Genomic DNA, 72089 nt, shown 5'->3' with positions numbered 1-72089 from the left:
TTCTTCAGAGAAGCGTGGTAGCATCTGCATACTTGCAAGGAATATTGTGCAACTTTTTTATGCTGTTGCTGAAGAAGACAGAGAATTATGCTTGAAGCTTTTGTAATGGGTTGGAGCATTTTATGACCCACTCACTACGCAAATCACATTGTGCAAAGCCTGTTTGTTCTTTTGCTGTTCTAAAATGCTTTATTACACATGTTAACGCGATTGATTTCCCAATGTCACTCTTGTCTAAGGTGTGTTTGCAACTGAGTTTCAAGCACATCCATAATGGTCGAAAACTAGGCTGGCATGCAGGAGACACGGCTTAGAATCCCATTTTGTCTTTAGGCTTGTTCATTTCTTAGTTTTTTTTTCTGATGGTGGTTACGGACACTGCAGGTGCTGGCGGTGGCAGCAGACGACTACGGCGCATGATACCTTTGTTTTATTCTCGGTTTAAGAGACAAGAAGAGAGCTGAATGGATTAATAAACAAACCGGGTTTGAAGATATGTTATAGTTCAAATCAAGAAGAATAAATGGGCATGGGCCGCGCACAAAGCGCGTAGAAAGGATAACCGATTGTCATCAAGGGTAACTGACTGGATTCCCAGAGCAGGCAAGCGAGTTAGGAGGATACAGAATCTTAGGTGGCTAGATGAGATTAACAAGTTTCCAAGTATGAAGTGACAGCAGCAAGCACAGGATCGAGTTGACTGGCACAACATAAGAAAAGCCTTTGTCCTGCAGAGGCCACAGTCAGGCTTATGATGATGATGTCGCTTACAGTCGCATAACGACGGCGCCAATAATCTTTGATATGCCAGCCCCAGCATTGGTAGGCATGTAAATTATGCTGTAGATAACTTCCAAGTTAAGATTATCATATTTGCACCGAGCGCGTGTGTTCGTCGACCAATCACGTCACATAATACCAAATTTAGTATATATATATTTATTTATTTATTCAAAAAGCTTTACAGGCCGACTGAGGGGCATTGAGTAAGGGGGCATCAGTATACAAACGAAATAACAATAAAAGAGAAAAGCAGACGAAAAAATGTATAAATATACATAGATTACAAAAATCAAGGTGAAACAGCGTTATACAATACTAGAGTGCAACGAAATGAGGTTGTCCAGAAAAATTTCACGGTTAAAAATGGATACAACATGATCCGGAAGACCGTTTCAATATGCAATGGCTCAAGGTAGTGATGATAAGTTAAATGCCTGCGTGTGACCATGAATGCGCATAAAACTACGTGCATTGTGAATGCGCTGGAAAGTGCGTGCAGAAGAATAAAGTGGCGAACAGTGAATTTCGTTACTATAAATGCACCTATGAAACAGACATAAAAAAGCAATGTTGCGGCGTATATCTAGTGACTGAAATGCAAGGTCTTGTTTTATAAGGGTAATACTTGAATGATAGTCGTAGTTTCCGGAGATGAATCTCGCTGCCCTATTCTGTACGGCTTCAAACATACGTACCAAGTTGATTGATTGATATGTGGGATTTAACGTCCCAAAACCACATATGATTATGAGAAATGCCGTAGTGGAGGGCTCCGGAAATTTCGACCACCTGGAGTTCTTTAACGTGCACCCAAATCTGAGTACCCGGGCCTACAACATTTCCGCCTCCATCGGAAATGCAGCCGCCACAGCCGGGATTCGATCCCGCCACCTGCGGGTCAGCAGCCGAGTACCTTAGCCACTAGACCGCCGTGGCGGGGCCACGTACCAATAATCTTGATATGGTGACCATGTAGATGATGCATACTCTGGCTGTGGGCGAACGTAAGTAATATATGATATTGTGCGTATGTTAGAAGGAGCGTTGCACAAGTTTATGTTGAGATATCCGAGAGATTGAGATGCTTTCGATGAAACAGCTGCTATATGCGTAGTCCAGGATAGATCCGATGTAAGGTGTACGCCTAAATATTTGTAAGGTGGTGTAGCTGACACAACGGCGTTAATAATCTTATAGTGAAAGGCTGAATTGATATGCTTTCGAGTGAACGAGATTAACTTGCATTTAGAGGCGTTAAGGGACATCTACCAAGTTTCGCACCACCGGAAGGTTAGGTCAAGGCCATTTCGGAGAGCGGAATGATCATTAAAACATTGAATGTTGCTGTATATGGCGCAATCGTCAGCGAACAACCTAACTGTGGATGAAAGGTTATCGGGCAAATCATTATAGTACATAAGAAAAAGTAACGGACCTTACACTGCCTTGGGGAACCCCGGATGTGACGTCGCAAAGGTTAGATGAAATCTCGTTGATCCCCGTAAGTTGCTCACGCGAAGAGAGGAAGCTTCGTAGCCAAGACAGGATTAATGAATCAATACGGAGTGCGGCCAATTTAGAGATTAAACGACAATGAGGGACAGTATTGAATGCCTCATACTAAATGCCTGATATATGAAGCTAGCTAAACTGCTTCGAGCGTGCTATGAGCATTGATTGATTGATTTGTGGGGTTTAACGTCCCAAAACCACCATAATATTATGAGAGACGCCGTAGTGGAGGGCTCCGGAAATTTTGACCACCTGGGGTTCTTTAACGTGCGCCCAAATCTGAGCACACGGGCCTACAACATTTCCGCCTCCATCGGAAATGCAGCCGCCGCAGCCGGGAATCGAACCCGCGACCTGCGGGTCAGCAGCCGAGTACCTTAGCCACTAGACCACCGCGGCGGGGCATGTGCTATGAGCATAGCATGTAGTCATGTTTATAAGACACGATTACCTTGATTTTTACGTTTGGATCTATCACTTACCTTTGTCGTGCATTCAAGCCACGTTATTCTAAATTTGGTAAACGTAAAACTAGCACAACTACCGAAAGCGCATCATGAGCGTGGTGCATAGCCATGTTTCTACATGACAAAAATATCATAGTTATCATGTCTGGAGCAGTCATATACCTTCGTCATCTATTCACGTCACGTATCACCAAGTTTCTATATGTGACGTTAGCGAAACAGCCACGGGCGAAGTATGTGCTTATCGTGTATTAATGTTTGAAGTGACACGCATTGTCATGATTGTCATGTTAGGACTTGTCATTTCTTTTGTCTTCCGCTCGCGTCTCGTAACATGAAATATGGTGTATATGAAGCTAGCGAAGCGGCCGCTAGCGCATAATGACCGTGTCATGTGGCCATCTTCTTACGTGTCACACATGTCGTAATCTTCATGTTTTCACCAGTGATATACCTTCGTCATTCATTCACGTCGCCTAATACTAAACTTGGTATATGTGAAGCTAGCGAAAAGTCCGAAAGCGCGTTATGAGCGTAGCATGTAGTCATGTTTTACATGATGCGCATATTATGATTATGTTGTTCGGACGTGTCATTTACCTTTGTCGTCAATGCACGTCACGTACTACCAAAGTTAATATTTGTGATGCTATTGAAACCAGCGCGAGCACACCATGAGCGTATGGCGTGTAGTCATGACTCATGAACATCCATGTCATGATTTCCTCGAAAGGACGAGCCACGTATGTTGGCTATGCAGTCATGTCAAACCATACCTGTTTAGCAATACGTAAGGAAACTAGTAGAATTCGCAGAACGCAATAATTTACGGATTTTCAATACCATCTGCCGATAACGAGAAAACCGCAAGTGGACATGGAGGAACCCTAATAGCAAAAACAAGAACGAAATAGACATTATAATGAGTGCACACCCAGGCATCGTGCAGGATGTGGAAGTGGTTGGCAAGGTACGATGTAGTGACCATAGAATGGTACGGTCTTGAATTCGCTTAGACTTGAAGAAGGAACGACAGAAACTGGTACGCAAGATGCCAGTCAACTAGCTAGCACTGAGAGGGAAAGTACAGGAATTCAGAGTCACGCTTCAGAACGGGTACTCGGCTCTTAGTGAGGAAACCAACCTTAGCGTAGATACAATGAATGATAATCTTACAAGTATCAATACGGAGTGTTCATTGTAAGTTGGAGGCAGGGTAGTTAGACAGTACACTGGCAAGGTTTGCCAGGAAACGAAGAATCTCATTAGGAAGCGTCAAATCCTAAAGGTCTCAAGTACAGCAGACAAAATAGAACTGGCAGAGCTTTCAAAGTTGATTAATATGCGTAAGGTATGCGATGTAAGAAGGTATAACATGGGGAGAATCGAACACGCTCTGAAAAACGGAGGAAGCGTCAAAGCAGTGAAGAGGTGAAACTTGGAATAGCCAAAATCGGAAGTATGCACAAAGGGACAAAGAAGGCAAAATAGCTACCAATATGAATAGGATAGTTAAAATAGCGGAGGGGTTTTAAAGAGATTTGTACAATAGCCGGGACATCCCCGACTTTATTACTAAAAGAACTAGCAGTAACCCAGATGACAACTCACCGGTAATGATAGAAGAAGTCAGAAAAGCTTTGGAGAGCATGCAAAGAGGCAAAGCTGCTGGTGAGAATCAGGTAACATCAGAGATGCTGAAAGATGGAGGACAGATTGTGTTAGAAAAAGTAGCCACGACTAGTTCACGAGGTGTCTCTTGACGGGAAGAGTACCAGAGTCTTAGAAGAACGCTAACATCATCTTAATACATAAGAAAGGAGATTACAAGGACTTGAAGAATTACAGGCCGATCAGCTTGCTGTCTGTAGTATACAAGCTATTTACAAAGGTACTTGCTAACAGAGTAAAGAAAAACATCAGAATTCAATCAAACAAAGGAACAAGCAGGATTTCGAACAGGCTACTCAACAATCGACCACATTCATACTATCAGACAGGTAATAAAGAAATGCTCAGAATATATCCAACCACTATACATAGTCTTCATAGATTACGAGAAGGCGTTCGATTCAGTAGAAATATCAGCCGTCTTACAGACACTGTGGAATGAGGGCGTCGATGAAGTATATTTAAACATCCTGGAAGAAATCTACAGGGGTTCAAGTGCTACCATAGTGCTTCATTAAGAAAGCAACGGAATACCAATCAAGAAGGGTGGGTAGCAGGGAGACACAATCTCCCCAATGCTATTTACCGCGTGCTTACAGGAGGTTTTCAGAAGCCTAGAATGGGAACAGATAGGGATAGGAGTTAATGAAAAATACCTTAGTAACCTGCGCTTCGCTGATGACATTGCATTGCTGAGTAACTCAGGGGACGAATTGCAACTCATGATTATGGAGTTCGACAAGGAGAGCAGAAAGTTGGGTCTTAAAATTAATCCGCAGAAAACAAAAGTAATGTACAACAACCTCGGAAAAGAGCAGCGCTTCGAGATAGGTAATAGTTCACTTCAAGTTGTAAAAGTCTATGTCTACTTAGGGCAGGTAATAACCACGGAGCCGAACCACAAGATTGAAGTAACTAGAAGAATAAGAATGGGTTGGTGCACATTTGGCAAGCACTCTCAAATTATGACAGGTAGATTGCCAGTATCCCTCAAGAGTAAGGTATATAACAGCTGTATCTTGCCGGTATTTAGGTACGGAACAGAAACCTGGAGACTTACAAAGAGGGTTCAGCGTACATTGAGGATGACGCAGCGAGCAATGGAAAGAAAAATGGTAGGTGTAAGCTTAGGAGACAAGAAGAGAGCAGATTACGTTAGGGAACAAACGGGGGTTAAGGATATCATAGCTGAAATCAAAATGAAGAAATGGACATGGGTCGGGCATGTAGCGCGTAGACCGGAAAACCGCTGGTCATTAAGGGTAACTAACTGGATTCCCAGAGAAGGCAAGCGGGTTAGGGGGAGACAGAAAGTTAGGTGGGCAGATGAAAATAAGAAGTTTGCGGGTATAAATTGGCAGCAGCAAGCACAGGACCGGGTTTACTGGTGGAACATGGGAGAGGCCTTTGTCGTGCAGTGGATGTATAGTCAGGCTGATGATGATGATGAAGAAAACGAAACCACCGTGGGAGCAGCAATACCACGACATGTAATTCATGACAGTCCTGACATACCTCTAATGATTTTCACGCATGTCAGAATTATCATGTTTGCACCAGTCATTTACCATTATCCCTTCACGTCACGTAACACGTAATAATTCACGTCATGCTTCTGTACCTGTCTGCATATTCTTTTGTACACTCTCAAAAATACCATGCCTAATGTCACGCTAAGCTGTAAATTTAAGCGTGATGCATATGTAATTGAGCCTTGGATGACGTTTAAAGCCCCACGTGACCAAAAGTAAGCTTACGGTTTCTTCGGGTCAGTGGGAGGGCAAGACTGCGTGCTATGGTTCTGTCATGTGCAAGCGTGGGCGAGCCGTGTACGCGTGTGCAACGGATATCACACGCTAACAATCCCGCAGCGAGCACTCGTAAACATTTACAGTCACGCATATAGAAATCCTAATATGGGAGTCATGATAAGCGGCACCGTCTGCCCTAAGGGCGAGCTTTCTACACAATGAACATCGCGAGGCGCATGCGCATTCGCCTAACCTGCTTCTCGCACCTGCTGCGGCGAACACGTAACTTTACTTCGAAAATCTCTCGAAGGGCACGCTTCTGAAAGACTGCGTTTACAGTGGACTTTATGGTTTTAAACACCATTTAGGCACTGCTAGGCAGATATTTCTGCCTTGTGTACTTCCGTAGACATTTTGGCGGGCAAAGCAGGCGTTGCAAGTACACAAATTGTGATTGTGCTGAGTTAATGCGAGAAAACCCGCCATGGTCTGATGGTTCTTGAGCAGCCATTCCTCACAGATGGTGTGTATACTGCGGCCACTCCACGGCGATTCACGGACGGTTGGAGTATATAGGTAAGAACGTAAGTTATCTCTCTGTCATACTCAATGACAGCAAACATTAAGGATTTGCAACGGTTTCTTGTGTCAGCTTATCACATGGGTTGTGAAACACCTTATATTGTTTTGTACCCTTCAAATAGTCCACGGCTTATGAAAATCGTTTGTTAGTAAATTAGTTTCAGCCTCCTTCGCGGTATTATCTCGCGCTATGTCTCTGCAGCACAATCAGCACTTCTTAAGTTCACAAAGTTCAAAGAAGAGAACAGCTTTCTGAGCAAAGCTTGCTGCGAAAAAAAGGCCCACGCCAGCTGTCACAAACATGTGCTCAGAATATAGCACACCGCCGAATTCTTACGACAGTGACGTTATCAAGCGCCAAACATACGCCTCAAGTTCCACGCTAAAGAAAAAAACAAGCATCCAGACTCCCCGGGCACGCTGTCTCTCTCCCTCAGCAGCGTAGTTTCGCCAACCAACCTCCTCACCTCAGCCGTGAACCAAACCCTATAAGAATCTCGAAGAAAAGGGGTGTGGTGATGTAGAGGCAGAGTTGAGTCACGTGTCGCAGACATCTCTCGAAGCGTCTCACTCTTTCCCCAGCCTTGGCTATACATAGCGCCTACGAAACGGTTAGAATTTTGTGGAATATTGTGAGAACGGTATTTAGGCGAGCAGCGGAGAAGGGAGATCAGGAGATGAAGCCAGTTTACGCCAATGTGCGTTGGCAGGAGATGAAGACCAAGTTTACGCCAGTGTGCGTCGGTATGAGATGACCATAGTTTACGCCAGTGTACGTAGGCAGAAGATGAAGGAATTCTTGCGCAAGCGTGCATAGGGTCTTTCCGCTATGTCGGCGAAGGCTTTTGTCCTCTGTGACAAAGCAGGTAATGAAGAGGGTTTCCAACACTGCTTGGAAAAGTTGCGGGCAAGAAGGTGACAGTATCAAGAGACACCGGTAGCTCCACTGCTATCGTGCAGGGAAACTTAGTTCGGGAAAGCAAGCCAACAGGCAAACTAAACCAGTTTGCCTAATTGACAGTACGGTTCCAATGCTTCCCGAAGCAGAGATTGAGGTTGAGACATCTCACTTTGGCGGGAAGGTTACTATTCTATGTATGACGACTACCCTGTACGACCTCATAATCGGAAACATCAACAAGGTGTGAGGACCGAGCGATCCCGAACGTTTGGGGACCCTAAGATGGAGCCCTCGCCAACACAAGGACTGCAAGATACAGTGGAGGAGCAATGCGCGACAGATTTCGAGCAAGCTCAAGGTGAAGCCCCGGTAAAAAAGACAGTGAATCGGGAGATGATCGTGTTCAACGAGAGTATATGCTGTGCAGCTGGAGTTAAGGTGGAACGACCTCAACTGACCAACAGTGAAAAGGTGATGGAGTTGGCCAGCCAGGCTCAAAGTCGTGACGTGAACAACCTGGTGAATAATCAGGCAAGTTTGGTTGAACGTTATGACCCGTTAACAAGGTCGAAAGCTTCAACGATAGCTGCAACGCCACCTCCGATACCGTCGTTTGAAAGGGCTCTTCGGAAAAGAAACAAAAGCAATGAGAAGAGATTGAGCGACCACCGCAAGCGGGGGTGTGAGCCCAGCACTCAGTGCACAGGATAGGAGAAAAGGTTGGATTTCCTTGCGTGTGGCAGTGTTGAGTGTGATAGATTGTGTTATTATTGTTGTTATCCTGTGTCACAAGCGTCAAAGTGTTTGTTACGGTGACGTGATGTTATTGATATGACTGTATAATTGTTGTAAAGACAAACCTTTGTACGTCTGAGTTGTTTGACATGTGTGATGGAGTGTTATACTCAGTACATGTGGTTATATTTCATGTGTTGTGAAATTGGATTGCAACGTACATTGTATCGAGTGCACTGCCATGAATGTGACGCGCAATGAGGGATGGACTGTGTTACGGACTTTTGTTATGTAGAGACTGTTTGCACTCATTTGTGTGGTTGTGAATATTATGTGATAATATCATTAAAGTGGGTCAGTGTCACAAATGAGCGCACAGAAAAAAGCGCACCGCCGAAATGTTGGAGATAGTGACGATACCAAGCGCCAGAGAGACGCCTCAAGGTCAACGCTAAAGAAGAAAACAAGCATTCAGACTCCCAGGGCGCGCCGTCGTTCCCCCTCGGAAGCGTACTTTCACCGCCGACCAACCTCCTCACATTGACCGCCGAGCAAACCATAAAAGAATCTCGACGGAAAAGGGCGTGGTGATGAAAAGTTGCGTCACGTGTCGCAGACGGCTCTCAAAACGACTCGCTCTTTCCCCAGCTTTAGCTGTGCATCACGCTGACGAAACGATTAGAATTTTCTGGAATATAGCGCGAAAGATATTTAAGCAAGAAGCGGGGAAGGGAGACCAGGAGATGAAGCCAGTTTGCGTCAGTGTGCGTAGGCAGGATATGAAGACGAAGTTTACGCCAGTGTTCGTAAGTGGGAGATGAAGACAGTTTACACCAGTGTGCGTATGTAGGAGATGAAGCAAGTTTTCCGCAAGTGTGCGTAGGGTCGTTCCGCAGTGTCGGCAAGGGCTTTTGTCATCAGTGACAAAGTAGGTAATGAATAGGCTTTCCACCTTAAGAGTGAAGGCTTATGCTACAAGCAGAAGAAAGTGCCTACCGCCCGCGAGTGAAGACGTAGCAAACAGGATGCTCGAGTTTCTGGTTAACCTCCCTGCCTTTCCTTCCTTTTATTCTCTCTCTACGGTGAAACCACAAATTGTATTGAAGGCCCAATTTTTCCTACCACCACATAAATGCGCGACAGACAAGCTATTGCATCATGTAGAGGGCGCGCATTGCTACGAGAGGGGTGACATACTTGAGCGCGCCCTCCACACTATTTAGCGGTATCTCGCTACTGATGAGAAAAACAGGCTGAACTCACTTAGCTCGGAGTACCGCCGGAGGTATTCGGTGTACATAAAGAGCTCACTGTTAGCTAACTGAAGTATACGCATGCTGTTTGGTCGAGTGGTCGCGCGCCACGCGCTGTGGAGTGAGATGTAGCTTCGACGCCCAGTGACGCAAACTCTTCTTGAAGTTTTGGGTTTGGAATCTGTTAGTTTACAATTTTTACTGTCATATTCGTGACAATAGTAGTTCAGGGATCCGTTGGGGACTTCAGCAGAAAACGCTTTTGTGTTTTAATAGAGATAGAAGAGGGAGACTTAAAGAGGAAATGCAAGGAAGTTAACCAAGTTTGGCTCAGTTGGCTACATTACACTTGGGATAGGGAAAGGTGGAAAAAACAAAGGAAAGTGACAGAGAGAAAAGAAGGAGGGTATGAAACAAATGAAGAAACAGTCAGCGCGAGACTGCACAGCATGGTCTCACGCTGTTCTTCCCCAAGCGCTTGTTAAGTGCGGTGGTCTTCAGAGCAGAAGAGAGCTTCCGTGGTCTTGCCTGTATGTGAAACCGTTCGTCAAGATTCAAGGATCTTCTTTTCTGTACGTGGTTGTCAGTCCAGCTGACGGAGCTTGGCTTCCATAACACGTCGTTCAGACTGGTATGCTGAGCAGTGGCACAAAATGTGCCCAAGCGTCTCCTCACAGGCGCAAATGTTGCATGCCGAACTCCTCCTCGCCATTCCAAGGAGACAAGAATGTGAATTCGTCAATGCTGCACCCAACCTCATGTGACACAGCAATGTTTCAGCGCGTCGTGGGAGCCCGGTTGGCATACAAAGTTGCAACTTTGGGTCGATTGAATACAGAGCGAAACACTGCGTATGCCATTGGCAGTCAGCTAAACGGCGAGCAAGTGATTGTAGTCGCCTTGTAGCGTCCGTTCTCAACAGTAGTGTAGGGGATACTATCGCTCAAACAGCTGGCTTTCAGCTCGCACAAGGCCGCTTTTTTTTTGGCGGCGTTGCATGCAGACGTCGCGTTGCGCTGCCACCGATGCCGACGGTTGGGTAATTTGGGCACGCGATGCACTGGCTACGCCAGCACTGCAGGTCGTGAAAAATTGTTCAAATATTTTAATAAATGACCCTGGGTGAGTGGATCAATTCGTTCAACTGAATTATCCAGTAAATAAAAACTTGTTTAACTTGAACATGTCTATAGACTACATAACAAAATCAACGGAAATTTTCTTAAACTCGTCGTTCGAAAACATTTGTTGAATCGACACTCCTACAAGTGACAGTTCACTGTCGTAACAAATTTACCATCCGGAAACAAGGTACAAGTTTACAGACGCGCAACTGACGAGAACTGTACATAGAGCACGCATGATTTCGTTACCGCAAAACACATTCGACCACAAACATATATAACCACTTTGAGCATCCTTATTTGAAATGGTTGTACTGAAAGGATATACTGACTACCAAAAAAAAAACCAAGACCTCGCATTTCCTTGTTACGCTACAAATTGTTTATGGAATGTGGCTCAGCAGGTATACTGGCAAATAACTGTCCAGCCTTCCAGCATTTTCGCAGAGCATTTGTTCAGATCTGCTATTATGCTCCAAATGAGCGTGTTCAAATTCATACTAGAATTTACTCTAAGTTTCTTAACTTAAGGCTACGTTGTGAAATGAAGATAACGCGTTTCCATGTATCTAGAAATGAAAACGGTCTTGCGCGAATAGTTACTTCTTATTATCGAAGTAGCCAATGATGCATTGAAAGGAGCCCCGCCACGGTGGTCTAGTGGCTAAGGTACTCGGCTGCTGACCCGCAGGGCGCGCGATCGAATCCCGGCTGTAGCGGCTGCATTTCCGATGGAGGCGGATATGTTGTAGGCCCGTGTACACAGATTTGGGTGCGCGTTAAAAAACCCCCGGTGGTCGAAATTTCCGGAGCCCTCTACTACGCTGTCTCTCATAATCATATGGTGGTTTTGGGACGTTAAACCCCACGAATCAATCAATCAAGCAAGCATTGAAAGGAGAGTCATGCACGGCCTATAATTATAATTCATTGGATCAATTATCCTAATTCTAATGGGATTGCGTTTTGACTACACTTTGACCTTGCTGCTGTGACCAAGTTTCAAACCTGTGTCAAGCATCTCTAATAATGTGCTTATTCTCACAGTCTAAAACCTCTCACCTCAAGGACGGCCACAGGCAGAGTAAGAGATTGCCTTAGACAGTTCTTTCAATAACATCGCAATATCTTGTTTAGAATAGAGGAGGATGTTCGCCGAGAACAGAGGAACTAAAGTGGCACCGAAAGAGTGCCTGAAAAATTCTGTTGACCACTAAAACAACTTCGCGTAATCAAAAAAATAAAATGTTTTGCTCCTAGCAGCATCAGTGGCAGCAGCAGTAGTGGGCTAACATTTCACGCAGCACCATTTATTTCGTTATCACCGAAAAACAACCTTTCAGTACTGGGTTATTCCTAAACGAAGACCGAATACGAATCGTGCGAAATAGATGCTTCGGCTTTATTTTGGCACTGCGGCCATCATGCACTTCGCAACCTTTTCATTCAACACACAGCCACATCCTCCCGACACTTCAAGGTTCCAGCGCGAAAAATATAGTAGGGTAAAGTGTCTCCACATGTACCAAACGCTGCGAGCAGATAGGGTTGCTTTCCTTCCACTGGAGGCTTCGTAAACTGTTCATTCGGACGCCTTTCTGTAGTATGTACTGAGGCTATATTTTCTCGAATGAAGAAATTTCACTATGAATTGTCCGATGTGAAAAAAATTAAACGGAAAGCAAGTACTGCGACATAGACGTTTGAGACCTGAAACGTCGATTTTATGTATGCTTTTGGTGATTTCATCTAGCTGGATTTTAACTTCTCCTAAATTTCTGTACGTGGTAACCATCTAACCCACGGGGTGTCACGCTATTTTATTGCTTCGTTTTTTAGCACTGGCAAGCTATTTACTGCGTTGTACGTTGGGGCTTGCGTACTCTGTTCAAGTTTTAATAAGTGCCGCTTCTGAAAAACAGGTCTAAATAAAAATGAAAAAGTAGACTGTCGTGGAGCATCGAAAACGCACTACGCCTTCCTGTCATTTTTAAATCAGGGTAACAAGAGATGTGGTGGGTAGGGATTCCATGAAGCGCGCATGCCGCAGTTTTAAAATATCCTTCACAGATAAAGGAATGGGCGTCTAGACTCGGCAGACCCGTTTGCAAGCTGTTGAAGCTGTGAAGACTGTCCGTCATACTATTTCCCAATGCTGTGGTAGCTGCCAGTGACCAACAATTTGTTCATCGAACGTACCACTGACCTTTCGCTCGAGATATACAATTCGGTCATTTGGGGATGCGCGTTCTGCGAAGGGGCTCTCCTGTTTGCTCTTCCTTCCTGCATTAAATGGGCGCAGTGTTTGTGTTTATTCTATTTGAGAAGAGTGTGCAGCGTTTGACGGAATATATATCACTTAGGAACGCTCAAACGAAACCAATATGCAAAAATACCAGCACGCAGGGAGACGTTAAGATACTTAAGTGATAGTAAATAATTAAATAATTCTTTCAGTTTGCAGTTCGCCTGCAGATAACGCTTTCCTTGTCCCAACCAGGGTCATTAGTGTCATTGTTATTAACAAAACGTGGCCCTGCTCCCACGTGTACTTGGTTGCAGGCATACTATAGAATGTCTCAAGTATCACGCAGCACGAATGAAACTAAAAAAGAGCGTCGTTACGCGAAGCACGCTCAGGGCATCTTGTTCCCAGTATATTGTTGTAGTCATTACTATTTTTTTCCGGTAACAAGATTTGTAAACTTGCCTAAGTTATCCTTTCGAACTCGCCAAGTACTTGCCTGATCATTAAATTGTCAACGAGGCATATCTAGGGATACTAGAATAGTATGTCACTGTGCTAATTTCAAGGAGCTACTAATTAAGTACTCTGGATGACATAGAAAGCACGAGAAATGCAGAAACTAACACGTGACCACGCTCCTACTTCCAATAGTTGCAGCACTACGGCCAAGTCACATCTCACTTTTCTGATTTCGTGGGATTTATTTATTACAACCCAAAAAGGCAAGATGGGAGTAAGTACGTAGTTAAAAATATCACGGTTTGATTGCTTTTGAACCCGCCAACATGTGCCGATTCGACGCTTGACGTATTATGTCGGTATTTGTGGCCATAGCAACATAATTAGGAGTAAATAAGAAAACCTCCATAATGAAAAGCTTTAATGACAAACAGAATAACTAGAACAATATGCACTAGATGTCCTTCGTGTAACAGCGTTTATCGTTTTTAAAATCGCGCTGCTTTGAATTTAGGACCCCCAAATAATGACGTGGCTGAACTCGCACATCACATATTGGCTTGTCAGATGAGATTTTTTCTCCAAAATCAGCGCAAGAGGGAGTCGCGTTACATATTTGGCCAAGTTTATTCATACTTAGTACTACTAGCAATAACTTTGCATCTCCAGTGGAACCTTACCCTTATTAACCAAACCTGGTTAGTTATAACAATATCTCTGCTGATGGTTTCAGCCTCTCGCGAGCTGTGGAAGCCAGGCTTTTTATGTTTGACTGATTCAACTAAACTGTTTTTATGGCGTAATTATTACACAGCAGCAAGAACATATAAAATATTCTATTTCGATTCTTCCTTGGTGTCACTGCGCGAACGTTCTCTCTAACAAAGGAACATTCTCTTGATACAGCGCCTCGCTTGACCCTAGCAGTGCCATGCCTTTTAAAATAATAATATACTCTTATTTGGTAAACTAAACTGCAGTACATAAAGGTTTGGTCATAGGCGGAATCAGTTTAGCTTACCTGCACAGCTGTTAGTCAATGATTCGATTAACCTGTAAAAATCTCACCTGGTAAAGTTACAAACAACCAAGGGATTCCTTGCGTCGATTTTAAGAGTTTAACGTGATAGCGAATAGTTGTCCCTAGGGTGTACTATAGCGACTTCTTGCATACCTTTTATTGTATAATGTTACTCGAGAAGTTCAAACGTATATTACAGCAATCTGTTCAATAAAGTTTTAAGTGGATTATAGTAGTGAAGCTTTTGCATACGGCTGCATTTTGTAAAATGGGCAGCATGTTTTAAAGCACAAGGAATTACGTGCGTCAAATTTTTTGAACTTGCTGCGAACCCACTACGCGGAATCAAAAGGCCAGTAAACACGCTCGAACGTGTTTTTTTTCAAGTCCCCAATCAAGCTTGCGCTTCTTTCCTACGCCTGACCAACCTCTTTCCTGGCGCAGTGACGTCAACTTGTGCATAGGTGACGTTGACTTCATTGCTGTTTGTTGAGACTTAGTTTAGACCAATCGAGGAGCTGCGTGCTGCATCACGTCGTGCATCGCCGAGTTGACGTCACTGTGCGTGGAAGGCAGTTGTTCGGGCGTAGAAAGATGCGCCTGGTGTTTAGGGGGGTGTAAAAAGAAGTGGAAGCTTGTTCATGGGCCTTTTGATGGAATACATCAACTATTGCGTGTGTCTTTTGTCGGTGGCTTGAAATTTCGCTATGAATATTACCTCAGAATGACCTAAAGGTAATTCATTAACAATATTCCAAACTTATTTGAATCATCTCATACAGTCAGTTTGCTTAAAAGACCAAAGTCAAGTTTTTCACTCATCTTAAACGGCATGCCTCCAGGTGGCGTATTAGGTCCCATGTTTTTTTAACCTATACGTTAATACCAATAATATTATTTATACCGTTCAATTCATTATATACGCCGGTAACACTACACTTTTTGTTTGTGGTCTGAATTCAAAGAAATTATTTTCACAATGCAACCATCTACTTATTGAGCTATGTGAAAGTTTGATTGCTAGCTGCCTAAAAATAAGTCTTACGAATACTAAAGTACTGTTATTTCAAAATAAAGACAAATATTTGACACACAAACAAACGGCAATTTTGGCTCAAAGAGAACTGCGAATCGTTGACAAAAATGATTTACTAGGCACTACTCTCTCTTCGCAAATGATTTGGGACAAACACTTTGAAAACATCTTCAAACAACTACCAGCGATCACATGTGTTTTGTCCATATGTAGGTATCTTCTTCCATCGATAGCAAAACATAAATTTGTATGCCTTCCTATCTTTCCTTTAAATTATTGCAGTTTCCCGTGCTGGGGGACCAGTGAAAAAACAATGATTATAAGATCTATTTCATGCGAATTAGGATTATTCCAGATATTGATATGAGTTTTTAGAAGATTGCCCGGTAAGGTTCTTGTGTTTGCGCCCTGTCCGGTGGCCGGCGGCAAGCCTGCACACCAGTGTTGCCAGTGTAAACCTCTCCGCTTGCCGCTGACTACCTTCCTTCCAGTGACTCAAACAATGCTTACCAGATGGCGTGCCGCCACCCATAACATCAGTGTTCGGATCCGCTCGACCAATTTCACCTTTGCTCGTCTGACGTGCGGTCCCTCCACGCACAGGTTTGTGACATCGAACATGATCCCGTTCTAACCGCAGCCGACGTGATCTATTTCACGTAGGCATAGAAAGCTCGAAACATGCACGTCAATGGGTTCGTTCCAGTCGTGTGCACCAAGGTAGCAGAGCATCCTTCACGCGGTGTCGGGATCTACGTCAAGCCATACCTGATGGTGCCGAAGATGTCGCGTTGCCAATAACCAGCCCGAGTCATAATTGGGAGCACACCGCTGCAGTGTGAAGCTCCCATTCTCATCGTTTCACGGTCATGTACTTCACACCGAAGTTATCAGAAGGAGACGTCACCAAGTACATCAATAGGGATATACATCGATACAGGATCGAGTTCAAACACGCTCCCTTCTTACTCGCCACAGATCTGAACGCTAAAATTGTGCAAAGCGATTGGCTAATTAAACACATGATATCACGTTACGCTCTTCGATGCGTATCGTGCGACTGCAAACGTCCCACCACCATCTGGGGTCCATGTATCGATGTTGCCTTCTATAACTTTCCATTACGTCCCATTTTATATGGTTCTTTGTTAACACACTTTAGGGATCATGAAGTAATAATCCTAAAGACAAACTAGTTCTGGAGCTCATGGGACAACGCCCGTCTTGTACTTGATGATGATGAATAGTAGGCTATTGTGGCGCCAGGGCTATTGGTCGCCAAGCCCACAGATGTCCTTTGGTGTATATATGATGTATATAGTGCATGCATCGTAAAGTAATAATTTTTAAAGGAAAACAAGTGCTTGAGCTCATCGAGAAACATTCTTCTTTACAGTGGAAAATAACGTCTCTTCTTCATATAAAATACATATATTGCCCATCAAAATGTAAGTCGATAAACATTTTGTATCTATTTTATATATAACAACGTTGTCACGAGTGTATATGATGGTAAGAGATGTGTACGGAGGATTCGCAGGTTACACGATCATCTCCGAGGAAGCTCCTTTAACATCATTCACTTTGTGGATATGCCAATGGTCTTTTTCGGAGACAGCACTGCCAGTTTTGCTAACTCATAAAATGATTAAAACTACAATATCTCTACACTGTTTACTTACTTCATTCATTTTATTTCTCTAATAGTGCCTTCGAAAATTTCTTTGTGCCTACTGCATTTTTGCCTCCTACAGCCTCTTCTGCCAATACCAGAAATAGTGATATGGCGTATGTTTTTTGCTTTTGTAATAAATATAGCCTACTATCACTACAGAACAACCTGCCACATATTTTAAATAAACGCAAAACTGTCAATTGCTTTTCAGCGACGAAACTTCGGATGCATTTTGTAAACATACGGTGATAGAACGTAACTATTATTATTATTATTCGGAATAATTGTATTTGATTTTCTCTTATCAGAGCCAATTTTTTACGACTTCTGATAACTTTTGCGAATATTTCTGTATTCTTGTGCATCCATTTTGTTTGAAATATTCTTCATAATATCTATATCCTGTTTTGTATTTTGCATAAATAATAGCTGTTTTTTTAAGTTTCTAAGAATGTTCCAATTTTCTTCATACAACCACCACGTATGTCTTGTAGCAGACTATCGGCCCAGCCAAGCTTTTTGCTAGTAGCTTTTAGGCAACGGTACCCGTCTGAACCCTTGTATTTCTAGAAATAAATCTATTCAATTTTTTCTACATGCCGTAGATTGAAGCCTATATACATTACTCGTGTGTTTGTAAAACATGAAAGTACTTATAGTGCGTTTTTAAGCATAGGAATGTATTTTCTCTGGATTTCCAAGTAGATCTGTGGTTATGTGATGGAATATCTGCCTGCCACGCAAACAGTCTGAGTTCAATGCTCAATCGGACCCAAAAACAATATTTATTTGTTTTTTTTTTCATCTGTTTCGATTTTTCGGTCGCGCGCAAGAGGATTTTTCGCTCACAACCAATGACACCCTTGCTTGCGCAAATGTCTACGTCGATGCCTACGATAGAGTTTCAGCGAAATTAGCTCTTTAGCACTAGCGCGACAATATTAAATTCAGTGCTATGCTTTATCCTAAATATCCGAACTCCAGTGGCATGGCCGGTTCAAAACTTAAGTGACCATGAACGTCGATGCATTATGCGGTGCCGTAGCGTAAGACATATTGTATAAAGTGGCCTGCCAATGTTGTCATACAAATTCCGAGACGTAAATTTGAACAAGTAAATTTTTTGAACAACCACTCAAAACGGCGTTTTGGGTGTTTGTTCAACAACTCAACAGCCAGCTTAATAAAAATTTTTCTAGATGTGTTGGAATGAATGAGATTTGGGAAGGTCTGGGTTGGCAAGTTTAAGAGCGCATACCCAGATGTCTATTCAGATGAGACTTGAAAATTGTGTGGCTGAACTCACACATCACTTAGACGCATCCTCTGGAAATGTGCAGTTTTAGCAGAAGAAAATGGAGTATCCCCAGATGAGGCTGCGGCGTGGTGGACAGCTGAAACTTCAAGATCAACTGTGGGCCATCTAGCAAGACAGGGTCTCCAGTTCTTCTCGGGGGAGGCCTAGGGCCAGGCCATGAATTCGCCCTAGTTATTTTTAAAGTTCTCACCACCACCACGTGTTTGAATGCCGGCTTGTGAATTCCCACCGTCACGCGTTAATTAAGGCAGAATCATCATTCGCCCGACTACGATTTTTAAGTGCAGAGGAAAGTGGTACGTAGTGACTTTTTTATATCGCATGATACCATAATTGAAGTCGTCATAGTATTAAAGCCTTTTTATTCACATTTTACTCATAATGGTACTCGGACAATCACACAGGTGGGTCGTGAACCTCAGGCCCACCGACCTACAATCAAAGCTACTGTGCGCACACACAGTGCATCAAGGGTTATTACCGCACACCTACTCAATACACCAAATACCATTTCACTTCCTTACTGGTTTGTCTTACGTAGACTGAGTGATAATATTATTATAATTATTGCGGGCACGTTATAAGAGGCAACTGCCGTAGCACAATATGGGCTGAAATTTCACCCCGGAACATATAAATATGGGAAAATGGTTTCACTTCAACAATGAGAGGGTAGTGAGAAACAGCGGGGTTATTGCAAAACACTATGCTAACAAAGCGCATGTTTTTCATGAATTCTGAAGTGATTGCATGCAAGTTTGCAATTGTCATGGGATTGAATAACTTCCTTCACATTTATCACTGATTACGTGTGTGCACATCCTTTAGCAAGGTTGTACAAACTTTCGGGAAAAATACATTTAAAATTTCACACAATGAGAAAGAAATCACCGTGCTGTTCATTTCTTTTTCATAACTAAACCTCAGTCTCAGTGACTGTCTGCCACACAAAGTAACGGGGCGTCTGACATGAAAAGACTTTGTACATCAGCTCGCATTGTAGCAAGCGTAGAAAATGCTTCGCGTGTTTCTCGGGCATCGCGTTCCGCGAGAGTGCTAGCTCTACAGGGAAGCATCGATAATCCGAAGTAGTGCTGTACTCATTGATAATAGCGTTTTGTCTAAAGCGAAAAACAATGCACACTTTGCTATTTTTTAGTCACTTTGTATTCGTCTGTACTTAACTGGAACCGCCTTACCCCGAAGGCCGAGAGAATAAGTAAGCAGTGAATACACTACTTTACTCTATGACAGGTACATAGCAGCTATTTAGTTCCAACTAGTTCAAGCTTTCTGAGGATGAATTATGCCAGTCGTCCGACAATATAAATTTTGTTAATTGTTCCCACAACCCATGCTATCACACTGCTGAGTGTCATACACATTGCTCCCCACTGTCAGCGTTTGTTCAAGAAGCATTTGGTAAAAAATGTCTCTCAAAGCCTCACGTAGTTTGCATGAAAGCTTGTCAAGGTGATGTTGTACATATAATTCCAAAACACAGGAAATAGTGGTAAATGTCTCGAAGAGCCTTAGTGCTTATATTACTGGCATCATAGCATGTATAAGTAAAGTTATCTACAAAAACGACTTGGACACACTACAAGCAAACAATGGGAATGATAACCGAGTCGGAGATAACAACCACGCACATATGCACAAGCCAACAACATAGACATAAAAATGACCACGCAATATAAACATACATATCATGCCATCAAAGAGAATACCAGGGTGTAATCAACACTTGTCAATAAGTAATCTCTGAAGAGCCGAAACAGCAAAATTAAGCCTGTATTCTTAAGATAAGCTGTAAGACGATGCGGCACCCCTTTGTCAATCCTTTCTCAAACCTTTAGCAATCCTACCTCTCGCTCAAAAACTTTTTTACGAACTCTACAGTGCAGCCACATTTACATTCGTGCATTCATAAGGTTCTCACTTGACACCACAGCGAGGATGAATGTGCAGGCGCCGGATGTATTGCGTAACAGTGAGGGCGAAAATCCGACCTTTCTACTCTCGTAAACAGCAATCCTGAACACATATTATGAATGTTGTGCACACAGCTGCCCTGTTAGTAATCTTCTTTGGTGAACCTTATGCAGCAACATGCTGTCTGTGTGTATTCGCAGATGTCGTTGACCTCACTGACCGATAAATTTGAAAACGCCTTAGAAATGCGTTACCACGTTGTTATTTTCTATCTTTCGCCAACGTTTGGAGAGAGCAGAAAACAAGCCGTCGTACGCCCAGATGGTGCTCACGTGGAAAACAAGATAAATAATCCCAACAAGCACGCACACGGCTTAACTCACCGATGTCAGTTGCAACCGCTCTTCCATGCTAGAGATCACCGCGCCGCCAAGCAAGAACTGAGACACATACTTCCTGCCTTTCGAATCAAAAACTCGTTATTATTTTAACGTAGCCTCTTGTCCCAGATCTTGCCTTGACTTGAAATTAATCAAACATCGGGGTGCACAGACATGTGGCACAGTGACTTGCCGAGCGGCTGCCCACTGATCCGCGCATGAGGCTTGCGTGCTCCTCAAGATCTGTCTGACAACTTCCCCTCTGACGGATGTAGTATCGACCACATGGCAAATACATGCGACACATAACGCCTATATAGCATTCTATGAATATTTTGACATGCTTCTTATTATTGCACGCAACGCCCAAAGATCCTCCGAAATTGTGTCCCGAAGAGAACAAAATGCCTTGTGAGTCTTGGCGGTGCCCTTTACGGGTCATTGGTTTTGAGCGTGACTCCTGCATAACCGTGTTTGGTGGTATCTGCAAGTGCATATTACAGCCCTGACCATTCAAAATGCGTTCATTGTGAGGAAACCCCAGGATATTTAAGTTTTCTGGGTGATTCATGTCCTCAAAGTTGTCGTGCGCTTTCCGAGAAGCTTAAAGACTTATTGAATTCCCTATCTCAGGTCATACTGTGCGACTAGGTGAAACGCTGCATTCAATGCTATTGTGAAAAGGATCTTTCTAAGCTTTATCGAGCTTCTGAACTTCAATTTGCAGTCGACGTTCACCAGGAGAAGCGATAAGTGGTCCATTTAAAGACAGGGCGTGTTCATTGTGTCATGTTTAGCTCCTGTTCTAAGTTGTGTTTAATTAGCTTTTTATGACAAACGCATACAAGTGACCCTTGCAGAGACAAACGCTGTTAACGTATTCCACTAGGTCGACGACTCTTTTAGTCATTTACAGTGAAGAAAACTACGAAACGGTGTAGAATGCTGATGAGAATTTTAGCATTTTTTTTCTGAGAACATGACTAATCGGCCACTGAGGATGAAGTTCTCTGAGAACTACAAACTTTGATTTCTTTACCTTGAGCTCATGTTTATGCCAGAGCGTGTCTGCTGGGAATACGCTGCCAGCTCCCAAGCTCTGCCACGTTTTAGTTCTGTGCACTGCAAGCTTGCTAAGCGAAAAATTGCGAAAGTCTGCATGATGGCATCATTGATAGGATCCTGCGATCATCAGATGGAGAGCGATTTCGGCAGCCAAGTTAAGAGACTCACAAAAGCACGCTATCTTGATCAATTGCTTTCATGGATGGAAGAATCACTCCTGAATAAATTGAAGCTGGTTGGGAAAACAAATACACCACTCAGTAAGAATCAAAGCCGACAGTTTTCTGCCATAGCTTCTATGCACAATATTTTACACTGCTTAGGAATAATTGCTGAAATCGTGAGGTTGAAGGTTGGTTTCATGGCAAAAAACAAGGTAGGGTCTCTTTTCAAAAGAGTCCATTAGGAAGAATCTTCAAGTGTCGGGTTTATTGGAAAGCGTGTAAAAACTTTTGTAGGATGTGATATAGGTGTTGCGTATCGCATCTTTTCATCATGTGGACGACACTTCATTGGTCAAACGGAGCGTTGTGTGAACGATCGCCTTAGTAAGACCGCAAATCTCATGCGCGAATCAATGTGCAGCTACTCAGCCCGTCACGGCGCGAAATGTGTGTGTAGCCCAATCTTTGATGAATGCCAAGCAATGGCAATATGTAGGGACAAGAGGGCCCGAGAAATACATGAAGCGTTGTTATTTCGGAAGGCAGGAGTGAAAAGGGGATATGCTCCATGTGTTAACTTCTGTTAACTTGTTGGACAATGAATACAAGCATTTTTTTTTGTTAAAATGCAATTTCAAGACTTGAACAAGATATTTTGCCACATGCGCCACTATTTTGCCTTTTTGGTGTGTGTTATTTTCTCGTCTTCTTGATTGTATATATATTCCCAAAACATGTACAATTAGGTGGTTGTAAGTGTGCGCTATGTCTTCTCTGACTTCTTTCCGAAACATTCTACACGCTTAGAAAGTATATTTTTTTAGAATGTCATTCATTAGCAACTGCTGTTCTTGCATTCCGAAATGCAGATTGCTTGAAATAATTCACACTGTTACATCGTTCCACACTCTTTTTCTGTGACTGGAACATATTGATAATTTGTCACTTAGTTTGAACAAGAGAACTTTCTTAATAACTAAAGGTTAATAGTACCGTTCATATACCTTTTCCAGACAAGCAGCTGTGATTCAACATCCAAGAATCTGGCTGCCTTTTGAAGAGAAAATGAAAGAAAAACGTCGAGCCTCTTAGTCGTGAAATTGCTTTTCTCTGTAGAGTACATCCCCCAAAAAAGAGCTCAAGCCAGTTTATTGACAGAAATACATTCAGAAGCCCCATGAAGGAAACAAATATAGCTACGTACAGTAAAACACTACGATATGTATCTTCACTAAGAACAACCGAAATGCACAATGCGAGGCTTCAATACACGGAGCGCTCTTCCACCAACCACCATTGTGCGAACATGACTAGTCCCGGGAAATGAAGGTGTCATATCAAAATTTTCAATTTTCGTGGTAGCATTTGTGCACATATGATTGAAAAATCGTCAAACAGCGTCAGCATCGCTGCTCACAAACTGGAGCAGAGCGTCCACATGCGATCTACAAAGTCAGAAGTCTAATCGCACTGAACACAGCTACAGAGCTTCACCACGACGGCGGTGGTCCTTTCACCGCCGCCTCACCGCTTCTACATTCCAGCATCCTTGACTTCATACTTGGGAGAGTCTAGATCGTCTTCGTCGTCCGCAACGGCATCGTATCCGTTGATCACGATTGGCTCAATCACGAAGCTCAGAGAACCAGAGTGCACGTGCGTGGGAGACTGAGGAGAGCTTGATCGCGGAGAAGAGAACGGTGCCGATTGAGGCGAACCAGGTCGCGGTTCGGACACCACGGGAACTTGAAGCACCGTTGCAGCGACGGCGGCAGCGCCGAAAGTCACTCGACTGCCACGCCGAGACCCTTCTGTGCCGGAGCTCACCGACAAGGACTTCTTTCGCCCTGGATCGCTCACTGCTGTGATTTCGTCGACGAAGTGGTAACCTCCGGACGAGGAGGACGACGAGGCACCTGGTTTAGAGAGACGCCGAGAGTCTTCGCCACTCTCAGGTGGTCGCCAGCACGATGCTTCTCCCGAGGAGGAGTCGTGGGAGAAGAACGGTGGCCGCTCACCCAGGCGGCATATGCCGTCCAAGCGTCCCACATGGGTGCTGAAAGGAACAGGCCGCACGTTAGTTGGAGTGAGCTCCAAATCATCCAGCGACATTACTGTCAGATCACTATAGTAACGTAAACATTCAGAGGAAGATGAAAGCTTCAAGGGTCGTAAAATCGCGAATCGCGAACATCTCTGCAGCTAAGTTTCAAGCTGGGTATCCTGTCTTCATTTGAAGAACGACAAGCTTTTCACTTTAATTTTTGCTGCTAATGACATTCGCTATACAATAATATTTGAACACTCAGCTCCCTAAACATTTTTCATAAGTACGATATGAAATTAGGCGACACCATTCGGATGTATGCCGTGAAAAGGATCGATGTATATCGTAAATGTGCTGAGTGACGCTCCTATGTTTGAATGCAGGTATATAACTTCAAGTGGATGGAGGCATGATAGCCGCCGCAGCTCAGTGGTAGAGCATTGGATGCGTTATTTGAAGGTCGCATGTTCCGCCCCTGCGGGCAGTGAGCGATCTTTTCGTCCACATTTTTTCCTTCACATTTGCAATACAAATACTCCATCTAATATATTTTCTTGGAATCATTTTCTGTTAATTCTTATTATTATTGTGGCTGACAAAGCAAACGAGCCTTAAAGCTTATACAGATCTCACCGTGAATACAGTATCTGTCACTTGAGGTGCTCATGCTATAGTCAAACCTGAAATTCGGGATTGTTGGTTTTGAACTAAATACATACTATAGTGGAACAAAACAAACGTATAAATGTAAAGTTCGAGTCTAGCGGTGGTCGCGTGCGCACCTTCCTGTGTCCTTCTTTCGTTCCGCAATATTGTGCATTTCGGCAACTCCAAAACACCTTAGGACATTTTCCTTCACTGGGGTCGTAGGCAAATATTTTTTTGGTTAGCTACGAGCTGGTGAAGATCACGCGGTAGTTTGAGCACTCTTACGAAACTAAAAATCTCGGATCGCTAGTATGGCAACGAGTAACTATGGCTAAGACTCTAATAGTCACGTATGGACCAATGTTCATTAAATAAAACGAAGTTGCCGCCGCAGTTCTGTTATAACGACACCTATTGTGTCATATATAGAGATCGCCAAAAAAGCACGCAGGGACCCTTACGTAAATGCCTAAGACGACTAAAAAACAACGTCCATACGCTGTTGCTATTTTATTTCACTGCTATCAATGTGCTTTAAGAAGTCGTGTGAGTATATAAAATGGCTGATGGTAATGATGATCATTATGATGATGATCATGAGATGCCCCACCCTTTGTAATCGGCGGGAAGGTTGTCATCACCAATTCGTTACGTAAGTCATGAAGTTGATACGGTATGATGCCTGGCGTGATTGTATTCTTCTGCAAAGCAATGGGCGTTGCAGAAGGTCACGCTTCATCATACTATCAGCATGACGAAACCATACTATCAGGGTGACATCACAACTGCCGATTACTTCTAAATGATCCTCAAGCGTTAGCGAGGCTCTGCTGACTAGTTGACAGCAACGAAGCCTCAATTCGAGTCTGGTTTAGACCCCTGATAAGATCACGTGGTTCCGCTTCAAGGCAAAGGTTTGTCTGAGCGCCCATCCCCCACATTCTTATGAAGACTATATGGCGCAGATTTGCTCCACCCCCGATCTCAAGTAACTAAAAGGGGCAGCCACCTCTACCCGCCACCCCTCGTCCCGACGCCTATGGTCTCGTAGTGTTTTGTACCGCACACTGCATATCTTGTCCTTTGAGGCACTCAGTGTTCGATAGCAAAAAAATAAGGGCGCTGCAGATGGCGTTTGGTTCAATACGTATACAGGCACAAGAATATACAAAAAACATTCATAAAAGACGCGTAGGCAAAAGCGCTATACCACTAACGATCTATAATTTTTGATTACATATGAACATCAGATGGCTACTGTTGCAAGAATAAACGGTGAGTTTTAAATGTATCCTAAAAATGTTCTCTTTAAATGTATTCTATAAAACGGTAACAGAAGATAAATGAAGAATGCGGAATGGAAACTACTCAGCAGGGAGATTTACAAACTTCCCAAAATGAAGTGCCTAACAGCAAGCCTTCTTTCAAAATTATACAGGGTTTTTTTTAAGCAATACGGATACTTTCTTTAAAAACTCTAGAAGTAAGGCACTTGTCGTCTCCGTAGATAATTTCTAAACCAAGGTACATGAATTTTGACACTAATTACATCACTCAGGAAAGAATATTTAACAGAAATATTTTGATAAAATTATTAGTTATCAGTTTTATAGGTTTATCAATATGGCGAAGTTGCTCTATGTCACAAACTATGGCCAGCCTAGGTTTGTGAAATGGAAACTATCGCCTAAAGTCTCAAAGATCCACCGTTGGACTTCAAGACCGCGAAGCCGCAGAAACCAAAACTGAGCGCATTATTCTTTTGCGTGAAGGAGAGACGCCACAGCTGGCATCGTGCGAGGGGAGGGGATACCGGCTGTGGAGATTATGAGACATTAATAACTGTCGCCTTGTTAGTCGAGTCTGGCACTTTCCAGAAGTTAAAATTAGAACGAATTCGATAACCACCCCTCAGCCCGCGTGAAGGCCCATTGGTCGGCATGCTTAGATATTGTTTTATGACACATCGAGCTGCGGGGTTCTCCCACGCTGCGCCATCGTTCGAATTACGTGAAAGGAACTTAGCGTGTGACGCAGCACAGAAACCACTCCTCAGGAGCCACCGGTTCGTTCATTTTCGGTTTCTCCGGCATCGCTGTCTTCTAATTCGGCGATAGACCCCTGAAACTACGCCCAATTTTTTTTTTGGTTATTGAAAACTGGGCTCGCCATAGTTCTTGACATAGAACAAGTTCGTCATATGAACAAATGCCTAAGATTGATAATGAACAATGTAATTTAAATAAGTTGGCGTGTATCTGCAAGCTTCGTTGCAAATAAAATAGTTTTCTAAGCAGTCCTTAACGTTTCGAATTGCCTCAGACAGCGCTTCCTCTATTTTGAGTCAGCCGCCCTTGGTTGGCATTGATAAAATAGAGGCAACTCTGCGGTATATAGGCAGCCTTTATGTGCACGCATCATCCATCGAAACAGAATTATTCAACCGATGCTGAGGTTTTTCTTCTGTGGCGGGCGATGTCTCGCAAAGGTTTCTGACATGCGGACAATAATTTTTCTAAAGAAAGCGGTGGGCTCTGCCTTGCGCGTAGCTAACGCCAATTTTATTATCTGTAAGTGTTAGGACTCCTTCAGAGCAGGAATGCCAACATGCTTTCGTGGAGCTTTTACCCACTCTGTCTCTCTCCCGCCACGCATAGTGAGATAAGCGATACCCCCTATGGCTGCACTCTATACCACACAAGCGCACGATGTAAAAGCACTTACTATAAAGAAACGGTGCTGTTACTGGTCATAGGTTCTAACGAGGTATTGATGATGGTATTTATGAGTTCTGGCTGCGCTATTACAAGATACGCGGACAAAAAAATGCATTTGGCGCCTCTTGGCTGCTATCGCTATCTATATATTTGGCCGCGAAGAGCCCTACTAAACATTGTGTCGACGTACCTGGTAAGTGTGCCATTTTACCTGTTTACTCAAAAAAGACTAGTTGCCCTCCCTACGGTGAAATATATTTTCGCTGTACTTGTTATTCAGTTATCATCCACAAACCATGCTGGGGCTGGTGATGTTAGCGCTTATAGGACAGCTATCGCATCAACACAGTTGTCCATATGCAGCATTTTCATATTTATTGTAGCACATATTCTATTTTCCAAAGCTGCTTCAATCGCTGTCCGTTTTAGGTACGGCCAACACACTACTGCAGCCGTGAGGTCATGTAGGCTGATGTATACGTGTCACTGTTCCTCTTCACGTGAGCAAGGCATAATTGTACAGCAGCTAGCCTTGCAGCCAGGACCAAGGTGTACTGTGCATTGCATGCTTGAAACGATTCTAAAAGTAAAGAGCCTCTTTAAATTTGTAATTAAAAGCCTTGACTGAATTTCTTTTCTTTTTTGACACTACCTGAGGACAGTGGTACACATAGGTACTATTGATGCGCGGCTATGAAGTCAGTAGTAAATATATATGCAATTTTTTGAAGTATATGTTCTACGAAGTTTCCTAAAGGTAGTGTAAAATATTTGCCTCAGTTATTCTAAACGTTGTTCCATAGAATAGAGAATTTATTTTGTATTTCAAAGGTTTAAAGGTTCCTAAAGGCTAAATGTTTTTGTATTTTAAATGAACCCCATGTTGTAAAAATTTCCGGAACCCTCTACTTCGGTGTCTGTCGTACTCATATCGTGATTTTCGTATGCTATACCTAATAAAATGCTCCAGTGTTGCTGGAGAAAATTACTTTTCTGCTACGCCTGTTTTTTGCGGACGCCGCACAAACTCAGCACTACTAATGACGCCTCTTGACCGGAAGGACATTCATAGATTTAGTCCCAAGTAGCGAAAGATAGATACCAGCAGCAACCTCTTGCACAATCACAAACTTCGTCGATGAAGGCGACGTCCGCGTGCTAGCTGTGGCGCAAGCGCTGGGGTCACTGACGGCGCTCTCGGGAATAGCGCGGGGGATCTTCTGATGCAGCAGTCACATCAGGTAACTGTGGTTGTTCGATCGGCTAAAGGCTTGTTCATCCTTATTTCATTTATCCACAGGGGCTCATTTGCCAGCTTTAGTTAGCGCGTCGCGCAGTAACATCAGTTGCAACACGGCGCAATAAAGTTTGATTCGCTGAATGCGTAGACGGGAGCATTAGTGGCGAACAGCTTACACGTAAACAAGCAGCGCTGGTGTCTCCTTCAATGTTTCTGGCAAACAAATTCAGTGCAAGACAAAAAACGAAAAGAAGTCCACTTCGTACTGCGGGCGCCATGCTGAAGGAACTGCAAAGCCAGGCCGCCTTTGTTGTCGCTATTCGGTTTTCTCTTTCTTTCCTGCTCTTTTTTCTTCATTTTCCACGTTATTTACTTTCTTCTCGTTTTACTTCTGTTCATTCTCATTTTCCCTTTGTTTCTTTTTCTTTCTATTTCTCCTTTGCTTCCTTTTTTCTGTTTCTAAACGGTGTTTTGCCTCGGCCACTCCAAGTGATGGTAGCATAAAACAGTTTGAGCCTTTAGGTGCTCTGCAACTGAATTCACTAACCCGCTCGTGGAACAAAACCAAGAAGACCTCTCCTTGGCATGAGCGCACCCTCAATGCGTAACGACGACAGCACGCGACAGAGTGCGACAGCCTGGGCCTCTTAAAACTCCACTCTTAAGAAGCTGCTTTTAGATCTCTGTCGTAATCTGTGAGCTCTTTTTGTGAAGCTCTTCCAGAAAAGAGCAGTGGAAGTTAGGTGCCAGTGCCAATCCGTTGCGCTCTTTCCGTTTACGCTTCTTTCATTCCTGTGCTCGTCCGAGTGTATGCGCAACGTTACATACCATAGACTGTAAAACAAGCTCGCACTCGATAACATCGCGCATCTGTTATATGCACGCTCGAGAGAAAACAAAGAAAAAGAAGTGGGCTGTATTCCCCACCCATCACTACATTTGAAAACAATGAACGAAACACAACAACTATGCTATTGGGACCCAGATTGTAGTTTACATGTCGAAACCTCTACGAAGGAAAAGAAGCCATTACGTAATAAAAATAGCGCACAGCAATCTGTTCACTTTCTCGCGTTCTTTATCCTTAGTACGTTTTTTCTTATCTAAGCGATTTCCCAAAATGCTCACCTTCCGCGTGTATTCGAGTAACTTGCTCACACTTGAACGTACGGGAGCATAGAAGAATAGCATACTCCAAGTCCCAAGAGTACAATATACACGCTGAAGTACTTCATTGAGTCTCAGTTCTTTCTTTTTTGCAAGATGCTGCAGACACTAAAACACTTAGTCGACGCAGTGACTGAAATGCAACACGCGGCTGGGATGTCAACCGGCGACCATTATCCACGCCGAGTGACCTCTGCGGGGGGGGGGGGGGGGGGTTGATTCTTAAGTGAGAGAAAAGTGAGCCATGCCATCTGCATCTAGTGCGACACCTAAGCGGTGGCTCACGAGGGAAGGAAATAAAGAGGAATTCAAAGGATAGAGTGAGAAGAAAAGATAAAAAGGAGAAAAATGGGGACACTATCGAAGGTGTCCGAGGACGGGTTACCACTCAGCGAGAGCTTCGTGGCGTCAGGACATTGCGGAGGGCGACCTGGTCGGCCAGAGCTGCGCTGCCGTCGCAGATGTTTTTGAAGAGCTGCCTACTCGCTGAAGAGAACAACTCTAGGGGATAATAGTCAAATGCTTGTGCTTAGCGCTGCCAACTTCTAGGTTTTTCACGTAGTATTTACGTTTATAATATTATGATTATCAACAGATTATTATTTAAACACTTCATCGACCAAGGCGAATGGTTTACAGTAAAAGCGAGTGCATTTCTGGATGCTTCATAGTTTTTTTTAGTTCATTAGTGGGAACCTAATAAGAAAAATACCTTCAAATATATTTTCCGACGGTGGATGCTATTGGAAACATGTTCTACAAGCAGGCCAGCAATGCTGGGTAAGCGCTTTGCACCAATATTTCATCCAAACTATACAAACGCGTTCGCCACCTGCCGGTCGAATATTTAGTGTTTCATCGATCATTGTTGATGATTTTGCTGTACAGCCGAAGAGGTAGTCTCATAGAGGTCGCATTTCTCAGCATGGCAGGAGCTTTCGTTGCTGCCACCACGCAAACTTTTTCCTAAATAGCCTTTAACATGTACACGGCGATATTGTAGTGAAGAGAACTGCGCCATCCCATTCTATATTCTCGCAAAATAGGCGCAACGCAATATTTGCTGTAAAGGCTTTCAAAGTTTCCTCCCATTAAAAAAAAGAACAAGGAAAGAAGCGGGCGGATGATTACGGAGGCTGCACGGATGCGAGTTTTTTGTTTGGCATTTCATATAGATACCGTCGTTTCAGTGTTATACTACTGCGAATCAAAACTACCCGTAAAAAAGCTCCAAACTGCTATGCTGCAAAACAATATGCTGAGACATATGACATAGCTACAGAATGTAATAGTATTGTGCTTTATATTTCGTTGACGCAACTCGAAAGCATAAGAAAAGTAGCGGAATTGCGCTGGCTGGGTTGTAAACTGACATTTAAATCTTCGGCATCACCTCGCGCACCTTGTTGCTCCTTCGCAGATGTACGATCTGCAACACACACACACACACACACACACACACACACACACACACACACACACACACACACACACACACACACACACACACACACACACACACACACACACACACACACACACACACACACACACAAACGTTTCGGGTGCACAGGGCAATCTTTGCAATGGAAAAACTGACACGCACTAAAACGAGATGGCTGATCTTTAGGAACAACTTCAGCGATAAAAAAAACAAGAAAAACACGGTTGGTTGCTATTATAAGGCTACATATATTTCGAAAACTCTAGGTTACTATTACGGAAAACAACTTGATATCTCGTGATTAGTGTAAAAAACCCTTGCTTTCGTTTTCCAAAAGTGATTGTGAAGTCCATTATTTTGCATTCGATTATTCTGTAACCAGGTAACATGGCATCTGCCATCGATTATTTTGTGACAAAGTAACTTATGTCTAATGTTTTCATATAATGACGCCTGAAACGGAGCAGCTAGTCTCCAAATAAGCTCCTAATGAAAAAACTAACCGTGCCGAACAAAACAACGCTGTACTAAAGACCTTTCATTTTTAATGCTTACATGCTCAAGCTTATTAATTGGGTGGGACACACGCCTGGCTTGTGTTTATCACATTGTTCATTTCTCATGTCGCACAATGCACCTCGTATGATCACGGTCATGAAGCAGTGTAATGAGCGGTTAAATGTGTTTCGCAATGCTGTTTCATAGTGTGGTTTTCCTTGAACTTCAGGCAGTAACAGGCGTCACAGGAGTCACAGCCGGCGTCACTTATAAAAAATTCTTGCCGAAAGCGGCCCCAGCAAACGCACTCCTGCAATGATCATATTGGAACCGTTTTCTTCGCAAAGTCGCTTCTTCGGCGCGGCGTTGTTGCAAGCGTCATACATCGCGGCTGATTCGGTAACGTATGCAGAATTTACCCGGAACAATCGCTTGCATTCCTGTTCACGATTTAGTGCTGGTTGGAAGGCTGCCGAATCACCTCTACGAAGTTGCTGTAGGCACTCAGCCTCCCAGGCCTGTTTTCGTGCCTCATCTGCTCCATCAGCCCACTGAATGCGAGCTCTCTGACATGCAAACTGTCCGCATTCTCCCAGAATCGTGCCTGGCTCAACTATGTGGAAGTTCTCTGTAGAAACTGATGCGCGCGTGCTTAGTGCTGCGGCAGCGACGAGATAGACGACGTCTCTGCCAACGTAGCCAATGACGCGCTTGCTTGGGTACGGCGCTGAGCACGGCGTAACTGGTAGTGCAGCCAATCGAGACCACTCGTGCCACGTGCCGATGCCGAAAAGTGTTTCGTTTCTTTTAGACAAAAAATCACAGCATACCCAAGAGGTGAGTGATGACGAGCGGGGAAAGCTCTCCCCAGCCGTCCTCGTGGTAATACGAGTGCGCGTGCGTAAGACCAACGAGGAATCGGCAAACGTCAGTGCCTCGTCCACCGACATCTGGAAGCTTAACATCGTTCAGAAGTACGAGGCCAGAGCACTTTAAGTCGACACACAGACGGATGAATGGACTGACTGACGAACGCTTCGGCCTACTCATCATCATTCACTCTGTAGATATACTGTGTCACCGTCTTTATTGGCAAGCAATGCAACGCAACTGGCTATACTACTACGACCTTGACGACACTGTTCGTACGACCCATGGCGTAAGAAGATTCGCCTTAAAAAAAAAGCTCACGCCTGCAGGTAATGTAAGGAACGAGGACAATTGCTTTCTGGTTATTCAGAGAAGGACTCGATAGCTTTTTGAGGCGGAGGGCAAAGACGCATGAATCTACACGAAGTGGAGGTGAAAAGCTAAGCAAGAATAATTCGATTGGAAGAGAGAAAGGAGAAGCATCGCTGACCGAGACGAAAATTCTGCTGATTTGGGTGTAATAAAGTTACCTATAATCAATAGATATAGTTTGCTGTCAGTACAGAAAATATTCGCTATACATATTGAAAGAACAAGAAAATTATCAATTTTATTGGGACGTTATCTGGTAAAGGGCGAAGAAATGGTACAGTGCAAAGTGGAAGACGGAACCAAAGTGTAACATCTTTGGTTCCGTCTAAACAACTAGCCATCAGAACTGCTATGTCAGCTTTTAGATAAGCAGGGATAAGGGGACGAGCACGAGGCGCGGGGAGGGCTGAAGTCGTGCCGTAGGCCGCATATCACAGTTTCCCACTGGCCGCAACTTTCCTACTAATGTTGAGTGATGAAATGAATACCTAGAAATTGGAACAACGCCCGAGGGCGGCCACTGGGCAGGTGGTGTGGCGTCAATAAAAATGCAGCAATTAAACGGAAATAACTTATGCTGGGAAAAGTTCTTTGGAGGTCCTTGGAAAACACTTTCCATGGACGTTAGATAGGCTGACGATGTTGACGTTGAATGGATGTGTGCATATTCTATGGAGCTCATTGAAGTTATCACTTCAAAACCATAAAATCGTTTTTTAGGGGTGAAGCTCCTAATGGTGTGGGTCTGTCCTTTCTCAGTTGTCGTACATAGCCATGGGTAGTACATACCCGCTCTAGAGCGGGTTTTTGCCACAAAGGATGCGAGAGGGGAGTCTGCGGTACTTGGAGTGTTTACTAGATGGACGCACGGAATTACGCATGAATGAACAGATGGACACATGAACAGACGCGCAGAGTGAATATGTGCCACAGGGGATGCGAGATGCGTGATGATGGTACTTGTAGTATTCACTGGATGGACGCACGGACTGACGGGCAGACGGATGCCCAGGCGTATACGGACGGATGGAAGCACGAACAAACGCACAGAGAAATAGACAGACTCACGCAAGGATTCATGCAGAGATGGATGGACGCACTCAGGCATGAAAGGGGCTAGATTATAGGTTTTTTAGCCGAGAAAATGTGTTCGTGGGCGGCCTGGAATCCAAGCATTGTTGCTAGCTATTGGGCAAGAATTACCAGTATGCTGACTTCAGAAGTGCCTCATCATGAAAGCCAGGTCAATTCAATGGCAGAACCAGTTTAACAGTCCTAAGAGACATCTTAGTGGAACAAAGAGACGGAAATAAAAAAAAAGGTTTTTTTAAGGCTCAGTGTTCAAGAGATGATATGTGTTTAATTGTTACTGCGAAGGCACAAAATGCGTCTGATAATGCGTAACATCAGTAAGCATTTTGATATATCTTATCGTGCGCTTTTCCAAGGTCTTGATCGATGTTTACAATATGCCAATCTTAATAATTATTTAACATATTCGACGGGTGAATTCTGACATTGCTTGGAAAGAGCAATGAATTCCGTGTTTTTGTTTTTTATTGTTACTGCACATTTCAGAAACGTACGACCCTTTTTTTTCACAAAGCGCCTTTTACTGCTTTATATACTACATACTTATTATTTTGCGTCTGCTTGTGGCAACCGTACTCTTATGGTGAGCAACTGTTGTGGCTTTACCAGCCCTAACGACAGCACCATTATGAGGCGCCGCATATTGAAATGCCCAGGATTGATATGTACCAACTCGATATCTTTATGTCGTAAGTTAAATTATCAAGCTGTAAACAGGCGTTACTGTTACCTGCACACTCCAAACACGACTGCTATGGCCAGGAATTGAGTCCCAAACATCGTGCTTAGAAAATCGAAACTGCAGCAGCTCTGGCTTCATGGCAATTGACACGCAAAGGGATGAAAACTTTTGAACATAACAACATGATTGTTTGTGTTGGAGCGATGCGTCAAAAACAATAATTGTATATTTATTCGTTGAAACCGTTAGATGTTTTAGACGAAATGTTTACCTGAAATAGCAACATTTCTTTGCTAGAGTTTCAAGCCCTCGGTAAATTGGGCTACAGCTATTTAAACTTCTACGGCCCAAAAGAAATGTGACAGCACTGACAAATTACTTTTTTTTCTAAGCGGTCTTTATCAATGGAAGATTCTGATTAGTAACGTTGTTTCGATAAATATGGGCTCAAATTCATTTTGAGGAACAATTAAACTACGAGCAGTTTACGTGACTGTAGGGCCTGGTGTTGACAAAAGAAACGACAAGCTATCACTCATAATTTATCGACACAAACTAACTCTAAGTGAGGTTTATTGTTCCTGTAACAATTAGTTCCTTGTAATAACGTCGCTGATATTTCCCGCCCTACTATGGCAGCTTAAGTAGACAATTATTAGTAATGGAGACAGGTATGAGGAGGAAAAATGCCACATGGTAACCCATGAATCATGTCTAACATCTTGAATTGTTCATTTGGGGTTTCTAAAGTCCCGCTGAGTACTTTTGACAATCTGAATAAAAGATCTCAAATATAATTAGTACGTCCGTGTCTACATACGTCTACAGTCACATCAAAAATAAGTGATTTCAGGATACATATTTTTGTGTTGTTTTATTTATTTTTGAAGGGGATATGAAAGCATATTGCTACAGAACAGGCTATCACTTTAGTGATAGCCTGTTCTGTAGCAATATGCTACACTCAGACGTTCGACTAGACCAATTCACCGCAATGGCTATTGCTGAGCATCCAGTGTATATGACGACAGATCATTCCTGCAATACTCGTTTATCCCAAGAGCAGTAAAGTAAAAAAACAATAAGGTGTATTTCTGCTGTTAAAAAATTTCTTGATACACACCATATAAACGAATATTTCTAAACCCATTATTACTGTTGAATCATTTAATATATGTATACCTCATAACGGCCACAATTCATAAAATAAAAACTCATTTATCGAGTCTCTCTGCAATGCAAATGACATATTTTGTTTGAAAGTTTTTGATGCTAGAAACAGAACTTACACAAGTTCACTTATTTGTGACTGCTCTTTCACTCCACAAGTAGTTAAACCTATTGTGTACACTCAAATCGCCATGCTGCACTTCAACTAGCGTCTCGCAAATCCGCCTTCTCTTGCGCAATAGATTGTCCGGTCACAATACATTTCAATTTCAATAGCCTACGACAGCTGCTTCTATTGTTTTGTATGCCACAACGCTTCGTGCGTACAGCTTCAAGAGTTGCACAGAATGTACGCCAGCTATAGTCTTCCGTCACTTATAATATCTTGGTAGGTACAGTCGCCCGATTTCAGCACCCAGAATTTTTTTCCTTGCGTTTAGTCTCGACTTATCGTTTACTGCATGCCTAAGTAACGCTCTTGAACGAAGAGGGTGCTACCCAAAACCACAAAGTTCATAGAATGCTTTAGTAAACTGAGTCACACTCGTGCCACTGATTACTCTCTTAACCAGCCTGTATGGCCGGTTGCTCAAGCTGGTTTCCCTAGGTGCTACATGCAATGCTTCTTTCTCTCTCTGCTAAACTGGGGCCACTGTTTCGACGAACCTTGTGGCGAGCATATTACAGAGAGGTGCCGTGGAGACACTATTAAGTGACGCAGCTTTTCGCCTCGCGATAAATAATTGTGTAGCGTAAAGGGCGTGACAAGCTAATTGACCCAGGGACTGCCCTGTTCACAGGAAGAAAGCTGTAATTTATGTCGTACCCACGGTGGCGACCAACTGGGCGCTGCCGGTTAAACTCATTGGACTGGTCGCCATAAACTGGGAAAAGCGCGTCAGCGGAACAAAAGGCTAGAACGAGTGGAGAGTGCACGACATTCCTTCGAAGTGGCTTAAGACAATGAATCATACCGCAAGTTTCCTGATGCTCATTCGACTGTAACCACTGTCTCGTTCCATGAAGCTCTGCTTGTTCCAAACGCAGTCTTGCTCCGTCCTGCAATGGTATCTGTCGCAATAACTTTTACATTTCGCAGAAACGTCCTTATACGCTTAAATACTCCGAAAAGAGGTCCTTATCTTCCTGAAGGTATCTGAATTTAACAAGCGGTCCTTACGTCCCTTCGAGTTATCTGAATAATCCGGAAAGCAATCATTCTCGTGCCTTGTCTGAAACGATGGTTGTTTTTCTAACTATTGTCTGGTCAGGGGCTTACCTGATTCGATAAGGAATAAATTAATATAAGACCTTTTCTCTAGGTTTTTACGCGGTTGCTCTATTGAAAAGGTCTTGTGTGGAATTGACCAAATATGTCGCTGACTCACGAAATTTTCGCAGAGTCCAGAGCGCGTGAAGTATGCACTTGGTTCTACCTTAAGCTAGCCAATGCTTTTATAAGCCATGTAAAAACTAACATGAATGCAAAGAGTTCTCCTGCAGATTGATTCAATAATTGCGTTTGGCAATACTATGGTCAATCAGGGAGACAAGCGCAAAGTTTTCTAAAGCATTTTATTGTGCTTACAGCAAGCCAGATCATGTTTATATTGAAGACAGACGTCTTTGCCTTATAACACGACCAGATAGTCACACTGAGTTTCAGTTAAGAATATATCCTGCAATCCATACTTTGACTGTCACTTTTAAGATGCGCGCGTGCATCAATTTTATCTAAGCAATCACTGGGAGCACCTTGTTGACATGAATATTATTTGACTCAGTCTAAATGAAGCTTTATGGCACAAGAGGGGCTATACCATAACGCTGCAATGTCATCAATCTTGAAACCAAAAATTTTCACATATTAAAGGAATGTCACCAGCCTAAGCGATCCCCTCCTCCCTTTTTAACTCTGTTTTAGCACTGCAATAACTTTATTCATGCATAAACAACTTGCAATAATGGTTCTGCTGAGGTAATAAGTACCACATCACCAGAAGATACTGAAGCCAGTCCTCTCGCAGGTCTCCTTTAGCCTTAAGGGATGCCACCACGATTTTCCCATTTTCCCCAATCGTACCGCATCATTATAACATTGTGTGGGATTTGCCAATCCAAAACCACTCTAAGAGACAGTGTGCTCCGCGTCGGCAAAATGTGAAGAGCCTGAGATGCTTGAACTTCATGGTCCTGACATCAGCTCAGTCACCCGGCTAATGCATTTGACTCTATTTGGAACCTTTTGTTCCCACAATTTGGTGACTCAGACGTGATGAGAAAACACAACCTTCTGATCTCGAGCCTTCTGTTTGAACACGATCCTTCCGTTACCACACCATGATACCATTACACCATAGCTACTGTTACCATTGGTGGCAATTTTTTCCCTAATTGGCTACCTAACGACCCATTATGTGACTGAAATTTACAGTTTGCATCATGAACATTTTCTGGCTGTTTGTAAACTTTTGAACTTTCTTATTCAAAATTGTTTTATTTACTAATCGATAGTAAAGACTCAAAACCGCGCTCATTTGCTATTTCGCTACAAATACACGATGCTATTAAATAACGTGGCCACTTTGGCTACTTTTCGCTAGAGCGCTGGGGCTGCTTCGGTCTACCCAATGGCACAGCTAATCGTAATAGAGGGATAGGAAAATTTTGACCATCTGGCGTTTTTTGTTTCAACATTCACTGACATCGCACAACACACGTGCCTCTGCCCTTTCACATTCATCGAAATTCTTTCAGCTGCACTGGAGTGCGTGTTGTATGGAACACTGGGGTGCTGGTTAAATGACGGAGAAAACGAACTGTTTGCCTTGTAAATTTAAAATCTGGGCAGGTGAAGAATACGCTCCAGGAAGAGCACGGTGCAATCCAGCAGAGTCCACACGACTTAAGTTCAGCACTAGCACGGACTGTAAATGCCTAGTAAATATATGCCAGCCAATCCTTTGTTTACACCTTGACATGATTACAGATACATACGTTGCTCCACGCAGTCGCGCTAGACACTCCTTCCGGCGCAGTCTTTGCGCCTGGTATCGCAGAGCACAAATGACAGCAAAGGCCACAATTGTAAAGCAGACCACCGACGAGATGATCGGGATGAGGACGGGCCGGGCGTCCATGGACACAGCAAGGCAAGGCAAACGCGAAATTTATCCTCGATATTCGCAACATTCGAGTTTATCGACTTCAGCTTGGCAGGATCAATCAGCCGTCCCTAATGTCGACACGGCAAGAGGCAGGAGCTATGATGCTGTATGTATTTGATTATTAAAAAACGGAGTTCGCTGTTCCATTGACTGTTAGTTCCAGTAATATTTTGCAGTGTTTAAAAAAACGGCTTGAAGTGCCTGCGCATGTCCTAATAAGTGTAGTTAACTAGTCAGGTGGTTTTTATGCGTTTGTCGAAGACGACTAGAAGGCAGCAGCAGCTTTCTCGTGTGTCTGCTCAGTGAATAGTGTTTGACTCTCTTCTGACATCATCTAATTTCTGCAGCCAAGGTTATATTGCCCTGCTAACAAGATCGTTCCAGTTTTGACCAAGTTGCCATGTCATGCGGTGATGTCAGCTTGCCACGTATACGTGACACAACGTTACTGTAATTTCATCGTAGTGAAGTAATTACATTGTTACGAATAATATATATGACTTTATCATAGTGTAACAAGGGATCTCTGATCAGGCGACTTTCTTCTCACTCGTGTCAAGGCTGACGATCTTACAGTCACAATTATGGGAAAAAGGCACGTAGCCGCAGAGAAAACCTCTTTATAAGGCCCCCAGCCCATCAATGTCTCACTGGGGAACGAGAAGGCACACGTGAACGCCCTATGTTTCACTTTCCGGTCAACCGCAGCTGACTCGCAACCTCCACGCGACAAACTCATCTCCTTCGCCTGAATAAGGACGTTCCAGGTAATCACCTCGCATTAAAACTGCCATCGTGAGATTTTTTCAGAGGCAGCTGAACAGCTCCAGAAAAGGGAGGAAATTGCATGGCGAAATTTTAAAACCAAGGTATTTCGAAACTCTTGGATGTAGAGTAAATTGAATTCAAAATCTTTAATCCAATATGTACGCAGGTACAAGATGTGCGTAGCATTGCAGGTGAAGTGCACATGGTCAAGCCCCCTCAGACCCGGTCATAGCAAATTTGTCCAATATCATATTGAACTTTCTAACGCAACCCACCACGGCTTTCAAAGCGCTTGACTACTCCTGAAAAGCGTTTTCTTGACTACTTCTCAAACCTGTGCTGCCATCAGTTGAATATGTTCAAGTCGGTATTTATCCCGCCTCTCAGGATCACTCAAAATCGCGGAATTCTGCACGAACAACTTTTGCGGCTGCAGCCTAACAAGTAAATGAATTTCTCATTGTTGAATATATTAAAGCGTGTTCAAAGACTCATAACAGCTCATAGGATGTTGAGGCACATAATGGAATTCATGTTTGTGCAATAAATGCAGTAGTTTTGCATGAGTTTCGTATTTGATAATTTCCAATGTAATAGAAAATGCATCTGAAGGACAACATAAACGAGGCAGTATTATCTTGCGCCTTTTTGGCACTATACAAAGACCCATACATTTTTCGCTGAAGTTCTCTTCTAAATGCATTGAAACTTCAAGTAAATTAGTATACATTAGAGAGTTCACTTTCTTTCTTAGACACAATAGCAATGAGATCAAGCATACATTCACGCCAAACAAAGTGCATGAAGGATGTGTTATTAAAGCAATTGTAATGTAAATGTCAAGAAAGATAAGCGTAGGAAAAGATAGCTTCCCGTGGGCAGGTACAAAATCTACGACCTTCGGATAACGCGTTCGATGCTGCACTGATTGAGCTATACGGCGGCTATCTCCCCATCCACATTGTCGGGTATATATTTGCATTAAACGTGATAGAGTTAGTCGGTGCCGCCAGTAGCCATGACAGCGCGAGTGGAACACTCTTCAACCGCCAGTTTGGCGTCACATACCACGTAAACTACGAGTCACGGCTGAGAAATAATCCCTCGTAGACTACCCGAATGCACCAAGTCTGCTAGAACGAAACCCTAGCTACGAATGTAGGAAATAGGTGCATATTTCAGGCTCATTTTCTTTGTTAGATGCAACATTAATGAGGCCGGACAGACAATGATGCTAAGGAAAGTACAGGGGATGTTAACAGAAGTATTTGTAATTTATATCTTGTAAGAGTTTAGGGCTTGCGTTTAGCCCAGAACCCCTAGGGCAAGACATGGCTCCAGACTACAGAACCATGTTTATTGTCTAAGCCCCAGCCGAAACTATCCGCTCCCAGCGGCTGCCACGTGCCACGAGTGCACCCACGATCGTCCTCCTTCTCTTCCACCTTCAATTGGCACGCTGGTGATCACCGCTTCCATACCAACCTCTCCCCTCGGAAAAATGTGGAGAGGAGGATGCCGCTGAAATGGAGCGGCATCCTCCATTTCAGCGGCATCCATTTCAGCGGCAGGGGCATTTCAATATGCGCAGGGGGGTCAATGCCTCCGCCGCCGCCCCAAGACAGAGCCGCACCCGGGACGCACCTGACTCGCATGACAGAAATCCGATGCAACTGGTGCAGCATTGGTCTCGGCGAACCGTAAGCCGTTGTGTGTCGATACCATAGTAGCTGTCCAGACCTTTCACGTGCGTGTGGTGGCCACTACTCTAGGTAAGAGTCATCGAACAACGGCGACCTTGATGTAACGTTTACATCAAGGCACAGGCTTTGCTTCGGCGGCCAATCTTCGGCTTTCGCTGATGTTGGTACCACAACAACTTTGAGAGGTGTGTGCCCTGACGTTATAGTGGTCCCCATCTGCATTGTTGCTAACCATCTCGCATACCCCGAGTTAAGCTCAGCTTAGTCAACAGCATCGTCACGGACTGAGATTGTTTTTTGAATGACGCTATTACTGGCTTACCAGGCTCTCCTTTTTCCTCTCGGTCTTTACAAACTTCGTAGTGTCATTCTCAAAAAATTTCGCAACGGTTGCCTCGTCCGTAGCACTTACGGCACCATCCATGTCATCTACGAACTTTCCATGTTCGGTGTCCCCATACAGCATCTCATTCTATTAACCATCTCGGTTGGTGGTTGGTGCCTCGCCCACCTTGTAGTACTCGACTTCATTCACACCTTCCGAGACTTCTCTGTCTGTGCAGTCAGCTGTTTCTTCACAGGCGTATGTGCTGTCGTCACCCACTGCGTCCTTCTAGGCTCCCTCTACGTCAACGGCCGCCGCTTGAACATCAAGGAACTTCTCCACCTCTTTGCCATCGTGGCGAAGTTCGTGTAATCAACACTCACCTCATGCACTCCCCATGCATTCCGTTGCCTACGTGTTTTGTGGCCTCCAAATTAGTGTGCTGCCCTTTGTCAGCGTGCTTTTTCTTCGCTTTCCACCTTTTTTTTTCGCCAACTGAACCTTCCCATTTGCGTCAATGACTGCTCCTTCCGAATCCGCAACATCGTCTCGCCAGGCGGTATCTCCACACCCGACGTCCGCCGCCACGCCGACCATGGCGACGTCCCACTCGCTGGTCCGAAACTCACCGGTGTCCGCCTTACCGCGTCAGACGTCATCTGGTTGGTTCATTTTTAGTGAGCTCCTCTACCGCCGCCGCAGTCTGCGTGGCGTTCACGTACTCCGCGCCCATGTCCGTGGACGCGTCCTCGCAAATTTCGCTGACGTCATATGGTGCCACTACGACGGACAAGCCCACCACGTCATGTGTGCCGCCTGCGCTCTCTTTGGCGTCTATCGCAGTCTCGGCAAGCAAGAAGACCTTCCTTTAGGCAACACTCTTGAGGTGCTATTCGTGTGCCCTGTGATTCTTGCTGAGCGCCGGTGAGCCAGTATGGTTGGTTAGTAACAAGTTTATCAGTAGTCTAGCAGATGCTTTTGCCGACCGAGCCTTAGATAACCTGCGTGCGGACGTCAAGGCCTTGCCAGACCACCACCTCGTGGCCTTGCGGGACAGACCATAGTTGGTCAACGAGGCTTAGTTAGTCGCCACGGTTGGCCTCTGCCAAAGGCAGCGGGCAACCGTGACAAAAGGGTTTTCTATTTAGCACCTTGAGGTTTTTGGTACAATCCCAGAATCCCACTGCTGTTCAGATGAGGATGAAGCGCATAATAGATGCCTACACTGATTCCCCTCACGTAGAGGCGCCCAGCTTGGCCGCTGCGGGCGTGTAGTCAAGGTGACGAGGAACGTCGTGTGAAAAGCTTCATGCGGGAAACGTGTATGATTTCGGTGCTGCGGTAACGGTGGTCAGTTGGCACGACAAGAGGCGTCACACGATAGTTGACAGGTGAAGTCTGCTCTAAAACAACATATTAGCCGATGAATCAAGTCTGGAACTTGTCGCAGAGACCAGGTGAGTGAATTGGTGTCAATAGCGGCACATCGTCACCCAGTCGGAATGATACCACACGATGAGAGGTGTCAAAGACGGCCTTCCTTGCTTGTTGCGTAGCTTCCATGTTCATACAAGCGCGCTGGCGGCAATGGGCAAGGCGAGAAATATATTCTTCGCAAGAAGATGGTGATGGAAGGTCATTGCTGGTGAGGAAGTAAACATCGATAAAGAAAGTAGGTGAACGTCCGTAAATAAGATAAAACGGTGAGTAGCCGGTTGTGCGCTGAACAGCGGTGTTGTAGGCGAAAGTGAGGAACAGTAGAAGTTTATCCCAGTTTCTGTGATCCGGTAGAATGAATACGGCGATCATGTCGGCAAGGGTTCGATGAAATCTGTCGGTCAGACCGTTTGTTTGAGGATGGTAGCTAGACTCCATCTTGTGTGTAGTACCAGAAACACGAAGAACTTCACCTAAAAGCTGTGATAAGGACACCTTTCCACGGTCACTTAGAAATACACGAGGAGCACCATGACGTAGTATTATGGCCTGAAGGACGAAGTCAGCAACTTCCGATGCTGAACCAGAAGCTACTGAAGTTGACTCGGCGTAGCGTGTCAGATGGTCTACGGCGGTGACTATCCATCCAGTTCTAGCGCCAGTAACAGAAAGGGGCCCATAGAGATCGACTCCGACGACCTCGAAAGGTGTTGTAGGGCACGTAATTGGCTGTAACTGACCAGCCGGGGGGGAAGTGGGAAGTTTGCGAAGTTGGCACGAAGAGCAGGAACCCACGTACTTTGCTACGCTGGTAGAAATGCCAGGCCAATAAAAGCGGCTCCGAATGCGGTCGTAGGTTTTGTGAAAGCCGAGGTGACCAGCAGTCAAATCGTCATGAAAGGCGTTAAGTACATGATGTTGAAGAGCGCGTGGCAGAACAGGTACCCAGTGTTGACCATCAGGTTGATATATGTGACGATACAGCACATCGTCCTAAAGCTTGAAGTGCTCGAGTTGTCGACGAAGGCGTGCATTAGGTGGACGCGTAGCTTCTGAGAATGCGCCGACAATACGGGTCAGCCTGCTGGCGAGAACTGAAGGGTGGGTCATCGTCGATTGGCGGTTGGTACAGCGAGGCGAGCAAGGCAACAGAAGTGGAAGTCACGTCCGCACTGGTGTCGTTGGAGGTGGCAGCTCCCAGGCAGCACAGAAGGTTGGCCCAATATTGGGGATAGATCGGCATTGCCTGGCCCATGAACGGCCCAGTTTTCACAACGTACCGCCAAGATTGGCTATGCCAGCCAAATAGAACGGCGAGGTTGGACCAGCGTTGACAACATTCCGCCAATGATGGCTGTGCCAGTCTATTAGATTGGTTATATTGGGCCAGCTTTCAGAACTTTCCGCCCATATAGGCTGTGCCGGCCTATTAGAACGGACACATCGGGCCAGGTTGTACAAGTAGCAGCCAATATGGGCGGAGCCATCCAATAAGACCGGCATTATTGGTCCGCCGTTTGAACGTTATTGCCGGCGTCAGCTGAAAAGTCAACATCACGATGTCATAATATTAGAATATGAGCCAATTTCTGCGTGTGCTGCTTTTTGGCGGTGTTCTGGCCCCAATTCACGCGCTGATTTTTCAAGTTAGAGAGAGAGTAATATATGTGCCGGTCACAATATTAGAACTATCTTTTCGTCATTAAACCATGCCCGCCGCGGCGGTCTAGTGGCTAAGGTACTCGGCTGCTGACCCGCAGGTCGCGGGTTCGAGTCCCGGCTGCGGCGGCTGCATTTCCGATGGAGGCGGAAATGTTGTAGGCCTGTGTGCTCAGATTTGGGCGCACGTTAAAGAACCCCAGGTGGTAGAAATTTCCGGAGCCCTCCACTACGGCGTCTCTCATAATCATATGGTGGTTTTGGGACGTTAAACCCCACATATCAATCAATCAATCATTAAACCATGCACAGCTCGTTGAAATGCATAATCGTTGCTTGAAGTTGTGCAAGGTAGACTTTTTAAGTGAGAAAAAATTACCGATCAAGTTTCTCTGTCAGACGTGACGTCCAATGCGGTGCTATCCGTACGTATGACGAAGCTGCTGCGGATACCGCTGCCTTACGCGTGCATGTAGACGTCGAATATCTGACGCAAATCTTATCGTATCATGTGTCGGGCTAGCTATCTACGCGACCTATTCGAATCTGTTTTGCGTTCACAGCAAAGTACGGTTAACGGCACTTGCTGCTGCTTGACGTGTGGGAAGAGCGGGGGTCGTCAGTTGCGTTATGGTGACTGAATCATACAACATATGCAGTTGCCGTGATCTAACACACAGACGCGCGTGCGCACGCACGCACGCGCTATATTCATGCAACGACCACACGAATTCCCAACAACATCGCAGCGAACGGTTGGTAAGGTGTTGCGGAGTGTGTGGGCGTCGTAAGGCACCCTGTCGGTGCCCAGCTCGTTGCGAACGCGAATTTCGGCGTGGAACGCTTCTTTTTTATGTACTTTTTTTACGTGTGCCCAGAACGGTAGGCTGCGCGATACGAGAAGTACGACACACAAAAAAAGAAGAAACGTGAATGCATAGGGCAAATCGTTAATAAAAAAAAAAACACGCACGCTCACGCCACGGCAGTGGCGTGAGCGTGCGTGTTTTTTTGTTATTAACGAAGCACATGTGCTTCCATAAAACATGACAGCCAAGAATGATGAAGTATTCATTTACATACAAATTACTATGAGTTGCTGAAACTCACGCAAAAGAACATAATTTTCTTCCTTGGATATTCATCGAGTGCCTTGGAATTATGCTATGTGAATTGGACACATCAACAGTGCATTACGATTCCCACCATAAGGGGCCACAATCTTGGCAAGTAATAAAAGTACTCTTCCCACCTGATGTGCACTTAACGTAAAGAGGCCTTGTTTCTCAAGTTAGCAATATATTATATATATATATATATCCACTGGAAAAGTATACCAGGTGTAACCAGAAAAAGGTGCACCTGCAGTTTAAAGTTTAAAAGAAGCAATGACATGCCAACCATCCAAAATAGAATGCCCGAGAAAGGAGCATCAATCACTATTACAGCAGCTAAAAGCCTGCTAACAGCTGAAGGTAGTCATGCTGCTCTTCCATTCAAGTATAGTGTACACTGAGACAAGATACTGAAGATACACCATCAGCAAATGACAAAAGCAATACAGACAGAGCTTTCTCTTATAATACAAAAAGTCCTTAGCTGAGGAGGCAAATAAGTCATTGGCACACAATAAGTGCACAAAAAAAAAGCTGTCGCACGAGGCTGTCAGCGCTTAGACAACACAGGCAATAATACAGTAGACTGAAGAAGGGAAAACCCATAGCAAAAGTTACCATACTCCTGAGTTCTTGCTTTGCGTGCAAATGAAGGTAGCGTGAAGTTGAACACTAGATTAAAGCACCACAATCAAAATCTGGAAGTCAATGCTTTAGGAATAATACAAAGTACTGAAGAAGCATGCAAAGAGCATTCCTGTGAAGGCAAATATAAAAAAAGACTGAAAGCTCTGTGGCCCTGAACAAGACAACACCACAACCAATCGAAGAGCCGTTCGGACACACCAGCAGTTCTGGCCAACACTAAAAAGTCACAAAAACATATCTTTAATGCCTTTTTTACAAGAGAACTTCAAAAGAAATGTTCATACACCAATGCCAGAAGTATCGATGAAAGCCATTACTCATATTCAGCTCTTCATTGAAACACTGACAGAAGATACTTGTACCTGGATGCTTAATTACTTTGGTACAACTCAAGAGCGTCGACGCCAAGTGGCAAAAAAATTATGACGGAAGACTACAATGTGATCAAATGCACACGTCAACCACCAATCAAGGTCCTATGCTAGAGTGAATATCGCAAAAAGTCTTGAACGCCTAATGTCACTGGCTCATACTCAGCGTTCTCAATCAAAATCTTGACCTCCCACACAGCCTATTATTTCAACAACCTGCCACCTCTAACCATGTCATGAAACAAGCTCGAGTATACACAAACCCTCCTCACCGTTAGGTAGTTAGATAGCTTCACTAGTGCTTCACTCTCGGAACACAAATGACCAGGGCCGTAAGTAGACGGGTAGTGAGGAGGTTCTAAGCCCCTGAAGTATTTTCATGCTCTGACTTTTCGTCAACAATAGCTTAATCTGGGCAAGTTGGTTCATCGTGGTTGTGTTCTAGTAACAGTGAGAGAAGTTCAGGAAGAGACAAAAAGGACAGGAAAGAGCGCTGACTGCCAACTAAATTTTATTGAAGGTACTACCCCCACTTTTTTACAGAGTACAAGAACAGTGCTCATGCACAACGACACATGTGAGACCATGATAATATAATCTTAACTGAGAAAAGAATACTCTCTCTCCGAATGGATGAGTGAAGGTATACTGATGCACTGATCCATGGCCTTCCTGACAAGAAAATGCTTTCACAGTCTCCCTTTCATTTCTTGTTCTTGCTTTTTTCAAAAACAGTGTTTTATGAAACAAAGAACTGCACTTACATTCTTTACAGTGTATGACCATGCGACTACCATAGCCATTCTTAACATTTTAAGCATGCTGTCTTGCTCAAACATTGGGGCATTGCCCAGTTTGTCTTATGTTTACGTTTCCACGTGTCAATAGTATCTCATACACAACATTATATTGGCATTCAGTATACCTATTCTCGTGACGAATGGTGAAATAATGGCTATTCCTGTTGCTTTTTAGTACACACACTTTTGAAAACTTGCAAGGGATGGCAAATAACAAGATAAAGTCATATCGGCTCGCTATTTTCTTTATATTGTGAAACACCTTATGTACGTACGGTATAGCATGCAAAGATCTTTGGTCATTCTGTTTTTATTTTGGTCCTGTTTAGTTTAACTTGACTTTCTGCAGGAGGGTTTAGCACACGGGTGTGATGGTGCTGTTGGGATATCCAGCATCCTTTAGTCTTTTAATCTGGTTTTTAAGGCTTACCTCATCCTTGTGCTCACATGACTTCTGAAGGGTGGCCTCAATGCACGTGGTGGCAATTCCTCTGTGTAAATTGTGTAAATAAGTAATTATGTGTTATGATGTACTAAAAAAGATGTCCCAAGAATTAGAATAAGTGACAGTAGTCAAAGTTTTTGTCACTGCCTTTATACAAATACCAGTTTATTTGTTGCCTCCTGCAGTATTTTAGGGCCTCTTATATAGATAGGATGTTTTCTCACTTTTTTTACATTTTTGTATTGATGATGCCATATGCTCAGGAGGTAGAATGTCGTTATGTTCTTTCTGATAACTTCTAGCTTCTGAGCAAAGACAATGTTTCCGAAAAATGAAAAAAGGCTAGCATAATATTAAGACATGAGAAGAAAGCAGAGTTTATCAAAAATGAATGCATTAGTTGGGAATGAGAAAAAAAGATGGATGACAGGTCAGTAATGTCAATTATTTATATTAGGACACATGAAATGTAGCAGAGGGTGGCAGGTGATTAGTTCTAATGAGATCGAGAAATTATCAGCCATAATATGAAATTGGCTCATACAGGACAGAGAACATTGATTGGGCTTCCACCCTGCAGTGGACATAGTATAGGCTTAACGCTAACAATGAGCAAAGCCTGTGAAATTAATGCTCCATGAAATGAGCAGTACTGCACAGATTGCTGTGCTAGACTTCCCATTTTGCATGTTTTTACCAGCTTATCCTGCTCGCTGTTCAGACACAAAGCTTCACCAGAAAAACAATGTTATACTTGGTGAGGATAATGCCAGTGAATCCAGTGTTTTATCTACACCTTTCCTTGCTTAAGTCCTCCTCCAAACTATACGATTTTTCTTGGAAATGTTCTGCTTACGGCACACCAACCGATCAAGTGAAACAACCTTATTGGGGTCCTGCAGGACGCGCCCTAGTATGCAATCACCATTTCACTTCACGTTACAACATACTGGTGGTAAAAATATTCTCTGGCAGAGTACAGAAGTGCATGCACTGAGCTAGCTTGTGCAGCGCGGCCTATTCCAGAAAGCTGAACCTATGTTTGGTACAGAATTTTGTAACCACACGATGCTTGCACAGATTAAATGCGGCCACACATAGCAACTTCTGAGCTTTTTTATGAAATGATCTCGCAGTATCTGAAAACATTTGTTTTTTTGTTTACTTCATAGTTCCCAGTGAAATATTTCTCTTGTTCTTCTCATTGAATAATGGCATTTGGTGTGACTAAGGTGTTCCTAATGCCTCACTATGAGATCAGAAAAACGATTCTCCTTGAAATTGCTTCACAAGCATTTCCTAAGATATTGAATGACACTGCTTGCACATGTACAAACATTTGCTAGTTTTATTGAGGGTTGATGATAAAGGGAATCAGTTGGTGCATCCAAGCCGGACAGAGATTGACTGGCCCTGAAAAGGGCCGTTTAGTTATGTATCTTGCAGCTTGTTCCAGGTAGACACGGCTTCATTCTGTAGAAATGGTAACTCATCACACTGGTTCCCCAGCATGAAGAACATAACTTGATGCTAACACTGACTCAGATGTTCTGAAATGTCATAGAGGGTACATGAAGGCTAGGTACATGAAGGTTGCAGTTATACTAACTGTACAGTCAGCATGCTTGTGTGATATGTGCATAGCTGCATCAAAGCCACGTGTGAGAATTGCGTGAACAGCTGAAAATCTCAATGGCAGCATAGCTTAAGAAGTCTGTCATCCCTTTTTTGCCAGTTTCCAATATCATCCTTCCCTTTTCATGCATCTTCTTTCAATATATCTGGGGTTTTAATTCCCAAAACCACAATATAATAATGAGAAGCAAATTTTTAACATCTGGTGTTCTTTAACATCTTCACTTGTTTGCAGCGCAACACCAGAAACACAGGACAGGGAAGGAGCAAAACAGAAAGAAAAGACGGCACCGACTCTGAAAAAGACGGCTCTGACATCATGACACGCACATGTCGTGATGTAAGCTGCCCAAAGGGTGGCCTCCCGTGAGAATAGTGAAGAATTGGGAATAGAATCTACCAGTAAGGGCTTTGTGTGCAATTCACAAACAGTGAAAAAGATCCACCAGGGGTGAACCACAGGTACATGGTGCACTCTGGTTGAGAGAGAGCAGAGTAAAACAGATGTGCCAGACAGGAGATTATAAATGGTTTTGTCTGGAGCTGGTGCCAGACTGAGCTCTGATTAAGCGTAAGGGAGTATTGAGCGCCAGGCCAATCTGATCCCATTCCTGTGATGGGGTGCAATGTGATGACAGGTGCGAATTCCATTTTCTTTTTTTTCCATGGGTTTAGGGAAATAAATTTTCAGGGATCAGATGAAAATACCTCCGACACACATAATAACATGCTTATTCTTGGGCGTAGTCATGCCTAGCCACCAGATTGGGCGAAAAAAGAATGTTTCCCGAAATGTGCGATAAAGTGTTTGGTGCTACGCCTTGACGGAAGTATTGATAGGTGCTTTGGAAATCGGTACGCCATTTCTGTAATCGTTAAATATGCAACTGCATGTGCCACTGCCAGGGATAGCGTGACACTCCCAGCCATTTCGGGGTAAGTCGTTTTAATCTACATGAAGATGTTAATGAGCCCGTTCTCCATCACAGCAGTAGCTGTGGCCATTCCTTCAACTAGGCCTACTGCAGCACCAACTAAACGTCTGCATGAATTTAGTGCTAGTACCGTACATAATAATCAGCACGTGCCTTGGGTTCACTTCGATGGTGTTGTGAATTCATCTTGCGTGACAATGGTTTAAGTTGCATGCGTGCCTTAATCATTATTGCAATAGGAGACCATGATTTATCGTCACGCATGGTGTTGCTTAGCTCGGTCCTCAGTGTTCGAAGCAGGTTCCGCCTTGTGAGTGCATGAGAGAGGCACAATGATTTCTGCTCTGTGTTTCTATAATTCCCTAGCCTGTATTATACAGGAAGCGGATAGTGCTGGTGTGCGTAAGCTGCCTCGGTGCGCTCTCAACCGCCTGCCTGGTAAGACTGATAGCTCATTCTATCAGCGCCTTGTCGTACTACCTCCTCACACTGCGACATGTCCTCCACTTGGAAGACATGATGACGGAACAAGATGATATGAAGCCCAAAACTGCAATGTTTGCAAGCCACAACCCGAGCAAATAATTCAACGGTGAGGCCAGGAAATCTACCTGACTAGGCCTGGAGCAACAAGCCAGAGAGCATATTCTTGGCTGGATAGATGGATGGATGTGGCCGTACCCTTTAGATCGGGCAGCGGCTAACGTAAGGGTGACAGTGGGCACGCCTGCTTAAGTCCACGTTTCACCACTGTGGGCTTGGATACCTGTTTTTCCCACTTTTTAACTACCTTGTTAGTTTTATAGATTTCCTTTAAACGATTAGTGACTCCGTCTTTTACACCCAGTGTGTCTAGTATTCCCCACAAGTCCTCTTGAACCACGCTATTGTACGCTCCCTTGAATTTCTGCAGGCCGGTAGGAAGCTTCACAGCGCAGCGCCTGATCTTGTGAAACGGCGCAGCCATGCAGGCAGGGCATTCAATTCCCTCCCTATTTTTTGTATACTACTGTCCTTGTGTACATCGCAGAACACATAACAGTAATGATAGCAAACAGATCATTGATTCGGGTAAGCTTGATGTTTTTATTTAAAATGGAACAACGAGGAAGCTGCTGAAGCTCGTGCCTGTATACAGCTGCTTTATATGGAGATGAAACTTTAACGAAAAAAAAATGTAATGATAAACAGTAGGCTCATAACAAACAACATTTCTCTTAGGGTGCATGGAATATATGTCCCATGCAAGGCTATGCATTGCACTCCTTACTGCATTAATTATGTACACGTACTGCAGGGCATGCAAGTGTATGCAGACACACGCTGACGAAATGGCATTTTTTGCTACATACAAACGTGCACCGCACCAAATAAGACGCACGTGTTTGTATAGTCAGGGAACACTCGTGAATATTGATGAAATCACACAGCTCGCTTACAGTATAAAACAAACACAATTGCGAACAATAAAATGCGACGCTGTTTAAAGAGGCGGACCCAGGTTACGAGGAGAATTATCAGTATGGCATGCACACCACGTGTCAAGCTTTTGCAATATTTAAAGAGGCTAAATATGGAAAGTTGCCTTTGTAAGTTAACATGACAGTACCAAATGGAGAAGCCACACGAGAGAACAATTCATCGTGGGCTAAAGAATGTCTTCTAAATATTATACACAGCTTTGCAAGATAATATCGACGAGTTTTACTCGTCTAGGTGTGGGAGGTGTAGGCCTGATAAAATGCGATGTTGCTTCAGAGCCTTTCTTTCGTAATATTGCAATTTTATTCAACTCTTTAAAACGCGGCACCATAAATTTCTACTGGGTGCTCGAACACGGCAAGCAGGTCGCGGGGCAAAATCTTCGTAACATTTTATTACCAAAACAGCGATACTAGCAATGCTTGAGCTGCACTTGCTGTTTTCTAAATTGTAACCTCCTCAATCTCATCACTGTGATCAGGAAACAGAGAGGAAAAGTACAGCAGTAGTACGTAGAGAAATATTCAATTTCAAGCCCTTTAGCAATATCATCTAAACAAACTGCCAATTCACTGTTGAATTCTCGATGGAAACAAACAGCTGATCAGGGACGCAAGCTTGGCTTGGCACTGGCTTGGCCGTTCATACAGAGCCAAAAGCCGCTGCAGGAAACTGGATTGCGGATCGTATTGAGACAAAATATTTTATACATTTTTGTTTTCTTTCTTTCATTTCTCTAATTGCTCTTGTGATGGCGTGGACCGCGCTTCGTGATCTCATGTACCGGCGCACTGTTTTTAAGTTTAGTATGGCGCACGATAGTACATGATTGCTTGCTTTAATTTAAAAAGGTTCGCGAGTATGGCAGCAACACTGCAATGTCGGGAAGAGGCACGGGGAAGAGGATAGTAGTAGAACCAGTAGCAGCTGCATGCCCGGGTGGAGCGACTGATGCCCAGATGGAGGAATGTCAACCCGATGCCTTTTGTGTTGGCCGTTCTGGCAGTTACGCCGACTTTATAGAAAGAGACGACCCCGTCGCTTGTCCTCTTCTCTTTTCCTTCGGGCATCAGCGACAACATTGACGGACGACGTGTTCGACTTCACCGTGCACGTGAGTATAGGTTGGTTTTTCATTCGAGTGAATTCTTGTTCAGATTTGCAACTTGTCGACTTCAGCCTGATCACCTGTCACCGGCAATAAGTCACATACGTGTGATATTTAGGTGAAATAAATGATAATGCACATTTTCTGCTCCATTTGCGTGACTTAGCTACACCAGGACATGAGGTAAAGCCTTTGTCGCCTAGCCACTAGCAGGCAAGATCGATCACTCGCATCCTTCAGTTCACGAATCAACGCGCCTGCCTTAAAATTAGTAAGCTGCTCGCAAAGAAATCTTACCGAGGCAATTTCGTTTTCTGTGAACAATGCACCGTAGATTTGTCTTGAATAACAAAAAAAAACTTGAAAAATAAATGTCGCGACCTTTTAGAAAACGCCGTGTCTAAGAGCTAGATGCGGCATTTTGTAAAAGGCTAATTAAATTCAGTATATTTTCGTAGTTTCTGCTTGAAATTATTGTCTATGAATTTCATGGCCCAATCTTTTGCTTTGGCTGAAAATCTCGGCGGCAAAAACTTTGTTTAGTGTCCCTTTAAGGGCAGGTGTAGATGCCATCATTTCAGTCTTTTTGCTAGTCGGTCGGCTGGTTAACAATAAGGGTACTAACTAGAGTTCCAGATTTCATCAGCAACACATCGTCATGGCTTCATCAGATGCTGCATTATATACATTCTATCCTCGTTTTTAAATAGGTGTACTTATGGTCCACTGTTACAGGAAACAAGCGAGCTCATGGACAGTGAGCCATGTGGTGCTAACTGGCAGCGAGGCTTGTGAATGGGACGCATGCGCATAGAATCGGGGTGCGCCCAGTTTTGTCTGCCATCTCCGCCTGTGCGCATGACAGCATTGGAAAGCGCATCCGTATTTTAGCTGCGCAATTTATCTAGCCCAGTGCCTCCTGCCTCAGGGATTTCCTGTGAGCACAAAAAATGCATGATTTTAATCGTTGCTGCAGTGTTTTGGAAGTTGTCACCGTAAAGCACATCATATTTTTCGCATAATGCTCGCTGCAACTAGCAAGTTTCGATGACTCAAAATGCTGTTCAGGTCTGATGTAGCAAACATTTTAAGCTCGTCCTCGTGACCATGAAATATTGGTTTATTAAATAATGGAAGGCAGAGTTGGTATCAGTTGATTTACAGTGTGACAATGAAAAGTGCGAAGGACCGTGCCTCGCAAGTAAGCCCCGATAGCATGAGCAGAGAAGTAGCAGATGAGGATGCTCATGCGCTGCATTTCCAAATCTCACCAGCACTAATGCTTGACAGACTGCTGGCCACGCACTAGCGTGTTCTTTCTGAAACAGGACTTTGGCCCTGTAAGCAAGTTCTTGAAGGGCATAAGTAAAACGTAGAATGGGCCCCCTAAATGCACCCATCCTTGAACCATTGGGCTTATGAATTAGTGCCCTTTTCAAAATACAACTATTCTGAGCTATAAATTGTGACAGAACAGTACACGAAGTTTAAAAATGGGAAAAAAGTCTTCAAATGTCCCCTTTATACATAGTGTTCTTGTGATGTCACTCCTGCCGTTGTCGCCCTCTCCCGCCATACCCGGGTAACTCCCTGGGTACCTACGGCAGTTCACGTGCTGCAGTGCGGTTTGTTGGGAGCTCGTCATCTGTTGCTGTGAACGATGTGGAAGCATTCTGGTTTTTTGTTGTCTTACTTTAACGAGCTCATTGGATTAGGAAGGCCTCGCTCGTTCACTCGATACAAGACCAGATAATCAAGATGTGCGACACATATACCAGCCACGGCGTACAGCGGCTGCCCGCCACAACCTATGAGGGCCTATTATCTTGCTTTCACTACAAATTGCCTGGCCCAAAAACAAGTGAAAGCTCAAAATCTCTCGAGCCGCAATTTTAAGAGTGGATGTGCGAAGCGCAGCTGCTCCCATCGAAAACTAGTCGTGCAGAGCTAGGCAAGTTTACAAGAGATATAATATTATGAATATATTGTCACGGCCTACGCCACCAAAGTAGCAATGCCCCCCCCCCAAGTGTTTTAAACAGTGCTGATGTTGAGCTTGAGCCTCTTTGATTGCAATTTGTGGAAATAGTCGAGGAAAATATTATACAAGGCAGATAGCGACTTTGCGTAGTGTGTGCCACGGTAATGCCAGTCATCACTTTATTTTTCACGTATGCTTTAACACACTTTTCACTTTGTATTTTGCTTTTGTTGTACGCTAATGTACAGTGGAGTCATTGAACATGATAGAGACCGTGTATAGAATTAATTGACTAATTAAAAAAAAACCTGACGCCCAACTTGAACCGATCGGCTATACTTCAAAGTGAACTAATATTGTTTCCCATTCTTTATAGTTTGTTTCAATGCAATACCAAATCTCCGGGATTGCCATCACGACTTTAACCGCCTTCCTCGCCATCATGATTTTAACTGCGGACAAGTTTGTATGTACAGTATCTTGGTAAGCTATATCTGTTTGCAGGTAAATACTTGGCTATGGCACTTACCCGTAATGAAGTTGCATCTGAAGATGCAAATATTGCAAAGTTTCTTCAAGTAGCTTTTGTTAATCTGCACCAGCCAAATACGCTGAAACTTTTAGGAAAATCGGAATGTGCGTTCTCAATTTCAGGTTATAACTTTCAGCGAAGAAACACCCTAAGCTCTGCTCCCTCTGCGTGGACTACTAAATCAACTTGCCTCACTAGCAGCTCATAATTTCTCAAACTTGCATCGCGAGGCAAAACTGAACGGGTGCAAGCACGAGGAGACAAAATGGCAGTTGTAGGCGATAGATTCGGTTGGTGCCCGGGCATGTTGGTGGCGCATTTCGGAAGTGACGAAAAGGCCCTGCGAGATGCACGTGCACACTTTGTATAGTTGCTGTATTGGACAGCAAACTTTTTTTCTTATCTGAGCAGTTTTACCAAAGGAAGCTTCATCATATGGCGTGATAAATGAAGCGAATCCACAGGTTGAACCACATCATAGCCTCGCTGTGCTTTTGTACTTTTTTTAGCTCGCGAAATTTATTTGTACATATAAGTGACAACTTGCCAGTAATAAGGCAGCACTTGTTTCTTTACCATATGATCATCTCCGGTGTGCTGCTGCCTCAATATTTCAAATTCTAAGCATTTACACCATTGTATGCTAACTTTTCCTTCAAAGTGAGACAAGCCACATGTGTATCGTAGATCAAGAAGCATGCCAGTTTCACGTACTTGCAAGGTAAACATCAGAAATGCACAGTTGATCAAAAATACTAGTTTAATGGTGCATCTACATAGCAGAGCACCTGTGGCACCTCGGGAACAAGATAATGCCACATATGTTACAAGAGATAATTAAAAAAGACAGGGGACGTTCCGTGAACAAATAGAAACAAAAATAAAATGGCACGTGGCAGCGGAGCCCGTGGGACTTCAGCGGATGAACGTAAGGTGTGTGTTTAATATGTGAAAGAAAAAAAAATTCAAAATTTTGGCGACTGAAATGAGGGTGACTTAGTGAGTGCGCTCATGACGAGAGTAAACACGGTTATTATTTTTTTTTCAAATCTCTTCTGAAGGCCACAAAAAATCTGTATGTGGTGCAGCCTAACAGAAGGTCCGTGAAGGCAAATTATGAATTCGTCGTTGTACAAAGGCCTTTTTTTTTTCAGGCGCACCATCCCCGTCGCGGTGGTCTAGTGGCTAAGGTACTCGGCTGCTGACCCACAGGGCGCGGGTTTGAATCCCGGCTGTGGCGGCTGCATTTCCGATAGAGGCGGGAATGTTGTAGGCCCGTGTGCTCAGATTTAGGTGCACGTTAAAGAACCCCAGGTGGTCTAAATTTCCGGAGCCCTCCACTACGGCGTCTATCATAATCATATAGTGGTTTTGGGACGTTAAACCCCACATATCAATCAATCAATCATGCGCACCATAAATAGTGCTCAAAATTTAATTGCATATGTTGTTTTCATCCTTGCTGTATTCCGTGCTATTTATGATGTAAACAAAAAAGTAGCACGCTGAAGTGGTGCTGCTTTTGGGCAACAGTTGAAAATGGCGGGGTGCATGAATGCGGAATACTGCCGCTTACACTCAAATCACTCTTGTGGTCACCTCCCACTGTTTGCAGCATGTGTTGTGTATACACAGCTGCATATTTCCTAGCTAGAAAAATTTGATTTTAGGTGTTTCACACCATTTTCCATGTAACTATTCCACAATTGCACACACTGATCAGCAGGCTTTCAATTGCGCTGAAGGACATAGGTGCCATAAAATTCATAGTAGATTCTTTCAAGAAACCGTATGTAAAGACTGAAGCTTCATGCGTACATACACACACACATACCATATTGTTTTTTGTACTTTATGAAAGCTGCGAAGGTCTCATGTGCCTCCAAGCGTAACCTGTCTTATTTATTCTCCATCACCGCAAAAGTTTTGTGAGTTTCAAATAAAAGTACTTTGCGCATGGCCACTTTTGGGTAATTTTTTTGTGTAGGTGTTATTTGAGCAGCCTACAGTGTTTACTTTATAAGCCTGTATGTATATGTTGCATTATAAGGATGCAGAATGTGTGTAGCTGTACAATATAGCTGAAGTGTAAAAATTAAGTGTGTCTATTGTAGTGTTCTTGCAACCAATCTTACCCCCGTATTCTAGAACGTCCCTCCACTCAACGTTTCACCTTCACTTGAGATGGCTGATGGGAGCGCCGTCTCTAAGCAGAGAAAATTGCTGCATGTCAGCAATAATCTGCTGTGATTCTTGAGTAGCGCAGCGTCGCTTTCAAAGGAGCAGCGGCACAGTGCTCAACTCTATCAAGTGAAGGGTGAAAGTCGAGTCGGGGAGCGTTTATGAATATGGGGGTTAGTTTTGTTGTCATGTTAACCTGCCATTAACACTGGATTGATGCTACTTTGCTCTAGCTGTACTGTCCTCTCCAAGGCTCAAGGAGGCACCGCACGGGGAAGGCTTGGAGCAAACCAAGCGTGAGTTTCCTTTCATTGTTACACTATGCACGTATTAAGTGATAGACTTTAATATATGCTATTTGTATTGTGCAAGTTTTTGGGGACATACAACTTCCAACACTTATATGTTCTGACAAAAATCACGCAAGAATGAGAGAAGCTTGTGCAAAAATTATGCAAGAGTGTAAGAAGCTTTTGCACAAGTCTGTGAAATGAAGTTTTGAAATTTTGTGGCAATGTGTCATTGTACAGTGGTCAACAGTCTTGCTCAGCATGCTTGACTGCAGGGCTCCCGGCTGCACAGGCGCATCTAAGGAGTGCCTGATGCATGATGGGCCAAATGTCAGCCTGCACACTGGTGCCTCTTATCCCCGTTTGTCTGTTACATCAGTGTCTCTTGTAAAGGGGATCAACTGTGCTACCTTTTTTTTCGAATGTAATGAGTTCTTTTTCCAGATTATTGTTGTTTTAAGGTAGAGCCTCACATTTCTATCAAGATTTTATTTTTCTTTCTAGATGCTATGAAGTCACTCCTTGTGTTACAATAGAGTGAACACTGTTATGAGAAAAGCTGCTTTATAGAGTTAACTCACTCCATATTGACTTATTACACAGAATTGGTGAAACCTACACTCCATTCCAGCTGCATTAGGAATAATATTCATTTGCATACTTCTGTTTCTTTTGTTTGTTTGTTGGCTGGAGGTTTGGAGTATAGGGTGGCCAGAGGGCACTGTGTAGTCTTTCTTCATCTTCCCAATTTTATTAACATCAATTGATAGGCGTATGGGAAGCAGCCAGCATGCTGAAACAGCGATGCAAGCATGCAAGATGTTCACCATTGCATGCAGTCAGTTGCTGTGAGCAACCTACTGCATACAATTAACTGCGAGTGGTGAACTAACGCTGCACTATGTGTGCCTCCTGGAAAGCTGCAATGGTAAAGTGCCACAATCGTATAGTAACATGGATAACATCGCAATTTGTTTGTTGAATAATTTGCAACAGAATCAATGGAGTTTTGGATAAATTTGTGTATCTGCCTGGTTCATCAAAGCTACAAAGTCAAACCGGTATATACTCGCGTATTATGTGTACTTTTTTTGTCAATCCGGTCATGTGCGAAGCTAGTAGGAATCGCTGGCCTAAAAGCTCAACTGGGAATATATGTTGCAGGCGCTGGCACAGCTGTCTCAAAGCGGATTGTCATTTGTTTGCTAAGCCTGTTCAAATGCCCCCATTTTCTTGAAGTTCTTCCGAACAGTGCTCACAAAAACCAGTTCCCAGGACAGGGTTATACCAGAGAACATAAGTACTCTCCAATAATTGTCGGGAACCCAACAAAAAGTAAGATGCAGACAAGGAAGCGCGATGCCAACACAGTGCTGTGTGTGTCGCTCTTCATGTGTGTGTGTGTCCATTCCTTGTCCCAGTCTTCTATTGCATTGTGTTCCCTCTGATATCTAACCAACACACCCAAGCTTCTATGCTAAGTCTTATTCAACGCACTCTTCTGCTGGCTCCCATACTGAATATTGCATGTCGAAGAACTCCACGCTGATGTGCTTAGCGGTAGCACGGTTTCAGTTTTCTTCGGTAAGCTTTATAACAGCAATCTGCCTCGTATATAATTATTGTAGCCTATCACAAGGAACGGTAAAAACGCAATGGCCAGATGGCGAAACCAAAAAAAAAAATGTGTGCGAAAACCTGCCTCATCTAGTTGATGTGACAGGTCCTTGCACGCGTTCAACATCTGTGCTGTGTCTCGAGAATACATTCTTGCCGTGGAAGAGGTGGGAAGATAGGAGGCAAACCTTTAGGCATTTCGGACTACACATAAACAGGTTTCAGTTTTCAAGTTCATTCGATATTCTAGGGAAAGCATAAAAGTTCATGGAAGAAGGGACCTTGCACTCAGTCCATTTTGTGTAAGACCGCACTCGCCTGCTCGACAAGAGATGTGCCTGACCAGAGCATCATGAAGTCAAATGTGTCTGTGTGTGTGCTGGCAAGGTGGCTCGGGCTGGTTGGGGAGGGCAAAGTATGCGAGCAAAAAGTTTCTTGTAGTAAAGCAGGCTGGCTAATTATACTGGTGAGCAAATTATGTGACGATGCAAATTGTGCGAGTAAATATGGTATGTGCTCTTGTATGTTTCAGCTCTATTGCTACGGATCCTGCGGATCCAACGTGGCATCCGGCAGCAACAAAGAGAGGTTCTGCAGGAGGTGCGACAGCTGAAGCACAAGGTACGGCTCTTGTCCGTGCCTCAGCACGCCCAGCCAGCACAGCGCCCCTCTGACCTTCCCCGGCTGCCTGCTGGTACAATTGGAGAAGTGGAGGCAGCAGAGGCAGCTGTGCAGAGTAAAGCTGTGGCTGCAGCTTTGGTGTATATTTCTTGATTTTTAGTATGCCTATGTAACATGCAGAAATTTAGTACTGCTTTAAGATACTGTGTTTCGGGAAACAAACTAGTCAGGTTATCTCATGAGCCACTGTACTACAGTCGAATATGAATAATTCGTACTCAAAGAGGCCAGAAAATTTGTTCAAATTAAAAGAAGTTCAAAATAATGAAAGTTACCGTAATTACTTGAATCTAACACGCACCTTTTTTCCGGTTAAGAGAGTTCATAAATCGTATGTGCGTTAGAATCGAGTATGAAAAAAAATGAATATTGTCATTCTATTGCCATCGCCACTTACAAAATGGCCACCCCCTACGTGCGTCGGCATGGCGCGTCGGTCATTTCTGCCTATGTGTTTCCCATGCGCGGCACTTCATACGTGTGCTGAGGAGTTCGTCATCTTGTAGTACATTAGCATCGACGGCATGGTAAGGCCGACTCCAAAAACTCGACGAGTGCACCACAATGCTGCTTCTAAAAGAAAAGTAGTCGCGTGTGCCGGAACGGACAGAAATCGAGCCGCATCGCGGTCATTCGTAGTTCCCGAAACGTGCGTGCTGGACTGGCGGAAACAAAAGCAGAATATTGTCGACAGCAAAGATTCACGCAAAGGCTTCAGTCGACCACAGTAGGGTCGGTTTCCACAAATTGAAGAGCTGCTCGGCGAGTATGTGATTAAGCAGTGAGCGGCACAGCGGCCCATGACGACAGAGCTGCTCCAAGTGCAGGCTATGCAGTTAGCCTTAGAAAAAGGGCTAATGCAGAGCCATTTTAAAGCGAGCAGGTGCTGGCTAACGAACTTTATGAAGAGAAAAGGCTTTTCCCTCCGAAGGCGAACGGGCATATGCCGGAAGTTGCCGGAGGAGTACGAAGAAAAGCTTCAGAGTCTTCAGAGGTTCCTCCTAAACTTGCGGCACAACAACGGCTACCTGCTTGGGCAAATCGGGAATGCCGATCACACGCCTCTTTACTTCGACATGCCTGGCATCGCAACCGTCTAGGAGAAGGGGGCGAAGCAAGTTTGTGTACTGACATCGGGCCACGGTAAAACTAGAGTGACAGCAATGCTCTGTTGCACATCAGATAGGGATAAGCTTTCCCCGTACTTCATATTTAAACGGAAGACGCTCACAAAAAGAGTCGTTTTCGCGAGTGGTGTGATCAAGCGGGCCAACGAGAAAAAAGGGTGCGCGTTGCAACCGATGTCTTAGTTTTTTTTTTTTTTTTTTGTCGTGGAAACCGGGCGCGCGTTACAATCGAGGGCGCGGTAGAATAGAGTAAATACGGTAAACGAGCGGAGGGCTCACCATGCAGTGATGCATGTGCATAGAGAAGTTTTATTCACAAATTACAGGACATCCGTCATTAATTAAAGTTGTCAATACATGTCTGTACACGTTGGCCTTGCAACGAGTCAACAAGTTTTGCGTGCAGTTTGCAAAGCATTTGTACTTCGGCTTCAGTATTCTCCTGGCAAAAGAAGTTGCGCGCGGCAATGTCCAGTGCTGACACTCTTCGAAGACAACTGTGTTTCCACTGTTACCATCTGCGCTGCAGCCGCAGCGTGGCCAGCACATGATGAGAATGGAGGAGCGTCTCCACCTGGAGAAAAGCAGATCAGCATTCGAGAGAGAAACACTCCGCGGCAGATTTTTTTTTTCTCTCTCTTCATGCGCGGTGTTGAAAGGAGAATAGTCTCTACATAGCAGGAAAGAAAAACAGGAAAGCGTGACACCGGCGTGTTGCAGATCGGCATGAGAGAGCCAACTCTCTGTGACAGCTTTTTTTCCCCTCTTTCTCTTCATGCGCAGTGTTAAGAGGAGAAGGGTCTCTACGTGGCAGGGACAGAAAAAGCCGAAACGGGGCGCAGGAATGTCGCAGATTGGCATTTGGCAAACATTCCACCGCAGTCTTTTCTTTCCTTTTCTTCATTTTCTTCTTCAAGCACAGCGATGAGGTGTCTGAGGTGCCACCGCAGGATTGGGCGGGGTGCTGAGAGCATTTTCGGAGCGCGGTATAGCTCTGATAGGACCACAGCATCAGTTCGAATTAAGTGTGTTGGAATTAATGAGATTCGACTGTATTTACTATAGTCTGTGAAGTCCGAGTGAACTGTCCTAAGCTAGCAGACGATGTAGGCGGCATCGTGTGTTTGATGGGCAGTGACTAGCAATAGCCTGCTTAAAACAGACATTCACTAATTTTGTTCATTCATCACCCTATTTCGTGTCCGCTGCGGCTCTCTCTACTTTGAGCTACAGTTCACCCTGCCTTGTGTTAGCCGATTTCTTACTTTTTTAAAAATCTAACATGCACCCAATTTTGCAGTGTGAAGAAAAATGCACCTTTGTTTATTGTGATGAGATTTCTATAGCGACATGCCTCTTTGTTGGCTATCGCAGAAAAATATAAACAGCAAATGGTGCGACCATCTAGTGTGACCTTTATTTTTCTATCAGTTTCATCTATGACCAAGATTTGGTCGCTCTAAGGTTGCCTCTTAGTACGCCTTGATCATGTTCATTTATCTTGTTGTGCTCAGCTTACAATGCATTGATTAAAAACATGTCCAAGCTTTTTTTTGAATTCCACATATTTTATCGTTTTTCACCTGTAGAAGCTACTCCTGGTCAACATTCAGGCAAAGACATTGTAACCTCGAAGAAACGTGTATTGGAATTTGAGCACTGTACAAAGTAATTATACTATTTCATAGCTAGAATCAATGTTTATTAAGGGTTATAACAGTGTTGTATTTGATTTCATAACAGCGAAACTGCATTCAGAGAAGGACTCTGAAAGGTTCTCACACTGAGTGTGAGAGGGCTGATGTGGAAACCATTTTAGGTCAAGTGAGTTGAAGTTAGCGTAAAAAAACAATGAAATGTTGTGATGCCCAAAAATTCAAGCTGTTGTTTTCAGTGTCCTCTTCTTGCAGATTTTTATCATGAAAACATTTCGATGTGCTGTTGCGTTTACCCCATCTATGCTTCTTGCATTTTTTTACAGCGCAAGCACCTCCTGCAGATTGGGGGACGTGGCCTCCGAGAAATTGGTGTGAATGCCATGAAGGCTGTATTGGCACATGATGTGCAAGTGCTGTACAGCCTTCATGGCAGAAAAGGGAAAAGGGCCTTTGTGAACCTGAGGCTCTGTAGATTAGTGACATGTTAGACTTGTTCATTGTTTTATGTGTGTGTACCCTTGTGTATTCTCTGTACTGCAGTGCTTCATGTGTACTATGGTATTTCTGTTCTTGTATGCAGATGTCATCTGCCAAAAAGCAGGGTGCGACCAGGCGGAGGCCCTCAACATTATTAAGAGGTGGCTGCCAGGGTCTGGCGATCGCTGTGTGGGCAGGAAGCGGCGCTTCAGAGAAGCATTTGTTGTGGAGCAGCCCGATGATCCCCACTCTCAGAGTGCAGATTATCGGCTGCTCGCGGCAGCTGGCTTCCTGCCCAGCCACAGCAGCCAGGGCCTTGACAGCACCACTGTCACTGTGCCCCCAACGCAACCTGATCTGCAGTAGAGCAGGCCTTTTTTAGTTGTGTATATATATTTTTCAATGTATACATTTTTTGTTGTACCAAATAAATAAAAAAAACAAAAAATAAATGGTCTGCAGACTGTCGGTGGTGCACTGTTCGGCTAGCTTATGCTGATTCGGAAGCACCATCACCATGTTTTAGTTACAAACAAATGCTCTAAACTATAACTATTCTCGATTACTATGTGGGGGACATATGTGGGGATTGCAAGTGGGGGACATACGCTTTCAACATTTACTTCCTAACGACTTTTTTCGATCTGCTGTACCAAATATCAGTACCAAATAAAGCACTCGCTATTGCAAAAGATAAATTGGTAAAAAAATAAACTACACTTCTAGTGTTAGCAAAGGGAATGAGGTATAAAAGATGAAATAGATCGAGTAACTGCTTTCAGTTCTCAGCATTCAATTTTCTGTTGCCCCAAGTATACAGGGCTGCAAAGCTACAAGAGCGGGTCATTGAGGAATAGTTTAAATCTTCTGGTAAGAAAAAATCCCTACTAATAATGGTTACATAATGGCAAGCCAATCAGTAGCCAATATTCGTCGTGCAGGAAACATCGGTGTAATAATGGCATTTGATTGGCTGCAATGTGGCCCTGGATTGGTCCAATGTCGGTCGTACATCCGTAGCCAATATTCGTCGTGCAGCAAACATCGGCGTAAAAATGGCATGTGATTGGCTGAAATATGGCCCAATGTTGGCCGAACATTGGCAGCTTTGTCGGCAATACGATGGGCCTTCGTCGGCCCAATGTTGGTTGCATACTGGCTAAAACATCGGCAAAACGTCGGCCCATCATTGGCTTGAACGTCGGCCCGACATTGGAAGAAGTTGCACTTCCGACGTCGGCCCGACGTCGGTGCCGATGTTAGCCGATGTTGGTCCAAGATTGGTCCAACGGCGGCGTGCTGCCTGGGCTGGAGTGTCCAACGAAGCCGTAGGTAGTGGGCAACGAGAAAGAGCTTCGGCGTCTTGATGTTTTTTGCCCGATTTATAAATAATCTCAAACTTATACTCCTGTAGGCGTAAAATCCAACGACCCAAGCGTCCGGACAAGTTTTTCATTGTAGAAAGCCAGCATAAGGCGTGGTGGTCTGTTACGATGGTGAATTGACGGCCGTACAGATAAGGACGGAACTTTTGTATGGACCAAACCACAGCGAGGCACTCCTGCTCAGTGATGGTATGGTTCTTTTCGATAAAAGTAAGCACTCGGCTAGCGTATGTGATGACCTTTTCCCGTCCAGAGTTATCGCGTTGGAGGTGAACAGCACCTATACCGCAACCGCTGGCGTCGGTATGCAGGAGTGTCTGGGCGGTGTCATCAAAATGGGAGAGTACAGGCTCTGACGTCAAAGTTTCTCTCAATAGGTCAAACGCGGACTGACATTCCTGGGACTACACAAAGGGTGCATTAGAAGCAAGTAGTTTGTGCAGTGGCGCATCTATTGAAGCGAAATTTCGTGTGAAGCGACAAAAATAGGATGCGAGGCCAAGAAAACTTCGCAAATATTCAAGTCTTGTGGGGCGTGGAAATCGAAGGACGGCAGCGATCTTTTCGAGGACAGGGCGAATGCCGTCCTTGCTGACGACATGACCGAGAACCTTGACGGATTTGGTGGCGAAACGGCATTTCTTAGTGTTGAGCTGCAGACTCGCGCCGGCGAGGCATGTTAGGACGTCATCCAAGCGCCTCAGGTGCTGAGAAAACGTTGATGAAAGGATGATAATGTCATGAAGATAGCAGAGACGCGTCTTCCATTTCAGACTACGCAGGACGGTGTCGATCATGCGTTCAAACGTCGCGGGCGCATTGCAGAGCCCGAAAAGCATCACGTTGAATTCGTATAGGCCATCGGGGGTTGCAGATGCCGTTTTTTTCTTTGTCGTCATCGTACATGGGAATTCGCCAATATCCCGAACGCAAATCAAGGCTTGAAAAGTATTCGGCGCCTTGCAGTGAATCAAGGGCGTCGTCAATGCGTGGCATGGGGTATACGTCCTTGCGCGTGATGTTGCTAAGTGCCCGGTAATTAACGCAAAAGCGCACGGAGCCGTCTTTTTTTCGTACCAAAACAACACGGGATGACCAAGGACTAGTTGATGGAAGAATTATTTCTCGTTGGAGCATGTCAGTGACGTTTTCCTCGATGATTTGTTGCTCAGCGAGAGACACGCGGTACGGGTGGCGATGTACAATAGATGTTCCTTCCATCTGAATGCGATGGGCTGCAGTGGTAGTTCGGCCCAACGTTGAAGAGCAGGTGTCGAAAGAATCGGCGTGTTTCGTTAATAACGCAAGCAACTGCTGCGCCTGCATAGTTGTTAAGTCATCACTGTATGGGCTGTGAAGGGAGAGGATCATTCAGGATTACTCAAAGAACGGTCGTTGGTAGAGACAGGTTTAAGTGGCGTGACGCTGACAGGCTTAGCATCCACAACACAGGCTACTGCAGTGCCCTCTGGCAGGAGAACTTTCTCTGGCGTTTCATTCGTAGCAATGACGAGCGCGGAGCCATGGTGAAAGCGTACGAAACCTGACGCAAGGGCTACGCCTTTAGCGACGCAAGTCGACAAAGGGAACACCAAGACGTCACCGGGGTCAAGGTCCTTAGAGGTCAGGGTCACAATTCGTTCTTGATGTGGCGGTACTTCGAGATCTTCGCGAGCGAACAGGCGTAGTGGCTTGTAGACGCCTTCGTCGAACATGGAGCCCGTATTTGTTAGGTGCAGAATCCATTCACCACAACACATAGCGGCTGAAGAAAAAGATAGGAAGTCCCACCCTAGAATTAGCTGGTGAGAGCACCGGGTAAGCACAGTGAACTGGATGTAATGCAAAATGTCATCAATAAAAACACGAGCAGTACAAAGAGCCAATGGGCGGATAGTGTTTCCCTGGGCTTCGACTAGATTGGGTCCATTATAAGGTGTCATTACTTTTTTCAGACGTTTGCACAAATCATACCTAATCACAGAAACTGGAGTACCGGTGTCCACCAAAGTGTCCACGAGAACTCCTTCCACCATAACAGAAACCTTGTTGAACGGGCGTGCTGGAGGAATATGAGTCCTACTGTTACATGCAGTTTCTCCTCCGAAAACTGGATCATTTAGTTTTCCGACCGGTTGTCAGTCGTAAACGAGGCTGGCCGAAAAGGAGAGGAGGAGCGACAAAAGGGTGAACGTGATCGGCGTCGGCTTGAACGGTAAGTGTTCCGCGTCTCAGTCGACGCGGGCGGAGATGGAGACCACTGCTGTCCAAATGAATAACGCCGGGCGTAAGAATCCCCACTGGAAAAGCCCCGTTCGCGCATGTCGTACCCGCGGCGCTCGTCCTGCTGGCGCTTGCAGCAGAAGCGCGATATATGGCCATGATATTGCCACGTTTCATTTCCCAAGTTTTTGTTATCGTCCCAAAACACCACACCATTCTCAGCGCGAACCGCGCCTGCAGTTTTTGAGAAGGCTCCGGACTGTAGTAGATCATTTTGATAAGATCACGCCCACTGTGCGAACGGTACAGATTGTTCTGGAACCTACGCCACCGCCATCGATAACGCTAGAACATTCGACGGCAAGAATATAAATGCCGACGCGCTTCGCCGCTTGTCAGTTGTTGATCGAAGGCCGACGCTCCGTTCGCCGCTATCAGTCCGAGACTGCTATCTGTGCGGGACTGCTGCTGTAATTGGACTTTCCGTTTACCGGGCACAGGTTCGCCCAAATAAACAGTTAAATCCCAACACGAAGTCTCCTGTCTTCGGCCACGTCACGGCCCCGTGACATCTGGTGGAGGTGCTGCTTCGTTCATGTACCGGACGCCCCCGTCAAGCCGTGAACCCAGCCCACGTCGCGGAGAAGACACCGACGCCAACCAGGAGCAGCGAACACGCCGCCGACAGCAAGGGCTACCACCGGAGTACGGGATGCTAGAAGACAAGGCGCGGAAGACCAAGGCCATGACCGCGACTGCAGCGACAATGACAACCGCCGCATCCCAGCCCACGATGGTCATGCATCAACCCAGGGAACCACCAATTTTCCATGGGTCATTGTTCGAAGACCCGGAGTCCTGGCTAGAAACATACGACCGTGTGGCCGCCCTCATCCACTGGGACAACGAAGAAAAGCTCCGTCGTGTGTACAGTCGCGGCCACTGTTAGAGGGAACGCGGCACGCGTGGCCGCTCTCTTCAGGCCACCAAGCGGGCTTCACGCGAAGTATTGCGGCGCAAGCGCAATCAGCGCCAGAGGCGGAGTTGGCTGCGCGTCGTCTGCTACGTTGCCTCCCACTTCGCCGCACGCGCTCTGGTCCGAAATACTGTAGCTATGAAGCTGAATAGAAAGTATTTGAACTGGGTTATCTCGGCGCGCCGTTCATGCTACACCCAGTATTTGGCTTCGAATTTCAGACGTTCGTTTTTGTCGCAAAATGAAGTTGGTCGCTGAAATTTCACTTGGTTACAAAAGGAAATAGAGCACGTGGCATAAGATTAACAGAGTGTGCCTTGGAGGCTTCGCATGTCAAACAGCGCATTTAGGCGACGAAAGTTACGCCCACTTTTGATAAAACTCTGCTCGTTATGAGTTTAAAACGGGCTGCATGTGTTCTTAGTGTGGCATTTCGTCAAAGAAATACCTTCCGGCATGGCCAGAGTTCCTGAGAGTGAGCGCTGGGAAATCGTCGAGCTCTATCTCAAGGGTAGGTCGCAGCGAAAAATCACCGAAGCGATGGGAAGAACGCTCAAGACAGTCAACAGGATCGTAAGAGCACTTAAATCTTGCCGCCGGATCAAGGATGCTCCGCGGAAGCCGAGGTCTCGAGTTACAACTGAACAAGAGGATGCTTGGATCGTTGCGGCGGCAGCCGTGAAGCCTGGTCTCTCTGCTCAGCAAATCAAAAAAATTGCCTGCAGCTTCCCTCGGGGGAACACTGAGGAGGATGCGGAGCATATAATTGGTTAACGGAGTGTTAAAGTGCGACTTACTTGGGTCGATGGCTAAATTGGTTAACGTGGTTGTGAAATGGGGTGTTAAATTGCGACTTACTTGGGTCGATGGCTGAATTGGTTAACGTGGTTGTAGGAGGGGGTGTTGAATGAGTGAACACGTACACACGTATGCGAAAGGGCGGCGCTGGTCGAAGGGACGTCGATCATTGTGTTTGTGGATTCGTTGGAATTCATTTCACCGCGACCTTGGACGTCGACGCGCCGTACAACCCAACCGACGAGCGGCAACTGAGCGAGCGAGCGCCGACCTTGAGTATATATACAGCGCGACGGCGCATGCACTGTCAGCTGTTGAATGTTCGAGAAGGGGGAGAAGCGCAACGGCGCATGCGCGCGCGTCAGCTGCCAATGTTCTCGAAGCGCGACGGCGCATGCGCGCGCGTCAGCTGCCGATGTTCTCGAAGCGTGACGGCGCCTGCGCGCTACATTATACAGCTAGCGAATGTTCGTGAAGAGGAGAAGCGCACGCGGTGTGTAGCGGAGGAAGGGTGCACAGACGGTGGAGGAGTGAAGCGCGCACGGTGTGTAGAGGAGGAAGGAATGCACAGATGGTGGAAGAAGAAGGAGGAATCTTGCGGACGGCGCCGCACTACAAGCCTCGAGTATTAGATGCTCCGCATCTAAAATACCCTCGACTTGAGACCATCTGTGACAACGGTCAAGCGACGCCTCCGGGAAGCGTGTCTGAAGAGCAGGATTGCAGCCCAAAAGCCTCTTCTTCGCGCTCAGAACAAATAAAAACGGCTGCAGTTTTCTTGACAGCATGCGCAATGTTCAACTGAGGAGTGGAAGCAAGTCGTCTTCACAGACGAGTGAACGTTCACTACATCGTGCGATCAGCAAGCCCGTATTTGGCGCCCTGACAACACCCCGTAAGCTACACGAGAATCTGTTTTTGGAAACGTGCTTTTCGTAAGAAAGAAATGTCCTTACAGCATGGGCTTCCAATTTTGTACTGTGAATACGTTTAAATGGGTGTGTCATTCCGTTTGCATGCACACATCTCGAGACTCTCGGATGCTTTCGTTTTCATGATGATTATTGATTATGAGGTTTAACGGCCGACGCTACACAGGCGATGCGACGCGTCGTAGGGGGGGGGGAGGCGCTCCGGAATAATTTTGACCACCTAGGAATCATTAACGTGCACCCAAATCGTTTAGAAGAACGCAGTGACGGCTTATGAGACTGCGGGTAATCGTAAAGGCATTTCAAACACTGCACGTTTAAACATAGCTTGAACAAGTTCGTAACGGCTTCAGCTATCTGTACGTTTCCTTATTTTATGCGTTCACAATCGGTAGTCTAGACACCCAAATGTTCTTTTCTTTTTTTCCTTGATGTAGGTACCAGCCAAAATTCTTAAAAAGAGTCTCGAAAAGCGGAAGGTCAACTGTAGGTGTTTGGGGCATGATCACAAAAGACGGTCTCGGACCTCTTGTGAGAATCGACAGTAAGTTCACAGTGAACAAGTAATGCGAAATTTTGACCACAGTGGCCCATCGCGAACTTGCAAAGGTGCACATCTCCGGGGCTGGTCCTGTATTCCAACACGACCGTTCGCCTGTGCACACTATGAAGAAAGTTGAAGCTCTTCTACGCCAGCTCAACATCGCCGTTTTAGAGTGGCCGCCCCAGTCACCAGACCTCAATTTTATTGAAAATATTTGGGGCCGAACGAAAGCGGCACTCGCATCCAAGCCCCTCCATGGAATGTCAAGGGACAGCCTTTGGAGAGCAGTCCACGCTGAATGGGAACGCCTTAATCAGGATGCCACCTTTGTGGATTCGTTATAGAGTTCCCTGCCACGTAGGATGGCTGCCGCGATTGCCTCCGGGGGAGATGCAACCAGGTATTAAAATTCACCTTCGTCATTAGTTCGGACATTGCACTCTGCTGCCTCAATTGTTTCCGAAAGGAAGGAGACCATCATCTAAGCTTCATTTGCAGCCGTGGTCTTGGCTTCATCGTATATATAATAAATCTGAAGCACAGATTTATCAGTATCTCTTGTTTGTCATGTGATTTTTTTTACTTCCTTAGCATGCCAATTATGAAACCGACCCTCTGTGAACAAACGGAACTTTTAGAGGTAAAAGGCGCAGTTAATATTTAGGCGTACAGCATGCCTGCGCGCTTTCATAACTGCTTTATAATAGTATCTATTGACGCGCCATTGCTACAGGGTTTGTGTATTCCAAAGCGCGCGCGCAATCTAGGTTTCGAGGCAAAGTGGGAGGGACCGTAGCAGACGACGCGCAGCTAACTCCGCCTGTGGCGCTTATTGCGCTTGCGCCGCAATAGTTCGCACGGCGCCCGTCGTGGCGCTCCGCGGAGTGCGGTCACCCGCTCCGTGTTCCCTCTTACAGTGGCCGCGACTGTACTTCTACCTTGAAGACACCGCAAGGACCTGGCTAGAGAATCGTGAGTCCACGCTCCGAACGTGGGATGTCTTCTGCGGCGCGTTTCTGCAAACGTTCGCGAGCGTCACTCGCAAAGAAAGGGCCGCTGCTC

The 72089-nt window shown here is 44.7% G+C and overlaps 1 protein-coding gene across 1 annotated transcript; it reads left to right on the top strand.

Moving 5' to 3' along the window:
* Positions 1-43413: 43413 nt before the first annotated feature.
* Positions 43414-64536, top strand: LOC142765590 (uncharacterized). Its single transcript, XM_075866808.1, has 4 exons — positions 43414-43447; positions 58553-58615; positions 60759-60847; positions 64016-64536. The coding sequence occupies exons 1-4, from the start codon at positions 43414-43416 to the stop codon at positions 64178-64180; spliced, it is 351 nt and encodes a 116-aa protein (XP_075722923.1). The 3' UTR covers positions 64181-64536.
* Positions 64537-72089: the final 7553 nt, after the last annotated feature.

Source organism: Rhipicephalus microplus, chromosome 1 (assembly GCF_043290135.1).
Source record: "Rhipicephalus microplus isolate Deutch F79 chromosome 1, USDA_Rmic, whole genome shotgun sequence".
In the NCBI taxonomy this organism is placed as follows: domain Eukaryota; kingdom Metazoa; phylum Arthropoda; class Arachnida; order Ixodida; family Ixodidae; genus Rhipicephalus; species Rhipicephalus microplus.
This window is presented reverse-complemented; position numbering and strand designations above follow the sequence as displayed.

Excerpts from the sequence above, each read along its gene's own strand:
- LOC142765590 (XM_075866808.1), top strand. The coding sequence starts at position 43,414 with ATGAATCAAGTCTGGAACTTGTCGCAGAGACCAG. Across the intron at positions 43,448-58,552 it reads GAACTTGTCGCAGAGACCAG|CTGTACTGTCCTCTCCAAGG; the intron begins GTGAGTGAATTG and ends ACTTTGCTCTAG. Across the intron at positions 60,848-64,015 it reads TGCGACAGCTGAAGCACAAG|CGCAAGCACCTCCTGCAGAT; the intron begins GTACGGCTCTTG and ends ATTTTTTTACAG.